Source organism: Sus scrofa, chromosome 12, assembly GCF_000003025.6.
Source record: "Sus scrofa isolate TJ Tabasco breed Duroc chromosome 12, Sscrofa11.1, whole genome shotgun sequence".
Classification (NCBI taxonomy): domain Eukaryota; kingdom Metazoa; phylum Chordata; class Mammalia; order Artiodactyla; family Suidae; genus Sus; species Sus scrofa.
In genome coordinates, this window is record NC_010454.4 from 2219474 (window position 1) to 2275439 (window position 55966).

Sequence of the window (55966 nt, forward strand, 5' to 3'; positions counted from 1 at the left end):
AATCCTAGAGGTAATCACTGTTACGAGTCTGATGCTCCCCCTTCCAGAACTTTTACTTTGTATTTACTTATTTAGTCTTCCTAGGGCCGCACCCACAGCATATGGAGGGTCCCAGGTTAGGGGTCTAATCGGAGCTATAGCTGCCAGCTACACCACAGCCGCAGGCACGCCAGATCCAAACCGTGTCTGTGAGCTACACCACAGCTCACGGCAACGCCAGATCCTTAAGCCACCGAGGCCAGGGATCGAACCCGCAACCTCATGGTTCCTAGTCAGATTTGTTTTCCTCTGCACCACAATGGGAACTCCCCCTTCCAGAACTTTTAAAATCTTGTACGTACATCAGAGAGTCACTTAGTGAGTGTGGTCACGCAAACCATGTCTTAAGATGGTCATCAACTCGCCTTTTCACTCGGACATCGTGTTGGTGACTACACTCCGTCTCACTCTTCCCTGCCGGGTGACACTCCGAGTTCACGTGTTCCAGGGTCAAGGAACTCTCGAGAAGAGACACAACTTGCTGCTTTCATTTTCCCAAACTGCTCGTGAGCCTGTGATACACATCCTTGGCTCGTTTCCCGAAGGCGGGCTCCTGTTTGCTGGCGTGGCTTCCGAGAGGCAGAGCCGCTTGTCTCTGATGGTGGGTGTTTTCGACCGAGTGGGTCCCGCCCGAGGGTATCGATTTGCCCAGTCCTGTGAATGGGATGACCTCTGGGCTCCAGAACGCGTGGGCGCGTCACGTGCGCACAGACCAAAACGGGACCGGGCCTCCATCACAGCTCTGGGCGGGAGTGGCCCAGAGGGCAGAGCTTCGAGACACTTGCTCTGTGGACAAAGAGAAGCTGCCCGGGGCCAGGGGTAAGCAGTGTAGCCGGCTGGTCAGGGGCCGGAAGGGGAGACGCTAGGACACAGAGGACAAGGAACCTGAGAAGACTCGTGTCCAGGGGCAGGCCTGGCCCCTCTCTCTGCTCAGACCCTGGCCAGGATGGCCCGGGCAGAACGCTGGGGGCTCGAGGGCACCACATCAAGCGCCCTCTGCACAGGCAGCTCTTGCTCAAAGAAAACCCAGGAGCTCGGCCTTCCTCCGCGGGGATTCCCCTCCCGAGACGACGAGAGTGACGTTTAAACCACGCGAGTCTACGTGCGCAGGCCTTGCTGAGTCACCTGGGGCCCATCTCTCGAATAAAGGACCAGGGAACCACTGATAATCATATAGTCTCTATTTATTATCACAACAAGTAGTCCACAGCAACGGCTGCATGAAAATGGGGGTCACAGAGCACCATGGATGAAATGATCCCACTGACGTGACCGGAAGCCCACCCCGCGAGCCGACGTCCCACGGACGCGCGCGGGAGGGAGGCGGCCCGGGGCCACCACCGAGTGGATGACAGAGATGCTTCCCGCAGTTGTTACAATGAGCATTTATGGTTTTTACAAAAACACCAAAGCTGTACTTTTTCACACTTAGAAAACACCGTAAAGTTATTTTTAATAGACGCTTTCAGTCATTTGGCAAACCTTGGTTTTCCTCCCAACAACAGCACAGCCGCCGCCATCAAGAAGGGAAGCCCCCTGAGAGATGCCCGCCCTCCCCATTGCCCCGAAATCCAGGAAGGCGCTGGGCCGGGAGGACTGCTCTCCTAGACCGGGCTGACGTCACTGCCCTGCCCGGTCTACCATTCTAGAAGGCTCTCTCCAAACCGCTCTTTAAAAGTGTTCAGGTCCACGGAACAGCCCGGAGGCCTTCCTCCGCCCTCCACGGACGGGAGGAGTCCCTGCGGATCCCACACGGTCCCTCCCCGTCCTCGGGGCACCTGCGGGCTCCTCAGATCTGCTGCAAGGCGGCATCCGGCATCACAGTGACAAGAACCTTCCAGAGACCCTCCGCCAGGGGCGCCCAGTGGCGCCCGTCAGGCCTTCAGCAGGGCCACCTTGTGCTCCGGGACAGAGTCTTCGCTGATGTTGTAGGGCTGGGTCCCGGGTTCCTGCTTCAGGTACTTCTCTGCAGAAGACACAGGGTTTCAAACACAAACAAAGCCAAGTGAGGAGGGGTCAGCTCGAAGGTCGGGAGGCACGGCCGGCACTTCAGGGCCCCGAGAGCAGGGAGCCGAAGTCCCAGGCGCTGAGCCGGCTCCACCTCGTTCACCTCCCCACTCTGTGCCCCGAGGGCCCTCTCTGCTCCTGGACGGGTCCCGCCATGCGGCTGGGCGCAGTCTGCAGATCCAGTTCCCAGCCTGAGCGTTAGGCCGCTCCCAGCAGCAACATGGACGAACCTCACAGACGACACGCTGAGCCGAGGAAGGCAGACGCAAAAAGAACCCCTCCAATCCCACTACATGAAGCTCTAGAGCAGGCTACACTGAGGGCGGTGGGAGAAATTGGAACAGTGTCCATCCCCCCGGGGGCAGGTCACTGGAGGGGATGAAAAGGGACTTTCTGGAACGATGGAGATAGCCCCCCTCCCGACGGGACACCCGCCGCGTCCATCCATCAGGACGCAAAACCACATCTAGGGTCTGTACGCTTTGCAGTGGGCCAACCACGCCTCAATTACAGACGCACAGGAAGTCCTACCAAATAAAACGCCAGAGCAGGAGGGCGCCCTGACAACCTGCCCGCAGCCCTGGCCTCGCGCAAGTGCTCCCCGCTCTCAGACTCAAGCACCGACCCTCCCGTCTTGCGGGATCTCAGTTCTGCTGCCCTGACCGCAGGGGTGGGCAGCCGCGCCCTCTCCAATGACTGGCCCACCCACCTGCTTCTTCCAGGGTGGAGAAGTACAGGACGCCCTTCAGGTCAGCAGACAGCAGGACACGGAGAACGGGAACCTGTGGGACAGACAAATGGTGATTCCAGGTGGCAATGCTCCTGCCGTCACAGCCCACGCCACGGGCTGTCCCAGACGTCTGTACGGGTAAACACTTCCTGGAGAACACAGAGACGAGTGCCCTGCAAACACAGCACAGCACAGGACGGACACGAGCAGCGTCCCGCGGCCAGATGCCACGGAGCTCGCTGTGTGACATCAGGCAGATGGTTCAGCTTCTCTGGGCCTTGGCATCCTCATCTCAACATGGGGACAGTGATGACACAGACCTCCCAAGTGGCTTCAAGAGCAGCTGCCGACACCCACCTGCAGGCCGATGAGGGCCAGGGTGGCGCCCCGCTTGTGGAAGTCCTCCAGGAGCTCCCCGAGTCCCAGCACCACTGTGTAGTCAATGCTGAAGATGTGGGTGCAGTCCAGGGCCACCGAGCGTGGCGGGGATGCTGGGGGACAAGGGAGCAGTCACACTCGGGGAAGCCACCAGAGGAAGCCCCAGCCAAGGGCGTGGGGCCAAGCAAAGCCATCGAGAGCTCCAGCCCAGCAGGCACAGGACGGGAAAGGACAGGGACCCGAGACCCTAGCTGCTGGAGGACAGCAGCAGCGGTTTCCTCACAGGGCAGGGAACGGGCCCTTCTCCCCTAAATACCAGCTGCCGGAGGAGAGGCCTGAGGAACAAACACTGGGGAACCGCAGGACATCCGTCTGACACGCCCGAGAGCCCCTGGACCTGAAGGTGGGCAAGCTCCTCCCCAGCAGCCTGGGCAGGGTCTTGGGGTTCAGGAGGAGCCAGGCTGGGGTACAGAGAGGGCAGCAGGGAGCTGGGGGTGACTGCAGCCCACGAGGGCACGTACTTTCCAGAGCCCGGCTCAGTACCATCTCGCGGAGGGTCTCGATGGCAGGGAAGTGCAGGCCGCTCGACGGCTGGAGGATCAGCACTGGCCCCTCCGACACCTGGGGATAGCGGTGGGGGGACGGCAGTGAGTCCTGGAGGCAAGGTGGAGGGGGCGGCTCTGCCTGGCTTGGGGGGACAGGGTGTGCAGAGCTGGCGGGAGCCCCTACCCCGCCCCCCACCCCCACACAGTGGGTTGTGACAGGAGAGCCACGCCACCCACTAGATGGACGGTCACCTGGCAGTGCCTCAGGCCACATCACACCAAGAACTCAAAGCGCAAGGCAGTGGGCCGGGGGGTCCTCCCACAGCACACTTCGCCCACGGGACCCCCAGAGCCCGGCAGGCCCCCCAGCGAGGCCAGGACCACTACCTGAATCTTGGGTCTGGCCACGGAGTGCAGAGAATCACCACGGACACCAGGGTCCCCGCCAGGATGCCGTACTGGACCTCCCAGAAGCACAGCAGGAACGTCACGCAGAGGGGCAGCAAGTCCAGCCCTGGAAGGGGGGTCCAGCTGAGGGGGGGGCCCCCCGTGAGCCCCGTTCCCAGCTACCCGAGCCCCCAGCAGAGGGGTGCCTGTGTGCAGCTCTTCACGTGGTGAGGAAGGCATCATGGATCCGAAGCAGCCTCCGAGGGACCCCGTCCAGGGACTTGGGGACGGACGCTGCTGACAGGCCAGGGACTTGTCAGAGGCAGAAAACCCCTCCCCGCCTGGCAGCCCAGCCCCCTGCCCCTGGGTGGTGGCCACAGTGGGCGCTTCTAACCGGCCCGAGGAAGAAAGGACGTGGGGCCAGGGAGGCCCTGTGACTTTTCTGAGCTGCAGGGGGAGGCAGCCCAAAAGTGGGCGGGCTTGGGGGTCAGTGCTGGAGCCCACCCCAGATGCACGCCTCTCAGCAAGGCCCCTCCCGGGGCTTCACGTCTGTGGGTGGCTTCTGCGGTGTCCCCCCCCAGCGTGTTAACTGAGGTACACCGGTGCACATGTCAGGGCTGTCCTGAGATGGCATGCAATGACACACGTGTGCCCTGGCACGAACAGGCACAGGCAAAATCATGCTTCCTTTCTCTGGGTAACTCTTGCGGGCTGACGAAAAAGGAACCAGAGAAGCCACACAAATCCTTCAGCTACTTTGAGAAACCAAAGAGAAGACTTGTTATGACAGAGAACCGCAGAGTGGGGACCCCTAGGCCGCCGTGTGCGGTGGAGAAAGGGAGGCTGAGCCGTGTGCCCGCCGGTCCCCGCAAAGCCCCGGCTCCCCCGGCTGGGCCGGCGGGGGCAGCGGCCGGCGGGGGGCGCGGCGACTTCGGCGCGACGCCCAGGAGACACATACTCTTGACGCGCCAGAGCGTCCCCAGGATCTTGGTGTCGAAGAGGGGGGCCACGGCCATGATGATGACGGCGGCCAGGGCGGACTTGGGGATGTAGTAGAAGAGCGACGTCAGGTAGTCGAGCGACAGCAGCACCAGGGCGCCTGCGGGGCGGCAGGGCCGTGGCCTTGTGGTCCTGCCGCCCCGACCGCGCCCCCCCGCGAGGGCCCTCCCCCCATGGACACAGCTGGGCGCCAGAGCCCACTGCGCCGCCCCCACGCCCCCTCCTCTCCTTTCCTCCCGCCTCCCTGCGTGGACCCGGGAACGTGGTGCGCATGTGCGCGAGGGGCGCTCACCTGTCATCAGGCCCCCTGCTGGGGTGCACACCCCCGACTGGGCGTTCACAGCCGTCCTGGAAGGCAACAGAGACCCGTCAGTGGCCGGACCGGGAGAGCAGGGGAGGCATCAGTCCACACACTGTGGCCAGGCTCCCGGGATGGGGGCTCCGAGGGACCCGGAGGCCCCACCGCCGGCACCTAACAGAGAGCCTGACGCTAGAGGGCGGGTCTCCCTCCAAGGGGGGCCCCTGGGGCTTCTCAATTAACCCAAGGTAACGGGTCGGAGAGAGGCCCGGATGGAAATCCAGATAGCCAACAGAGGAGCCATGAAACGAGACTCCATGCAGTGAGCTGAATGGCCTCCTCCCACCCCTTTATCCACAGAAGCCCTGACCTCCAGCACCTCAGAAAGGATGGTTTTGGAGAGAGAGCCGCTGGGGGGGTGATTAACTTAATGGGGTGTTGTGTGGGCCCTACTCCTCTGTGCTCGTTAGAAGAGGACACTGGGACACACAGAAGCCAGGGCACACCGAGGAAGGACCACGTGGGGACACGGGAGGTGGCCGTCCGCAAGGCCAGGGGAAAGGCCGCATGGAGCCAGCCCTGGCGGCGCCTGGGTCCCGGCCATCCGGCCCCAGAACGGTGAGAAAGCGCTCTCTGCTGTTTACGCTGCCTGGTCTGTGGCATGTGTCACAACAGCTCTGGCAAAATAATACCTCCCGGGTCGCGGAGCGCCTGGCTATTACAAATGATGACACAGAGGCTTATTCTTCCTGATGGGCTGATACGGAAAATGCTGTTAAAGGGGGGATCCCACTTCGTGTGCGTGCACGTATGTGTACATAAATCACACGCAGAAGCGCACACACACACGTATAAACAGGGAAAAGCCTAAAAGGAGAAACGCCACGATTCTGACAGCGACGTTTCTCTGGGCTGTAGGATTAGAAGTTGATTTGGCCTCTTTGGAAAAATGCGTTCAGACCGAACTGCCAGGAAAAGCATTTTCCGCCAAAGAACTGGCCCTCGGGCCACGTTTCCCGTTGTCACCAGCAAGACCAGGGGCCACGACTTGATTCCAGTGATGGCACCGGACCCTGCCTCCCCGGCACCTCCAATGCCCCCAACGGTGACCTGGGCCTGCCCACGTGCCTCCGGGAACGACTGCGTCCGTCCGTATGTACGTGGCCATGGAAAGCCTGCTCCTGAGCCCCCTCCAACAGCCAGAGTTGGGCAGAATTCCAGTAATTAGCTGAATACAGAATTTTTCCAGTACCCACTACATGGAAGACATTGTGCTAGAAGCCAGGGGATACAAAACACAACCCTGCCTGAACAGGCCTGCAATCTAGTTACGCCAACGAGAGCATATACACAGCTGCTTTGAAAACGCTTCGAGCTTTTATTTCCTAAATGCTCATACAGCACCTCCCAGGTCACCAGGGCCACGCTACGTGATTTTCAATAAATCCTCTAAACCGCTTTCTGAGACTCGACTCTGTTTTACAGAGGAGGAGGCTGGGGTGTGGGAGGTGGGGCAGAGTCCTGCGCCCCCTCAACGCAGTGTTCCGGGGTGTCCGGAAGGCGCAGGCCTCACACAGGCTCGGCGGGAGTCCTGGCACTGATGCCCCCCCTTCTTGCAGCCACAGGCCGCCCTCCCACCCGCCTCTCGCACGGGTTCCACGGCGACCCCAGCGAGAGCCCGCGCCTCCTCGGGCGGAGCTGCCGTCCTTCCCGGCCCCGCTTTCTTTCAGGAATGAAGTCCAGCACCAAGAGGCTGGGAGCAGGCTGTGCACGGGAGCTTTTTATGTTAAACCAGCACCGCACGTGGGCGTGAAGAACACCAGCCGAGATGGTGAAGGAGCAGAGCCAGCCCCCTCTGCCTCCCCGAGGAGCAGGTGACTGATGGGGACGGAGGGATGGGGAGACGGACAACGGCCTCAGGACAGAGCCGAGAGCCCGCTGGGGGGAAGCTGGTTCTTCGAGCAGGACAAGCAGCCTCTGCCCTGGGCTGGGACCTCCCTGCAGACACAGTGAAGGGGACACGTGCTCACTCACCGTCCAAAGCTGCCTGTGACCGGGTAGGAGGAGAAGAGGGAGCCCAGGATGTTGGTCAGGCCTGCGGAGAAAACGGAGGAAAAGGCTCATCCGGGGGAAGGAGCATAAAATGGAGGGAGACAGAGCTGGGCGGGGGTGGGGGCAGGACAGCGATCAGAAGGACCCGTGAAGACGAAGCAGAGGAACGACCCGGAGACGCCCTCTCTCTGGGAAGCACAAGACAACCATGTCTTTGCCAAGTGTGCTGAGGTTGGATCTAGCTATAGAGTAACTCTGACCTCGGCCCTGCCTCTGTGAGGTCGGAGTGCCTTGTCCGTGGATAAGTGAGACAGGAACCCCGCCTGCCCGGAGTGGGGTCAGCCGAGTACAGCAAGCGTGCACAGACAGGCCCAAAGCACCCAGGAAGCCCACTGGCATCCCCCATCCTCTGAGTTCTTTTAAACCCACACTCCTTTCGTGAGATGACTGGCCAAGGTGAGCAGCAGCAGGTCATGGCCAGTAAGCTGCCCTCCCCATGTGCCTCTGATTCATCTACAGCAGATGCACCCACACCTGAAGCCGGGCTGGGAGAAGAGAGGTAACCAACCAAGTTCACCACCACTGGCTCATCAGCATCTGCCTCCTGCAGGGGCCTTCACGAGGACCACCAGGGGAGTTCCCACTGTGGCTCAGTGGTAACGAACCCAACTAGGATCCATGAGGATGCGGGTTTGACCCCTGGCCTCCCTCAGCGGGTTAAAGGATCTGGCGTTGTCATGAGCTGTGGTGTAGGTGGCAGATGCAGCTCAGATCCCGTGTTGCCGTGGCTGTGGTACAGGCTGGCAACTGCAGTTCCAATTCAACCCCTAGCCAGGGAACGTCCGTATGCAAAAAGACCACTGCTGTTTCCTGAGCTCTGCAAAACCCACAACTGGTGACAGGTTCAAGGCCTGCTCTCGAGACAGCTCGGATGACACCTCGAACACACCCTCCAGTCAGTGCTCTCTCAGCCACCTGCCCCGACTGCAGGGAGGCTCAGGGGAGGGCAAGAGAGCCTCAGCACCACCGGCATCACCCACACCCCAGAGCCGCCCGCCGCTGGAGTCTTACCAATGGCCAGCAGCTCCTGGTTGGCGTCAACACGGTAATTGTTTTGAGAAGCTAAAGAGAAAGGACGGAAAAAATATTGTCACTAGATATATATATATACACATATCATCAGGAAACTGTTGATGAAATGATCAAACAGGTTACCAATTTCTCCCTACAGCATCGCCTATGTTTGGAAACTATAAGGTATGAACACAGCTCAAATACATATACATGTGCAAGTGTGTATGTGTCTCTGTGTACAGTAGGAAGACGTAGATTGAAATGTCAGCAGCAGTTAATTGAGAAAACAAGGGAGATTACAAGTCGTTTGTTTCTTCTGTATCCACGTCTACACTTTCAACACCTTGTGCGAAAAACATGCACTGCTTTCATAATGAGGGGAGGGAGGATGTTTTAAACTAAAAAAGCTCTCTGGTCACAAGTCAAGATGACTAGCAAGTTTCAGAGCGATGAGCAGGAAGATCTGGGGATCTATAGAGGGCACGAATCTAAGAGAGTTGGCAAACCTTCTGTAAAGGGCCAGACTGTCGATATTTGAGGCTGTGAGGGTCAGGCCCTCCGTCACAGCTGCTCAGCTCCTGTTGCAGCGTGAAGCAGTGGCGCAACGTGAAACACATTAAGCAAAAGCCTATGCGCCAAGAAAAGCTTCTTTGTGAGCTGGGGTACGAGTTTCATGTGCTTTTCACCAAATCTTCATCTCTGTTAAATTTTTTTCTCCAAACATTTAAAAATGCAGAAGCCGGAGTTCCCATCGTGGTGCAGTGGTTAACGAATCCGACTAGAAACCATGAGGTTGCAGGTTCGGTCCCTGCCCTTGCTCAGTGGGTTAACGATCCAGTGTTGCCGTGAGCTGTGGTGTGGGTTGCAGATGCGGCTCGGATCCTGCATTGCTGTGGCTCTGGTGTAGGCCGGTGGCTGCAGCTCCAATTGGACCCCTAGCCTGGGAACCTCCATATGCCAAGGGAGCGGCCCAAAGAAATAGCAGAAAGACAAAAAAAAAAAAAAAAAAATGCAGAAGCCATCCTTAGGTTGCAGGCAGCAGGCAGTGGTTTACGAAGCCCTGACTTAAGAGATTGACAAGCTTTACAAACAAGCAGAAGAGATCAGCTGACTTCAAAAGAAAATGGAAAGTTTTCCAAGTAATAGACGAGATGAGAAAAAGCTGTCAGATGCAGATTCCAAGATACACCCCCTCCAAATTATAAAAAAAAAAAAATGAAGAAAAAAATATGAACTGAACAGGCTGCAAATTGAAAAGCAGTGTGGTCTTGGGCGACTGCTGGCATCTGGAAAGGAAAATGCTTTAGACGGACCCTGGCTGAGCCCCTCTGAAACTGTCTGAGGGTCCAGATGCTGGGAAATGCAATCTTGGCACAACCAGAGCTGGGCAGTGAACACAATTTAGGTGGTCACAATAAGATAAAGCTGCGTGTTTTTGAATTTTAATCTCTGTAGTCATTCAAACAGGTTAGATTAAGAAGGACTTAACCCTGTTATAAAACAGAACGAACATGTCATCCTCAGGGACAACACCGAGCGACGAGTCCAGGGACCTAACACAGAAGCGGGGACCTGTGAAGGGTTTGGTAATCTCAGCTCAGGTGGAGGGAGTCAGGGTACCGAGCGGCAAACCTATAAGCAGATTAACGTCTGCCGGCATCTCCAGGGGTGGGGCAAGAACAGCCAGATGTGCTCAGCCAGCTGGAAAGGGTATCCCGTTACATTTTTAGGAATTTTTCTAATAGGTTATCAAATACAGCCATTACTACCACTTAAATGAAAATTTTCAATTAAATAAACTACATTAAAACAAAGATGAAATGCGTCACTTCCTAATTTATTTTACTATCTTTCATTACGACCGATAACCGATGAAGTTATTTAACTGTATCTGAAGTTATTTAACTGAAGTTATTTAACTGAAGATGGGGGCTATTTCACATCTCAACTAAGATTTGTTTCACCTAAGATTGTTGTTTGCCTCTGGACCCGCCTGCGGCATGCAAAAGTTCCTGGGCCAGGGATCGAACCGGTGCCAGAGCTGTAACCTGAGCCACAGCAGTGACATCACTGGACCTTTAACCCACTGTGCCGCCAGGAAACTCCCTCCACGTTCGGTTTGATGTCAGCTAGCAGGGGGAGTGTGTACACCATGCACAGAAAGTTCAACTGGCAAAGGCTTTTATATGTCCACAGAGAGGGAACTGACAAATATTTCCAGCTGCCGGAAAAGATTTTTCATTGAAAATCCATTTTTACCACGGCTTAAAAAACAAAAAACAAACAAACAAAAAAACCATAAACACGTATTACTTAGATACAAATTCAAAGTTTCAAACATCAGAGCAGATGAAAACAAGCTGAGCAGGTGAGCGAGGCACGTGGGCTGCAGGCTGACGCCAGGGAGGGAGTGGGTGGCAGGCATCTTACCAAAGGATTTGGCCACTGCAATGCTCTCCAGGAGACCCATCAGAGGCACCACGGCCAGCCCGGCTCCCATGCCCTGGGAGAGGAGAGAGGGATGGTGAGCCACTCTCTGGGGAAGGAGGACAGAGACCTCTGGCCAGGCAGTGGCTCGCCCATGTCACAGAAGCGAAGGTACTTCCGCTGCGGGGCTGTGAGTTCACACTGCGAGGAGCACAGCACAGAGCAGAACACAGCACACTCCTGCTCTGCCAGTATCCACAACGGCCAGGCTCCCTGGGTGTGTCCCCGGAGGCTGTGCCTCACATGGTGTCCGCAGGTTGTGCCCCAGCGGGACCTCACTCCTCCCTGTCCGTGCGCCAGAGATGCCCCCTCCTGGGGATGCCTCAGTCCTCGCTGAGCTCAGCTGCCTGGCGCTAAGCCGACGCAGCAGGGAGAGAGAGCCGGGCCCCGGGGCCGCCGCAGGCTCCCGCCTCTACCCACCTGCACCATCTGGGTGAAGGAGATGGTCCCGTTGGTGGTGGCCACTGAGAAGGGGGGGATGCTGGGGTCGGGGAGGCCCTCGGGAGTCTTCCCAGTCAGAACAAAAGGCTGGTATCCTGTTACCTCGAAGGAGTAGGCGACCAGGGCAGCGAAGGAGACCACCAGGGCATTTCGAGCTAGGACAGACAGGGAGAGACCACCGGTAAACCCTGCATGCTCTGGGTAACGGGGCCAGTACACCTCAGGAGGTGGAAGACCCCAACCCGGGCTGGGAAACAGCACGGGTACAAGTGACTGTGGGACAGCCATAAACGCGTGACATCGTGGAAAAGGCACGAGGAGACACCGGGCAGTGGTGACACACAGGGCTGGCATGCACCTACAGGTCACCAGAGTGTGCACAGCCAGAGGCATAGCTTGAAAGACTTTGAGACCATATGTCCTAGGCAAATGCCACCTCGGGATGGAGTAAGAGGGCAAGCTTACCCTGCCGCTGCCTGAAACAACTAGAAACTGGACAAAACATACGGACTAAAGAAATACATATATATATATATATATAAAATCTCCAAACATCTCCCAAACTGAACTTCTAAAATTGAAAACCATAATGTCCGAGGCAAAAAATACACTGCGATTAAAAACAGATTCGCTACTTCAGGGGAAAAGACTAGTGAACTTGAAAAAGTAGCAATGGAAGCTACTCAAAATGAAACAGAGAGGAAAAGAAAGACTGAAAAATTGTACAAAGTATCAGTAGCTATGGAACAATTTCAAGTAGCCTAATATACATGTGTCAGAATCCACAGAGAGTGGCATGGGGGGACAGCACAACGATGTGAAGAAATAATAGTGGCGTATTTCTTCAAAAAAATTTTTTTTCCCAGGCCAGGGGTCAAATCAGAGCTACGGCTTCCAGCCTATGCCACAGCCACAGCAACTCAGGATCTGAGCTGCATGTGACCTACACCACAGCTCACAGCAACACTGGATCTTCAACCCCCTGGGCAAGGCCAGGGATCAAACCGGAGTCCTTATGGATGCTAGTTGGGTGCATTACCACTGAGCCACAATGGGAGCGCCTATTTTTCCAAATTTGATAAAAACCGCAGACCCACATACCCAAGAATGTCAATGAATCGCAAGCCTAAGACTACGGGAAAAAAATATATACCAAGGCACATCATAACCAAATTGCCTAAAACCAATAATAAAGAGAAGATCTTATAAGCAGCCAGAGAAAAAGGTCGTATCTAGAGGAACGAAGGTAACAGTGACAGCAGACTTCTCGCAGGAGACTAAGCAGGCCAGGACACCGGGGAATGGCATTTTGAAAGTGTGGAGGGAGGGAAAAAACCTGCATAGAATTCTACAGTCAGCAAAGCTACCTACCAAAATAAAAGTAAAACACTGACTTTCTGGACAGACAGAAGCCGAGAGAATTCACCACTCTTCCTGCACTCCAGGAAACAACACAGAAGATTCTCGGAGGGAATCTGGGTCTACACAGAGGAATGACGAGCACTAGAAACAGTGACAGGGCGGGGGGAGGGGGGCGCTTTGCTCTCATTTACACATCTTTAAAAGTGACGGCATATTTAAAGCGGCGATATAGATGCAAATTATTGCCTTTGGAATGGCTAAGCAATGACAGACTGCCGTAGAGCACTGGGAACTATACCTTGTCACTTATTAGGGAGCAAGATAATGTGAAAAAAAGAATGTGTATACGTATGTGTGACTGGGTCACCTTGCTGTACAGTAGAAAATTGACAGAACATTGTAAACCAGCTATAATAGAAGAAAAATCATTATTAAAAATAAATACATAAAGTGGCAATAACAGTATGACTGGGGGGTCAATAACAGACATTAAAGAAAAACACGGCAACCCCAGCATCAAGGCCAGAAGCGGAGAAATGTACTTACGTATCCTGTCATAGGTCCTTACCAGCAACACCTGTCCACTGGAAACCCTCAGATATGGTTGAGTACGAGAAACCCTAAAGCAACCACGGAACGCAAACAAGCAAGCACATGCACAAAACACACACATGGCAATTACAGCCCACAGGCCAAGAAAAGGAATAAAAAAGAATCATATGAAATAATCGAAAAGATGGAGAAAGAGAAAGGGCAACAAAGAAGAAATGAGACACTGGAAGCACACTGCCCCTCAGTTAAAGACAGACTGTTGGAGAGCATCACAAAACAAGATCCGTCCCACAAAAGACACACTTTAAATACAGAGATGTAAATACGCTAAACAGATTCAAAGCAAAAGGATGGGGGAAAATGTGCTAATATGAATCAAAAGAAAGCCAGCACAGCTCTACACCAAAGTAGATTTCAGAGTAGAGCGCACTGTCAGGAGAAAAAGGGTCAGTCCAAAAACTAATCCTCCATGTGTATGTACCTAGAAAGTTTGTTCTCTGACGAGAGTGGAATTACCTTCGAGATCATAACAAGATACTGGTTGGAAAATCCCCAAAACTTAGACACTAATTCCTAAAGAGCTCCTGGTTCAAAGAGGAAATGAAATAATCCACTTCTGAGTAAGTCAAAGGAAAAGTCAAAATGGAAATGAGGAAGTATTTAGAACTAAACGAAAATGAAAACCTAACCTATCAAAATTGTGGGATGCAGCTAAAGCAGTGTTGAGAGGGAAATTTATGATCCTAAACACTGCAGCAGAGGGAAAGGAGGGCTCCAAGATTGCAGCTTCTGCCTCGAGGACTTGCAAAAGGTAAAGTTAAACCCACAATCAACCAAAGCCAGGAAATAATAAAGATCTGAACAGAATCAATGAACTAGAAAATAAAAGCAATAGAGAGATGAACGCAATCAAAAGTTGGTTCTGGGAGATCAATAAAACCAATACACTTCCAGATCAATTGATCAGGAAAAAAGCAGGTGACCTGGGAGCAAGCGAAATGGGGACACTAATATCCCTTCCTCAAGACAACTAGGAGAATCAAAGGCAGTGACTTCTGTGAAGTGCTTTGTAAGCATCCAGCGCCGAACGTCAGATTGCACCTCATTCAATTTCTGCATGTCTCTACCTTTTCATCTGCAAAAGGGTAAAAATGACAGCTGTTCTATCTCCCTCACCAGGAGATTTTACGGCTAAACAAATTTTCTACAAATCGCTGAACAAACACAAGGTACTGCCATAGTTTCAACGTGCTCTTGTCCAGCTAAGATATACGCTGAAACCATGACTTTTGAAAAAAACACTTGGAAGCTGAGTAACTAGTTTCCTAAGATGATGTTACATATTCTGGAGAGAAAAGAGACAGAGACAACAGCCCCTGAGAGGCCTATGGGATTTTGAAGCAGCATTTCTCAGACACCAGCACACCTGTGAGTCACCTGGTGAGCATGTTAACGTGCAGATTCTGTGTCAAAGGTCTAGCTGGGCCTGAGAACCTGCATTTCCAATAAGCTCCCGGGGATGCCCAGGCTGAGGTCCAAGGCCACATGTTGAGGGTTAAGGTTTTAGACAGCCGAGCTCATTTTCACTGTTTAACTCGAGCTCAGACATTCTGGCAAGTGAATCATGCCAGTACCAGGTAGTGGCAAAGCTGGGACCTGAAGCCAGGTGTTTCCACCATAAACCCCAGGCGCTTCCACTCTCCCAAGGGCTCAGCGTTTACCCACTGCCTCCAGGCTGCAGAAGGGGGTCTGGTGGGTGACTCTAGGGACTGGGGACCAGCTGGAAAGCCAGAGGTGACTCAAAGGCTAAAATCTAGCCCCTCCTGTCCCAGAGCTGGCTGGATTTCATGGTCGCTGAGAGCAGGGCCCAGCAGGGCGATTTCCACGCCCCTCAGCTCTGGGAATGGGAAGGCCCAGGAGACAGCAAAGCTTCCACGCTTGGCTGTACCTGCTGTCCTCTCTCCATGTCGTCTACCGGCCCTCACTGGAGCAATTTCCAGCCCCTCCTCCCGCCCTGAGATGGCCCTTCGACCAGCCAATGGCCTCACTGACCCTCCTCAGCGCCCAGCCTTCTACGTCAGCTTTTCCTCACAGACCCTCTCATTAACTCTGACTCAACCTGTTGATTCCAGGCCTGAAGCAAAATGCTCTCTCATGACGGCACGACTGCAGCAGGAATCAGCTCATCTCACCGCAGTGTGTCTCCTCCAGGGACCTGCCAGGGCTTCTGGACTTTGGCACGACTGACCTCTTGGGCCAGACCATTCTTTGCTGGGGGCGGGCTGTGCACTGCAGGCTGTTTACCAGGATCCCTGGCTGACACCCGTCAGAAGCCAGAAACAGCCTTGCTCAGCAGTGTCAATCAAAGATATCTCTGGAGCTCCCCTCGTGGCACAGTGGAAACGAATCCGACTAGGAACCATGAGGTTTGGGTTCAATTCTTGGCCTCACTCAGGGGGCTAAGGCTCCGGCATTGCCGTGAGCTGTGGTGTAGGTCGCAGACGCGGCTCGGATCCCGCATTGCTGTGGCTCTGGCGTAGGCCAGTGGCTACAGCTCCGATTAGACTCTTAGCCTGGGAACCTCCACATGCCATGGGTGCAGCCCTAGAAAAGGCAAAACAAAACAAACAAAATCTCTGGACGTTGCCACACGTCTCCTGGGGCACAAAATCATCTGAGAACTGCTGCTGCTAAACAGGGTTCGCAGTGCTGGCTGCACGTCAGCACCACCTAACGAGAAACGCGAGGATCTCGAGGGGTGGGACTCAGGCTCCCAGGGTGACAACACGACCCCGGGTTGCGCAGGAGAGCTGTGGAAGTGGTCCCTCAGCCAGGAGGCCCCCTCACCTGTGGTGGCAGTCCAAACCAGCCCGTGGCTGAGCCGCACGCCAGGGGGCATCTCGGGATGGACGGGAGGCACGTGGTCCCGCATCAGCTTCAGCACCAGCAGCAGCACCATGCAGACCAGCCCCAGCACCGCATCACCCACCCTGCAGAGAGACACGGGGTCGCGGACCAAACGCGACAACAGCACAGGCCTTCTGGCCTTCAACTGCTGCTTCTGCTGGAAAGCTTCCTCTCTTGACTGCTCTCCTTGCTTCTTCCTAAGAAACCTGTGTCCCTGTTCCATTTCAAAGCTTTATTCAAAACTCAGTAAGTATAAAGGCCCTGGGAGTTGAGGCCTAGATCACAATGGCATTGGGGTACCAGCTCTCAGTATCAGTCTCGCAGCTCTCTGGGCTGCAGGTGCCTCGTGAGCTCCAGAAGACTCGATTCTGACCGCCCATGATGCTCTCTATCGCCAACAGCCCTCATGAGGACGGCCCCCACCAGGTGCACCTCGCAGGCCAGGGACCCTCAGCAGCAGATGAGAAGGGGAAGGGGGGGACAGTCATATAGTCTCTCCCACTCCCCCCAAGTCACATTTTCCGCTCAGCGCTCCCTCCAAGAAAGGTCCTGGTCTCTGGATGGGCTCATCTAGGAGGACCTCCCATTTGTCCCTTTAAGCTGCCTGTCCTCTGGGAGGGGCCCCTCCATCTGAGGGAAGTGCCTGCTGCAAGAACACTCGCCACCTGCTGCCAATCCCCTGGGCACCTGCAGGTCTGCTGGCCTCTGCCTTCCCCTGTGCTATGTTCTCGTCCTTGCTAAGCAATGTACCATTTAAGTGAGAGACTGCCTGCCTTTCCACTATGTGGTCTCTTCCCACTACAACCACCTGAAAAAGCCCTGCAGGGGAGCACGGTGATTGGTGTTGCTCTGATGGAAGCAAAGTCTCAAGCTTCGCTGACCACTGGGGGCTCTCATTAACCCGACTGATTTAGCAGGTCTGGGCAGCCTGAGAGTGTGTTTCTAACCAGCTCCCAGGTGAGGCCAATGGAGCTCTCAGGGAACTCCTTTCTTTCTTTTTTTTTTTTTTTTTTTTTTTTGTCTTTTGTTGTTGTTGTTGCTATTTCTTGGGCCGCTCCTGCGGCATATGGAGGTTCCCAGGCTAGGGGTCAATCGGAGCTGTAGCCACCGGCCTACGCCAGAGCCACAGCAACGAGGGATCCGAGCCGCGTCTGCAACCTACACCACAGCTCACGGCAACGCCGGATCGTTAACCCACTGAGCAAGGGCAGGGACCGAACCCGCAACCTCATGGTTCCTAGTCGGATTCGTTAACTGCGCCACGACGGGAACTCCATCAGGGAACTCCTTTCTGAGCAGCAAGGCCCCAGAAGACCCAAATAAATGCCACCTGGGAGTGGAAGTGGGGAGGAGGCTGGGAGAGGGTTCTGGAAGGAAATGCTTCCTATGTGAGAGCAGAAACGTAGCCCCTCGGTACCTGGTCTCTCCGATGTTGTGGAAGGTTTGATACACCTGCAGGAAAAACTGCCTGGGGATGTGCTGCAGTCCCAGCAAATTCTGTTCAAACAGAGATTCTGATTAGACAACCTTCCTTTGCGACAGCTCCAATACCTCCTAGCCTGGAATCCCCTGCCACCCAAGGCCTTCCCAGAGGGCATACCTCCTGGCTCTCCCAGGCCTATCTGTCAGTTCCCAAAACCCTCAAAGCAGATCAAAGATATTCCGGAGAAGGGGAGTGGGTATGGCGGAGGTGGTGCCCGCGGGCGCCGAAGGCATTTTACAACCTTTGGGATGGACGGCACGTCTTTACAAATAATTTTCCCATCCGAGGATAATCCTCATGGGCGACCTCAAAGCAAGGAGACCGATGCGACGGCGCCTAGGTCAGGAATCTAAGGCGGTCGGGGGTCCTGGCCCCGGGCCCACCCACCCCGCTGGCCCGGCTGCATCTGGGTTGCGGCCCCATCCATCACCCAGCCGCCCCGCCCTCCACAGCGCACACCCCACCGCCATTGGCCCGCGGTTGCGTCCGTCAGTCGGAGGCCAGCCGCCGGGCACCGCCCCCGGCCGGAAGGAAAAATCTCGCCGCGGCTGGCAGAACCGCGGGGGCGGGGCTCCAACGGCCAAAGAGAAGGGCGCTGAGGGGGCCCCCCCACCCCCAACCCCGCAGGCCAAGTCCTGGGTCCTCGGCAGGGAGAAGGGGTACCACCTTGGCTTTGGTTCTTTACCTGCTTCGGATTACAAAGGGCAGCCGAGGCCCAGACTCAGGAAGATCAGGTTCCAAGGACCCCCCTCCCCCAACCCAAGGTGCGCAACCCAACCCAACCCCCTCCCCCAAGCCCGAAAGGAGACCGCGGAGGGAGGAAAGGCACTTCCGTCCTGGGCAGGGGGGCTCCTGCGTGGTCAGGTCAAGAGCACCCCCCACCTCCCCTCAGCCTAAAGGCTCTCAGATGGCGGTCGTGACCCAGCCAAGGTTTCGAAGACCAGGGACGAGAGCTGCCAAGTACAAATGCGTAAAGCAGCTACCCTCTCTCTGCCTTATGAAAAAAGAACATTCTTGACACTAAAAATGAAGGATGATGTTTCCAGAATAAAGGACAGAGCATCCCACGGAACAGCATTTGCCGAGCTTACACTGACATATGTGTGTACATCATCTATAATTTGAATTTACCCACATTGTTCTAGGCTGTTTCCTCCTCTCTGAATGGAAATAAGGCTAAGCCTACCTCCCAGGGGACTTGTGGGAACTGAACACAGGGAGAGCTTAATCCAGCACCCAGCCGGCAGCAGCAGTGACCTGTCGGCCACTTTACGCTTACACAGGTGCCCTCCTGGGCTTCTCGTTGTCACTTCCTCACTCGGCCTCCATCTGGGAAGACGTCACGGGCCAGCCTGGAACTGAGCCTGACCAAAGGAACCACACCTCGGGGAGGTAGGGGTGTGTGTGTGGGTGTGTGTGTGGGGTGTGTGTGTGTGTTTGTGTGTGTGTGACCCTAAGTCTAAGTCTGTTCAATTCAGCTTCAGCTTGGTTCCACTCTGCACGCACCCACATGGGAGGCAAAACAGTGCCTGCCCTCCGGGCACCCACAGCCCAGCAGGAGAATAAACGAGGTCCTCTACTGGCTGACAACCGTTGATTCCAGTACTTCTCACAGGTGTTTAAACAAAAACACAGACTTAGGGAAAAAAGGCAGAAAGATGAAATCGCCTACTAAACGAGCACTGAGGACAATGTGCTTGTTGGAATTTCGGTGGCATGTGTGGGACCTGCGAAGGCCCGAAGGCTGAGTGTGCAGCAGGGGCAGCAGAAGAGTCTGGGAGGTGAACCAAGCACGAGGGCATCAAAGCTCTGGCAAGAGCAGGGGCTGTCATCACTGGTCCCCCAAATTACCCACTGTAGGACTTGGCCATCACTCAACATCTCCCCAGAAGTGTCATTTTATTAATGGACACCCCAGGGAGCACCACAGGCTCTGGATCCCAAAACAGCAAGTGCTTGATTGGCTCGCACATATCAGGACCCGGCCTTGGTCCTGTCAGCCGCAGGTGCCCTGGGACCGAGTCGTGTGCCTACCTTGATCTGCCCAAAACCGATAGTGATGGCGGCAGCCGAGGTGAAACCTTTAATGACGGGACAGGAGATGAAGTCCAGCAGGAACCCTGGACAGCCAAGAGGAAAGAGCAAACTGGTCCCAGCCCCAATGAGTCAATATGGGCTGAGAGAGGGGGTGTGGGTGGGACTGGGGCTGAGGACTAGTGGAAGGCATGCCCTGTTTGGGCTGGCCTGGAGAACAGGAAAGAGAGCATAGAGACTGGGGCCATGGGCACTTCTCCACGCGTCCTGGCCTCTGAGCACAGGAGGGGAAGGCTGAGTGCCACCCCTCCTGACATACACACACAGGGAGAGCCCTTGGAATGCAAAAGAGGAAATGCTGAAGGCAGGGCATTGCCAGGAGGAAGTGGCTCAGCACCCCAAGGAGAGCAGAACCACAGCCCTGCCCCCGTGGCAGGAGAGCCTGAGAGTCTTACCCAAGCGCAGGAATCCCATGCCTAACTGGATGCACCCGGACAGAAAGGCCAGCAGCACGGCATAGGCGGGCTCTCGGAAGGTGTAGAAGGAAACCAGGAGGGACATGATGGCGGTGGGGCCCAGAGTCACGTCTCGAGAGGTGCCCAGAAAGAAATACACGAAGCACCCCATGAAGGCAGAGTAGAGGCCATACTGTTGGGCAGAGAGAATGATGAGTACCCAGGAGGCACGTGGCACACCCACGGGACCCCTGGAGGAGACGGCGGGGCACAGGGATCTGTGCTGTCCACTGTGAATGTGGACACAGCCGCACACACAGGCAGGGTGAACTGCTCACCTTCTGTTACCCAAGGCGTGGACCGGCAGTGATCAGAGCCCTCTTTCTACCCACACCCAACTGGGGCCTCGTGTGCAGGTGTCTGAGTGCGTGCGTCTGAGAAAGCATTCTTAAAGCCAGGGTGAGTCATCCCGAGGCCCCAGCAGGCAATCCAGAACCGGCTTGGTGCATGCATGTGACAGTGTGACAAGAGGGCTCATGGCGGCACATATCTGCCCAAACGCAGTCACATGCTCTTCTCGGTTGTAAACCAAGGCTTCTTGGGCCCCATGAGCTTGGAGCCCTGGGTGTCCCCTTGTCTGGAGGGAATACAATGACTTCTAGCCTGTTCACGGGTGAGGGCTGGGGCTGGAGCACGTCAGGCTGAGGGGAGGGGCCGTGGTGGGCAGCAGGGGCAGACATCTCACCTGGGGAGGGAGTCCAGCCACCTCAGCATAGGCCAGCGCCTGGGGAATGACTGTGAGCCCAACTGAGATCCCGGCGATGAAGTCCATCTTCAGTGCGTACCAAGTGTAGTTGGGCAGCCAGGCCAGGAAAGGCAGCCTCTTCTGCATGGTCTCAGTGGACCAGCAGCAGGACATCGGGGCAAAGCCCTTGGGGTGCTTCAGAGGGGAGGACATGTCTAGGGTGGGCAGTGGGAGACACAGACCAGCAGTCAGAGTCTGGGCTTCAGAAAACCCAGCAGCAGGAGTAGGAGCCCGGAACTGGGGAGCTGCACAATCGTCTCACCGCCCCCCCCACTCGAGGGCTGCAGCCAGATGGGTTAAATCTCCCCCTACCTGGCTGATCTGAGACCAGAAACCAACAGCCTGCGCAGAGGAGGTCTCTGCCGCTTCCCTCACTGCTCTCCTTGAAGCCCACCTGCCCAGACCCTACGTGCTTCTCTCCCTTCATCGTCTCTGGCCGTTGGAATAATGATTGGCCGAAATAATAAGTGATTGCTTAATGAGAAATCTCACACTAATTAGTCTCAAGGTTTCTCCTCCCGGGATAATTTGTTTCTTTTTATCCCTCCCCCCCCCCGCCAGGAAATGTACTGGGTAGAAGTGCAGAGAAAAGCAGGGTCCACGGGGACACCCACGTCTCGCTGGCCAGGAGTGGGTGGGGGGACTGAGGCCCTGAGGGCTCGGAGGATTTCCAAGTGCGCACCACAGCAGGCTCCGCCCACTACGGCAGACTGCGGCGCTGGAGTGGGGGGGCTCCCATCCTGAGGCTGCGCATCACCCCAACCCCCACCTGTGGCGTTCGCATCTTTACAGAAGCCCTAGGTGTTCTAGTTGGTTCTAAAAGAACGCCAGAGACTCCCTCAGAAATTCCGAGGGCGCATTCTCTTGGTCTGGGCGCCCCCGGCCCGCAGAGCCCGTCACAAACCACCCCCTTCCCCTGGCCCCCGGGGGGCTTCTCTGGACACAACCTGACCCTCACCCCTGAAACCGCCTGCCCGTGATACTGGGGTCCAAGGGCTGGGACCGCACGCTGGCCGACGGTCCGTTGCCCGCCGGCCCCAGTAAGGTGGTGGGTGGCAGGGACTTGGCTGGGGACCTGGTGGGTGGGGAGCGGGGTCCCGGCCGGAGGCACTCGCACCCTGGGACCCCGCGCCGCGCCACCGTCGGCAGCCCACCGGCGACCCCGGCCCGTCCCCGGCCAGCTCACCCACTCCGCGTTGGGCCTTGCCGCCGTTCGCGGCGCACTCACCGGACCGACGCCACAGCTCAGGGTCCCCCGTCGCTGCCGCAGCGGGTCTGCAGAAACCCGAGCGGGCTGGGGGAGTGGGGGCGGGCCCTGGGCGGAGCCTGGTGCACGTGACCGGGGTGGGCGGGGACAGGGCCGGAGCTGGTGGTCACGTGACCACGGGGCGGGGCCCGACTGGAGCTACAGCCATGGGCCGTCGGGAGCCGGTGGGTTGGGTGCTGCTCCTGGCACTGGGACTCTGCTGTGCGCAAGGGGGGCGCCGCCGGAACGTGCTGCTGATCCTCGGTGAGTGCGTCCCCGCCGACCTCCGTGGCCACCGCCCTCCACGGACGCCGGTTGTCGCCCCCCAAAGCGGCCACTCGCCCCTCCCTACCCGCGGACAGTGCTAAAGCTTCGTGCCCTGCAGCCCCCGTTGCAGTTCATTCTCGGTCTTCCTTCTTTGCTGCCCCGACTCCTTGTAGTCAACTCTTTGGAGAGGTGGGCCGTGGGGGCCTGCCCCCTGCGGGGTCTGGAGGGGTCGGCCCCAGCATTCACACCCCACTGCTGTCCCCGGTTCTGACCCAGTGACCAGAACAGCCAGGGCTAACCCTGCGGTCCCCGCCCACATCAGGAGACTGGGCGGCTTTCCAGAACTTGGGAGTCCACAGATGGCAGAGGGAATGCCAAAAGAGGAGCTAGTGCCTCAAGTCCCTGGGGTTCTCATCTTCTCCCTAGCAGTGATAGCCCCCTAAGTTTGCCCTTCCCTTCTTCAGACCCCAGAGCACTGTGGCTCAGTTCTCCCCCTGCCTGAAGGGAGCAGCCTCCACCACCCTGAAACCCCAAGTTCCTCTAGCACCGTGCTCTTCATGCGACTTCCTGCTTGGATGACCCTGCCCAGCTGTCACAAGGCAACCTGATTCTTTCCTCTTTTGAGGTCTGGCTCTTTGCCAGGGTCACTCTCTCTGATTAACTTTGTGGTCTCGGGCAGGCCTTTCAGCTAACTGTAACTTAGCACTCCACTGAGGGCTCCCTTCAACTCCCCCACCCCTCTGGAGCACTGGCGTAGACTCTGCACATGGATCCACATCCTGGTGTGTGTATGCAGAGCCCAGGACTGACTACTCATGCCTGCCTGCTAGCATGCCCACCTGAGCATCAGGCCCTCAATAGCGCACATGCCTGCCTGGATCTCATGCGATTTATGCCTGCCCGCTAATGTGCTCACCCAGTTTTCATTATGTGCCTATTGGCATTCTCACTCCGGTATCATTCCTGCTGAATATCAGGCCCACTTGGGTTATGCCCCCCTGGGCATCACTCCTGCCTGATATCATGCTGGCTCAGGCATCACTGACCCAGCGGCAGGAGCAGGTCTCCCTCACTCCCACAGAAGGCTGCTCCTTCTGAGCCTAGCCCTCCTTCTGAGCCTGAGCCTAGCCTAGTGCTCTCTTTCGCCCACCTTCCTCAGCGGACGATGGAGGCTTTGAGAGTGGCGCCTACAACAACAGCGCCATCACCACCCCTCACCTGGACGCCTTGGCCCGCCGCAGCATCGTCTTCCGCAATGCCTTCACCTCCGTCAGCAGCTGCTCGCCCAGCCGTGCCAGCCTCCTCACTGGCCTGCCCCAGGTGAGGGTAGCAGGGGGCAGGAGGAGGGCATGGGAGAGGGAGGGCTGCCAAAGCCTGTGCCCACAGGGAACCCCTCTCTGGTCTCCCTAGGGATGTGCCCACCTTCCCTCCCCTACCCCCAGCCTAATGGTTGAAGTGCAGGCTGGGAATGGACTACCCACCTGTGCGTCCTGCTCCACTACTCTGCGTGACCTTGACCAAATCATTTACCTCTGTGTGCCTTATTTTCTTCACCTGTAAAATGGGGTTGGAATAATACCTCACTCATGGAATGATTTTGGGATGGGTCAAGCTGATACCCTATACTTAGAGCACACAGCAAGGGGCTTGGCAGGTACTTGTCCAGCCCAGTGTTGAGTCTCGTCATGATATGGTCCAAGGAGCTTGTGCGCCCATGAAAGCTGGGGGGGTAGGCTGGGGTGCGGGGGCACCCTGGCTGTCAGATGGCGCCCTGCATCACGGCATCTCTGCTGGCAGCATCAGAACGGAATGTATGGCCTGCACCAGGACGTCCACCACTTCAACTCCTTTGACCGGGTGCAGAGCCTGCCGCTGCTGCTGGGCCGAGCTGGTGTTCGCACAGGTGAGGGGCTTCGCGCAGCTTCCCTCCCTGCTCCAGAGGGGCGTGGCCTTGTCCTGAGCCACTCTGGACAGCGTCACCTGCTCTGAGCACTTAACCCCAAGAGACCCGGGCCTCTTGGACACATGAGAACAAGGGCCTGGCTGTCCTTGTGGAGGCTTGGAGTGGGAGAGGGATACAGAGGTGGGTAGGGGACCAAAGGGGCTCTGGACAGATCTGTCTCCCCGGCTCCAGGCATCATTGGGAAGAAGCACGTGGGACCAGAGGCCGTGTACCCGTTTGACTTCGCGCACACGGAGGAGAATGACTCCATCCTCCAGGTGGGGCGGAACATCACGCGGATGAAACTGCTGGTCCGGAAGTTCCTGCAGACTCAGGACGACAGGTGCGAGGAGGGCCCTGCCTCTTACTGCCCGCACACAGCCAGACCTCTTAGCAGTTAATACAAGATGAAAATCCCAGAGTCTCTGGTTGGCTTCTTGGAGTCCCCAGACAGCGGGGGTGTGGATGGGGGAGAAGGTTCCAGACACTCAAGTTGATCTGGTTATCAGAAGAGGGGACGTAGGGAACCTGAGGCAGTGTAGATCACAGGGAGGCTCTCAGTTATGGGGAAGTAGGCAAAGCTGAGGGGTGGTTCTTCCTAAAGGACGGGGTTCCCCAGGGCAGAAGCCAGGTGGTGGCTCGATGGCTGACCTGGACCCCAGTGCTCAGACCCACTCTTCCACCTGCAGGCCTTTCTTCCTCTATGTCGCCTTCCACGACCCGCACCGCTGCGGGCACTCCCAGCCGCAGTACGGGGCCTTCTGTGAGAAGTTTGGCAACGGGGAGAGTGGCATGGGGTGGATCCCAGACTGGACCCCCCAGACCTACAACCCGCAGGATGTGCAGGTAGGAGGGCCCCTTGCCGCACGACCAGGGACCACCCTTCTGCCTCCGCCTTGTCGCGCTGGGCCCCGTGCCCCGTCCATAGGTTTGCAGCGCTGCAGGTGTGTAAGAAGAGGCTCTCTGCCTCATTGGAGCCGGGTGCCTGTCCGTGGGGTGGCAGAGAGAAGTGCGAAGATGTGGAGTGATGTATCCAGAGTGTGTGAATGCTCTTGGGCTAATCCACTCGGGAAGGAAGATGATTTCAGGCCCTGGCGGGGAGGCTGGTGCCTGCGACCCCAATTTGAGGGCCAGCCATTCTGGCCCCCAAACCTGTCTGTTCTGACCTTGATTTCCACCTGCCTTCCCCACCCCAGGTGCCTTACTTCGTCCCTGACACCCCAGCAGCCCGAGCTGACCTGGCCGCTCAGTACACCACCATCGGCCGGATGGACCAAGGTGGGTCAGGGAGCCCAGGCGGTGGATAGAGCCCAGCTCAGGCCCCATCTCGAAGCCAGACATCGCAGTGCTGCAGGCCCTCTGGAGCATCTGGGGAGAGTCCTTCCTGCCTTTTCCAGCTTTGCTTGGCTTGTGGTTCCATCACTCTAGTGTCTGCCTCTGTCATCGTGTGATCTTCTTCTTTGTGTGTTTTGTCTGTGTTCCTTCTCTTCACATAAAAACACTCCTCGTTGGATTTAGGGGCCACCTAGGTATTTTAAGATGACCTCTCCTCGACATCTTTGGTTTAATTGCACCTGAAAAGACCCTCTTCCCACAAAAGGCCACACGCGCAGGTTCTGGGTGGGCATTTCTTTTAGAGGGACCACCATTCCACCCACTCTGGGAGGTTGGTGCCTTTATCCTCTCCCTGATGGTGCCGTGAGTTCATGGGGACCGCGGAAGGGGCAGGGGGAAAGGGGAAGCCTGTTCTCTCCCCGCACCCCCGCCTGAGACCATCCCCGTGAGTCCCCTGGGGCAGACAGGAGGTTCTAGGAAACACAGAAATCAGCACGTGTCAGGTGGCAACTGCACGGGGGGGACCTGGCCGGCTGCCCTGGGGGTGGAGGGGGCGTGGGTGGAGGCTGTGCAAGTCCTGCTCCAGGACAGGGCTGTGGGCAGAGCGCTGGGTGAAAGGCTGGGCTGCTGGGGCGGGTGGCCGAGGTGAGTGAAGGAAACAACAGCCCGGGGCCCAGCGGCTGGGTGACGAACGAGGGAGCACACCCCTGCTGGTGGCTGAGCGCTGCCCTCCCGTCTGCACCCACAGGGATTGGACTCGTGCTCCAGGAGCTGCGTGGAGCAGGCGTCCTGAATGACACCCTGGTCATCTTCACGTCTGACAACGGGGTCCCCTTCCCCAGCGGCAGGACCAACCTGTACTGGCCGGGCGCCGCTGAGCCCTTGCTGGTGTCGTCCCCAGAGCACCCGCAACGCTGGGGCCAGGTCAGCGAGGCCTACGTGAGCCTCCTAGGTAGGACCCTTGGGCTCATGCAGCAGGGCGGGTGGGGAGGAGGAGGTGAACGCAGCGGGACCACCACATCCAGCCGGTGCTCCCCACCCACTACCTGACGGGGTTGCCACACCACCTGGGCGAGAAAGGGACGGCCCCCCCTGTTCTGCAGATGCAAAAACGAGGCTCAGAGATGTGAAGGTTGTAGTGCAAGTCCCACAGCTGGTAGGCAGCAAGCTTGGAGTCTAGTCCGGGTGTCACTGACTCCGAGCCTCTTGTCTTTCCATTGGCTCACGGGGGAGCATCGGTGCCCTGGAGCCCTCGCTGGTACCCAGACCCCACCCCAGGGTGTCTGATACAGTAGATCTGGGGTGGGGTCCAAGGATTTGCACTTCTGACAAGTTCCCAGGTGACACTGGTGCCCCTCGACCCTGCCTTGATGGGTCAAGGCAGCAGCGAGCTTGGGCCCCTGGGGCTCAGGGCTCACGTCTCCCTTTGGCTCCAAGGTCGGGAAGTGTTGTGGCCACAGCACAGAAGAGGACTAGCCTCTCCATGGGGGCTTCCTCACTGACCCAGAGGATTTTAGGAGGATCCTGGGTATCAACAAATTGGGGCCTCTTGTTATACCATTGAGGGCATCACGGCCCGGAGGGTGCCACAGCCATGATGGCTGGGCCCATGGCCGCTTCCAGCTGCTGGTGATTTAACGTGCCAGGAAGCCCACCAGCCCCGGGGGGCTTGGATGCAGCCCTTCTGCAGGTGGACTCTGTGCGGCTGAGACGCCCCCTCCTTTCCAGACCTCACGCCCACCGTCTTGGACTGGTTCTCCATCCCCTACCCCCACTATGCCATCTTTGGCTCCAAGACTGTCCAGCTCACCGGCCGGTCCCTCCTGCCAGCGCTGGAGGCGGAATCCCTCTGGACCACGGTCTTCGGCAGCCAGAGCCACCACGAGGTCACCATGTCCTACCCCATGCGCTCTGTGCAGCACCAGGACTTCCGCCTCGTGCACAACCTCCACTTCAGGCTGCCCTTTCCCATCGACCAGGACTTCTACGTCTCGCCCACCTTCCAGGATCTCCTGAATCGCACGGTGGCTGGCCAGCCCACGGGCTGGTACAAGGACCTGCACCGCTACTACTACCGGGAGCGCTGGGAGCTCTATGACCGGAGCCGGGATCCCCACGAGACCCAGAACCTGGCTGCCGACCCGCGCTATGCCCAGGTTCTGGAGCTGCTTCAGACCCAGCTGGCCAAGTGGCAGTGGGACACCCACGACCCCTGGGTGTGTGCCCCTGACGGGGTGCTGGAGGAGAAGCTCTCTCCTCAGTGCCGGCCGCTCCACAACGAGCTGTGAGGCCCTTCCCACCCCCATGGTGGGGGACCCGCTGTCCTGCGTCTGTGCCACATCCAGCATAGGAATTCTGGGGGGACCCAGCACAGTGCAGGCTCCCCAACCTATGACAAGGTGAGGGCTGTCTGGGCAGGCGGGGTCTGGGGACCCGCAGGCAGAAGGGGCTGGGATGTGGGGCTTCAGAGCCGCCTGGGTCTTTGGAACCCAGAGATGTCCCTGTGTCCTTCACTGGAGAGGAGACAGGCTTCCGTGTGGCACCAGGGTGGCGGGTGGGTGCCAGCCCCACCCAGTGTGGGGCAACATGTGTTTGTCAACCCTGGTTGGGCGGGAGGCTTTGAACAAAGCTTGGGCTCTTCTCCCTCACTCTGGGGGACTCCTGACCCCCTCCCCCAGGTTTCCATGAGGCCGCTGATCTTGGAGGGCTCCCCGAGTGACGAGTTTCATCCTGGGGTCTGCGTGCACAGAGCGCGCCCTTCTTTTTGAGAGCATCTCGGGATAAAGATGCTGCTGCTGAAAGCTTGAACCCCCACCCTCTGGTTGGGTGAATTCTGCTTGGATGAACACGAGTCTGCGACATGGGCTCATGGAACTCTCCAGACCTGCCCTGTCTCCAGCAGCCGGAGAGCAGAAGCCCTGCCTGGGAAAACCTGGAAGGGGATGCTCTCCCCTGAGGGGGTGGGCTCCCACTGCCCTTCCCACCCCCACCAGCTCCATCCTGTGGGGTGTCGGGGCTGGGGGAGCCACAGGCCAGAGCATTGTAAAAGCTTTCTATTTTAGTAAAATATATCGAAGTTCATTTTCTAAATTTGCTTGTCGTGGGGGCATCAGTAAGGCCTCTTCTCTGTCCACACGACCTTCTTCTGTTCGTCTGTGATGGCCAGGCGGACGCAGCTGAGCAGGGCGTCCAGGTCGCTCCAGCCATCGGGGGCCAGGGTGCTGTACAGACAGGGTGCTTTGTCCAGCTCGCCCTCCTCCTGCCTTGCGGCCTCCAGGAGCTGGTCCTCCGTGGTGCTGAACCGCTGCAGGGCCTTCCTGCAGGCGCCAGAGGCAGGAGGTGGCTTAGGAGAGCCTGGCAGCAGCCTCCCAGCCCAGGGCCCCAGGAACGCGCTGCACCAATGATGCAGCAGCTGCTCAGATGCCTTTGGATGCGAGCAGCCTGCTGGGAGCGGACGTGGTGCCTCATGAAGACGACAGGACTTGGGCTCTAGAGGACCTTGCACTGATGGGGGCGGGGCCACGCTTACAACCGCAGTTCTCAGATTATAAACGCACAGCAGCATGTCTGGGTGTCCCTGGCTGTGAACTAAGTAGTGGTTTTCAGTCTGTGTCATCCCCTTACGCGGATGGACTGTTAGCTGTACCCCAGGAAACGTGTGGCCTTAGCTGGGGTCAGTCATGACCTAGGGCCTCCCCTTACTGTTCTCTAGGTTGTTCCTGGGGGTGGGCTGCAGGACCTTTCTCCTGGGAAACTCCTCGCGGGCTCTTGCCGTGCTCGCCATGGCCTTATGGGCAGGGCGGCAGGGGCGGAGCCCCAGGGGTGCACCTACCTGAGTTTCTTTGCCACCTTCTCGTTGATGGAGACGTGGAGGATGATGGGAAAGATCCACATCCTGTGCAGGACACAGACTCTGTCCAGCCGGACGTCCAGGAGGGCGTGGGTGTTCTGGGGGCGGGGAGGGGGAAGTGAGTCAGGGGAGCCCGCCCCCCCAGAGTGAGGCTGCCAGCGGACACGCAGGCCTCAGGTCTGGAGCAGCTGGGGGAGAGGACCCCACTCGGGCGTGAGGGGGACCGTTGGTTCACCTGGGACCGCGGGATTTGCACGCTACGGGGATGGAGGGAGATGCAGACCCTGGGAGCAGGTAGCTCCATCAGCCTCCTTGGGGGCTAGAAGGATGGGGGGCCGTCCTGCCCCTGGCTCATGGCTGCTTTGTGTCAATAAGAAACTTTGTGGTTCACAGGGAGCCTCTTTGCATGTGTTGTTTGAGCCCTAAAATATAGTGTCATGTCCATCTCTTTCATCCATTTAACAAGGGTTTATTAAACATCCCCTGTGCTGAGGACCAGGCTCGGGGAAGTTAAGAGGCTCCCCCAAAGACATCCGGACCCCAAGTGGCAGAAACAGGGTTTGGTCTTTCCTCGAAGGAGCCGCATAGACAAGCACCCACGGGCCCTTCCTGCCTCTCCCACCACCTGCTCTAGAGACGCAGGTCCCCTTACCTTTTCCATGAGGGCCTCCACTGCTCTGCGGGTCACACAGTAGCGGCCACTGGAGCCTCCCTCTCCTGGACGATGCCCCCTCTCTGGCTGGACGCGTCGTACTCCTCTTGGCTCAAGTGCTCTGAAAGCGATGGTTGATGGGGACGTCATGCCCCCAGCTGCTCCCTCAGGATCCCGGGCTGAACACGCGGCCCCCACGGACCCCGGCCAACTCTATAGACCTGACCCTGCTCTTCCTGCTCGGAGTCCACACCCTGCACGTTCACCCTAAACCGTCCGCAGCAGTGCTCAGTCAGTGAGTGCCAGGATGTGGGCGGAAGGAAGGATGGAAGGAAAGGAGGTGGGGGTGGGCAGACGTGGATGAGCCCCTCTCCCATCACTTCCCAAGCTCCCAACTTACATATACAACTTCTTACCCCATGTTCCTCCGTCCCTTAAATCAGTGTCTCAACCAGGAGCAACTTTGCCTCCAAGGGACACTGGGCAATGTCTGAAGACATGTCACACTGCTACAACCGCGGGGGAGCAGGTGTGCCCCTGGCACCTCACAGGTGGAGGCCAGGGATGTTGCCACTCATCCTGCGATGCACAGGCCAGCCCGTGCCAGAGCATGATCTGTCTCTAAGAGTCACTGTGCCCAAGCTGAGACTATGTGAAAACCCACCCTGCTGGTCAACAACTACTGTGCAGGAAAGGGAACTATACTCGATAGCCTATGATAAACCACAACGGAAAGAAAACGGAGAAGAAAACATGTGTATGTATGTATGTATGTGTATATATACATATATAAACTGAATCACTTTGTTGTGCAGCAGAAATTAACACACCATTGTAAATCAACTACACTTCAATTTTTAAAAAGTAAATAAACCCAGCCGACTTTTCCCTTCTTCCTGAACAGCGCAAACTCTCCCAAGTCAGAAGTGCACGTCCCTCCTGCTGGCCTCCACCCCCCGAAGCACCCCCAGATCCTGGCGATCCAGGCTGCAGACAGCTCTCGGGGCTGCCTCCTCTTCCTTGGTGTGGTTGGCCACCACCCCCTCTGGCCCCAGGGGTCCCGGTGGTCTTTAGCTCATCTGCCAGCCCCAGGCCAAGCCCTTCTCCTGTCCATCTTCTATTCTGCTTTCAGAATGGGCACTCAAAGATCACGCCCGACCACATCCTCTTGACCATTACATAGCACGGCACGTCCAGGCGCCCGCTGCCCCCCAGCGTGCCATCCGTGCCTCAGTGCCTTTGCACATCCTGCTCCCTTGGCCTAGACGACCTTGTTCAGCTCTCAAACTCCTGCCTGCCCATCAGACCACAGCCTCTTCCCCTCTCCAAAGAATCCCTCTGGGCCACCTTCAGAGCTTAGATGGGTCAGTGTGCCATGTCTTTAGGGATCTGTCTTCCGGGGAGCAGAAGGACCCCTGAGGGCCCCTTGGCCTCTGTGCCTCTAGCGTGTCCCCCGCCCCCCTCCACACAGAGCCTGGCGCACAGCAGGTGCTCCCTGGAGGCACTGCATGGGCTGCACTGGCTTCCCTCTGTCCCCTCTGTGAACTTCAGGAGTGAGAGACAGGGCCCGATTCACCCTCAGGTTGTAGCCTAACTCTCCGTGGCAGCCACCAGCCAGGGATGGGTGGATGGATGAAAGCAAGGGTCTAAGTCCTGCTCTCCAACCAGCCAAGCCACCTTTCCTGCTGAGGAGAGACCCTCGGGCCCTTTCCAATGGGACCCAGGATTCCCACTGGCCCTGCCCCGAGTGGCTTTGGGCCATGGGTGGAGGCCTTTGGTTATGCCACCCCAGTCAAGGACAAGCCTGTCTGCCAGAAGTAGCTGCACTAGATGGAAAAACAGCCTCCCAAAGCCCAGGTCCATCTGAAGCCTCAGAATGGAACTTGGTTTTGAAATAAGTCCTGCAGGTAGGATTAGCTAGGAGGAGGCCACACTGGGGCAGAGGGGCCCTGAGTCCAGTGACCAGTTCCCTGTAAGGGGTCATGTAAAGAAACACGCAGACAGGGAGGCAGAGGTCTGAGAGAGGCAGCCCCAGGCCACCCGCAGTCACCAGCAGGGGCAGAGGCAGGCAGGGGCCCCCCCTGGAGCCTGGGGGAACGCAGTCTGCAAACACCTTGACTTTGGACTTCCAGCCTCCAGAACTGCGAGAATAAAGCTCTGCTGTTTGAAGCCCGCCACTTGGCGGTCCTTTGTTTATGCAGCCCCAGGACCCTCCTCTGGTCACGCCGCCCTCCTGAAAGCAGATACGGCGCCTGCTGAGGACCGTCAGTGGGACTCCCAGGTGAGAGCCTACCTGCTGAGCATTTCTTAAATCCTGGGAGGAGGCACAGCTTCTCACTCAGGATCTTGCCGACCAGCCTGGGCACGAAGAGCACGGGCCGGGGCTGGCTGGGCCTGTGGGGCTGCACCAGGGTGTAGGGTACCAGGGTGAAGCAGCTCTCGGCCCAGAAGCACATGGTGGAGGGGTCTGTGGGAGGGAGAAGCTGTGAGCTGGCTGGGCACCAGGCTGCAGCAGCCCCTGCCCCAGGGCTGCAGCCTGGCCCCTGCAGCTGGGCCCCTACCCAACAGCCGTGCATGCCACCCCCACCCTGCTGAGTCCTCTGTTCCCTGCATTCGGATGCCCTGTGGCTCTCCAGATTCGCCTTCAAGGGCTGTAGTTTAAACCCTTTTCCTTGTTTGGCCCACCTCCTTCCTCTCGGATGGCCTGGAAGCTTCCTGTGTCTCCTCCCCCAGCCCCAGCCCCAAGGGTCACACGACCCCGTCTTCCCCCCCTGCCCAGCCCCTGCTCTTTCCTGGTCATTTAGGTTCTGTGATGCGCCCAAAAGGCTTTCCAAAAAGGAAATCGACCTTCTTCCAAACTCCCTTCCACCCATGTCATGGCACAGTTTTACCCGCTTAGGGGCTGAGCCGTGCTGGCCTCTGTACCAGCCTCACGTCCACGCCAGCCCCTCAGCAGCTGTCTGAGGGCCACTGGCTTGCACGGTGCAGGGCATTTGGAGAGCGTTCAGGCCTTGCTATCTGCAGGACTACTGTCTGGAGGACTGGACCAGAAGCTTTGGGCTGTCTTACTTGGGCAGGTTACAGATGTAGGAGAGTAGTTATAGGACATTACAGGTGTGTACTAGCTCAGGTGCTCTCCAGAGGGCATGATTCTTTTTTCTTTTTCTTTTTTTTTTTTTTTTTTTGGTCTTTTTGCCATTTCTTGGGCTGCTCCCATGGCATATGGAGGTTCCCAGGCTAGGGGTCTAATCGGAGCTGTAGCCGCCGGCCTACGCCAGAGCCACAGCAACGTGGGATCCGAGCCGTGTCTGCGACCTACACCACAGCTCACGGCAACACCGGATCCTTAACCCACCGAGCAAGGCCAGGGACCGAACCTGCAACCTCTTGGTTCCTAGTCGGATTTGTTAACCACTGCGCCATAACAGGAGCTCCAAGAAGGGCGTGATTCTTAAGACACAGAGTCTGGCCTAGATGGGTGGCGTCACCCTGACCAACCCCAGTAGCTCCCGAACACCCTCACCAGCCCCGCCCACCTCACCTTCTCCCTGGCTCGGGTCCGACTGGCCCCTGTCAAAGGATGACCGCAGAGGGCTGGCCTCGGTTCTGTCCATACTGATGATACGGACTAACTTCTGGGCCCCCCCAGAAGCCTGTTGGATGAGGCAGAGAGGACGTCCACACGGGGCTGGGGGCCGGCACCCCACCTGACCGGCAAATCCAGGGGCATCTCTGGACCTCCGGGTCAGCCCTGCGATCCTAGCACCTTGCTCAGGGATGGCTGAGAGTTCTGTGCCCGGCCTCAGGAGGAATAAGGATGGGGTGCAGATGGCGGGCGCATGGAGTGAGCCCGGAAGAGGGCAGAGGGAGCCTGTGACGTGTCTGCACATGGAAGAAGAGCTTGCAGGCTGGGTGCAGTGTGCAGACCCAGGGGACGGCGTGGAGGGCACGAGGGCGAGAAATGCCAGGCCACCCCCTCGGTCGGCAGCTGCACGCTCTACCGGGGACCCCCAGCCAGTGCCCACCCGTCCTCTACCCCAGCCCAGGTGGGGCTGGGACCTCGGGCTGGAAGGAGGGGTTGTTTGGGCCCCTCCCTCTGGGTAATGCGAGCTGGGGGAGGAGGAAGGCCCAGGGAGAGAGGCAGGGCCCTCCCAGCAGGACCCCGCATCAGGACCTCAGCCGGCGGGGGAGGTGCCACCTCACCTTGCGGGTGACGGTGCTCTGACGAGCCATGTCCTGGATGAGGGCGATGAGCAGCTGCTGAGCCCTGCACAGAGGAGGACGCCCGGCTCAGCTGCAGGGAGGGCTGGACGGGAGAGGCGGGCCCCTGCCCAGGGCTCCGGGACACCCCCGCCCTAGGCCACAGTTCTCCAGCCCAGTGGCTACTACCGTCCCCTGGGGCCTTAAAAAAAACCCTGCAAAGTCTCAGCCCACCCCTGGATGCTAACTGAACCGTAGAAGGTGGACCAGGGTGACACTGTGTGAGCGGGCTCAAGGCCACCACCCAGGCCTTGCTTCTCCAGTGTGGCCTGAGGACTTCAGTCTGGCGCCACCCAGAGAGTGTGCTGGAAGTGTCGTCCCAGGCCTCCCCCTGCACCTGCCCAGTCTGGCTTCCAGGTGACAGGATTTGCAATGAGGCTGGAGAGGCGCTGAAGGAGAGGCCATGCTTTGTGCCCTGCGGGTGAACTAGAACAAGGTGCTGAGCAGGCAATTTTGCTCCCAGGGAGAGGGACTGGCTGTCCCACTTGGCCTGGGACTGTGGGCTCCCCCCGGACGTGGGGCTTTCGGTGCTAAAACCAAGACGGTCCTGGACACCCAGCACGATGGGTCACCTACCCCACTGGCCGTGTCTGGAGACCTTTTTGGTTGTCACAACGGGGGGGGGGGGCAGGACACTGCTGTGGCAGGACACTGCTCAACGTCCAGTGCCCAGGAAGCCCCCATGGCAGTGAGTGAGCCAGGCCCAGATGTCCTAGTGCTGAGGAGGAGGACCTGGCCTGGAATGCTCTAACTGCTCTGGGACCGAGAAAGCCCACCCAAGAGGCGAACCTGGCAGGCAGCACACTGGGGATCCACTTCTTTGGGGAGCCCCACTCTCTAGCCCTGGGCAGTGGAGGGAGCCTTGGGAAGACAGTTCCTCCCAGGCAGGAGGGGACCTTCCCCCAGGCGAGTCCAGGCGAGGTCCCCCTGGGCCGTCTCCAGGCCCTCTCTGGGCCATGGGAGCCCACGACGACTGCTCACCGCGTGTAGTTGGGGATGGTGCCATGTTCGGCATCCTTGGTGCTGTAGGGGCTGACGCGGTGGGCGTGCCAGCAGCTGCCACCCTGGAACAGGGTGTCCGTGACGTGCAGAATGTCGTTGCACTGCACCTGCAGCCCCCCCTCTGCCCGCCCCTCCACGGCCAGGTTGGCCCGGATGTAGAAGGAATCCCCTGATGTGGCCACTTTGGCCTCCAGGTCCTGGACCAGCTTCTTGTAACCTGATCAAAGAAGGCATGAGGACAGGTGAGCCCAGGGCGAAGGTCCCCCTGGAAGACGGCTCAGCCTCGGGGGCCTCTGCAGCGTGGGGCAGAGCCTGGCTCTGCCGTGGGCTGCGAGTGCTGGCATCGGCAGCCCTGGGGGGCGGGGGAGGGAGTGTGTACCCTCCATGTTGACCTTCACAGACAGGCAGCAGAAGCCGTTCACCCTCCGGAGAAGTCCCACGGCTCGCTCCAGGGTCATGCCCTCCAGGACGGCCTTCGACAAGGGCTCCGTGGCCTCGTAATCCACCTGAGGGCAAAGCAGGAGTGTCGCCTGTTGACCAGGGTTCTGCAGCTGTGTCGGGGGCAGGCGTATGCCCTGTGGGAGGCCCACTCCTTCCTGGATGCCCACAGGCCCCCATCAGAGCCCTCATGCTCGGCCCTGTTTGGGACCCCTTAGTGCAGCGCCTCCACGTCTCCACCCGAGATCAAACCCCAAGATCACCGCCGCGTGCCACATTTCCGCTCTCCAGCACGCTCCGTTCCAGAGCATCCTGGAGCAGGGCTCTCAGCTTGGGACTAGCGACATTCTGGGCCATCCCCGCCCTCCACTCACCAGAGGCCAGGGCACCCCTCCTCCCCCCATCCTTTCCCCAGCTGTGGGATCCACAGGGCTCTCGTGCCCTCATTCATTCTCAGTGCTGGTTTAGCTCAGGAGAGTATGTATGATGAAAAGCATAAGGTATTTTTTAGTGCTGTTAGAACCGAATTGGCCCCATTCTGATATCAGGCCTGTCATAAAAGGGACCTGTTGCTTTAATCGCAACATGAGCTGATAACTGAGAACCTTGAGAGGACGGTTAGAAGTGTGACAGGGACTTTCGGTGGGGTGACGCTTTCATCAGGAACTCCGAGTGTGAGCATTCAGGGCGCATGGAAACCCACGCGGCGTGCGGACTCGAGGGGGAGGCCTGGGGCTCCTCAGGACTCCTGACCAAGGCTGCAGCCCCTCCTGCCCCTGCTCCGTGCTCGCCTTCACTCCCTGTACCCCTACCTACCCCGGCAGGAATGGGGGATGGCTGTTTTGCGAATTTCTTATTATTCTTTGAAAGCTTGAAGTTTAGTATTTCTGCTTTTCAGCTACATCGAAGTCCCCTCCCACCCCTGAGTTCACTTAATGGCGATTTGTTACATTGCACATTTATGTTTCTGCAGTTCAATGAATATTTTACAGTTAAAAAGTTTCGAAACGCCCCCAATGATTAAAATGATGAGTTCTATTATGCCATTTTAACACACACACACACACACACACACAGTGATAAGAAGATCATTACAGTAAAAACAAACCAACAATAAACCCAAACAGGCCTGCATCAAAAGATCCCCGCGTCAGGACTGCTGCACCCCAAAGCCCCCTCGGCCGGCGCCCAGTCCAGCAGCAGCTCTCAGCCTCACCTTCCAGAGCGCAAGGATGTCGGGGTGAGAAAGGTACAGGCTTCGACCAGAGCCACCAGGGCTGTCCCCTCAGAGGAGGCAGCCTGGGTCACCTGCCCTTCTGCTGGTCGCACCCCCGAGAGGATCCCAGGAGCTTGGGGGCTGAGCCACACTCACCATCATGATCTGGGTGCCAGGGCGCAAGGCCATCTCGTCGGCCGCGGAGCCCGGGGTGACTCGGTGAATGAAGATGCCCGTGAGGTTCCCGCCGATGACACTTATCTGCTCCAGCAGTGCGTTGCCCTGGAAAGCCAGCACCACGACCTGGCTCTGAGTCTTGCGGGCTGGCCTCCGCCGCACAGGCACACTGCTGCAGGAAGGGAGGGACAGGTCTTGTGCGCCCTAGAGCAGGCGGTCAGGCCAGGCCCTCTCCCCCTTGCCCCCCTCTAGCCCAGCATTCTGGAATTCTCCTTCCCCAGCATCAGAAAGGCTGTCATCTCCCAAAAGTGATAGTACACAGTTCTCTGCTCTGCCACCTGCTGGCCTTGGCCCCGCCCTCTGCTCACCTGGCGGAGAGGTAGAGGTCCCCAGAGAACGGCTGCAGGCTGCCCTCGGACTCAGGAAGGTCTAGGAGGAAGTGGGGGCTTAAACACCAAGCTGGGTTAGCCCCTGAGGTCACCCCACTTCTGACAGAGCTTCAGCTCACCCATGGAGCCCCATGCCCACCCCCCCACCTTTCCATCTTTTGCTGATGTAGAACCTTCTCTTGCCCTCCCTTCCTCAAGGCCTAGGACCTTGAGTCACCTCCCCTAAAATAGGACTGGCTGGTGGAGAGCTGCATCTGCTAGGGTCTGACCTACACATCATGTCCTCTCGCGATGTTTGAATGCGTTACCGGCGTTTTACAAGATAGGGAATCTGGAATCTGGAAGTCTGACTTCCGTTGAGAAATCAAATCTGGTGTAACCTGGGTCTGTATTTCTGCGTGGCAGCCATCACCAGCACTGGCCATCAGCTGCCTCCTCTGTCCCCGGGGCCACGCTGCTGCCCAGCTGGCCATGGCAGGGCCGAGTTGATATCCCTAGGACTAGATGTCCTCAGGGTCTCTCCGAGACTTGTATTTTATTTTAATTTCTTTTTTTCCTTTTTTTTTTTTGTTTGTCTTTTTAGGGCTGCGCCTGCCTCATATGGAGGTTCCCAGGCCAGGGGTCAAATTGGAGCTGCAGCCGTTGGTCTACGCCATAGCCATAGCAGTGCAGGATCTGAACTGCATCTTCGACCCACACCACAGCTCATGGCAACACTGGATCCTTAACTCACCGAGTAAGACCAGGGATGGAACCCTCATCCTCATGGATCCTAGTCGAGTTCATTAACCCTGAGACATGGTGGGAACTCCCAAGACGTATTTTAATATGCAGCCTGTGAGGCAGATGGGCTCCTTCCCCCCAACCCCAGCTCAGGCCTCCTACAGGTGAGGCTGCCCGCCTGGCCTCCTGCACTGCTCACGAGAGCCAGAGGGCCATCAGAGAGCCAGTGGTTGCCGGCTGCGGGGCCAGCTCGCACGCACTTGCACTCGTGCCTACATTCAAAGCCAAGAGAAATGATACACTCCTGATGTTTCTGAGTCCATTGCACTACAAGTGTGTGAACGTGGATGTTACCCAGAACACGACAGAGGAAAATGAAGAGCAATGCCCCTCCCCGGTCGTGATCTCACATCCAAGTCCGTTATACCTGGGTTGGAGCCTCTCAGCTGATCGCTGTTATAAACAAAACAGCAACGAATTTGCCAGAGGTAAGATTTCTAGTCATGTGACCCACAGAAAGCCTCCCGCCTCTGGCCCTAAAGGCGATGCCAGGCAGAACAGTGTGGGCGCGCACGCCCCCTGGTGGTCAGGGGGTGAACTCCAGCTGGGATGCTAAGTGCTTCCTGTGTGCAGGGCTGTGGGAGGCTGCGCGCGAGGGGCCTGTGCCTCAAGGAGAGGGGGCCACTTAAGACACAAATAGGAGGAATGAGCCACAGAGGAACGGGAACGTCTCAGGTGCCAACACCCAGGAAAGATGTTCCCAGCAAGGCCCGTCCCCTCTGATATCACTGGGAGGCCCAAGTGTCCACAGGTCAGAGCAAGGACACGTGTGTCCGGAGCTATCTAAACATTTACGCCAAGCTGGCCGTGGAAGTGAGTGCAACTCCCTTCACCTTGAGGTGAAAACCAAAGGACACCCAGGAAGCACAGCACATCTGGACGCTGGTCTGAATGGCCAGGCAGTCTGGGTTTTCCCAGGGGCCCAGGTCAGGGCAGCAGTCAAGTTCACTCCTCTCTGCCCATGCTCTGGAGAGAGACGGGGTGTGCCGCCTGCCTCCCTGAAGACCCCTTCATTGCCCTTTGGGCTCTGCCAGCCCAGCCTGCGGGTGGTGGGGCGGCTGCAGAGGCTGCAGGATGCGCTCACCTGCCCTGTCTACGATCTCATAATCCAGGTCTGCATCACCCGCCTTGGCACCGGGGGATCCTCCCTGGTCCACCTCCGGGATGTCTGGGCAGCCGCTGCAAGGCAGAAGTCAGTGTCACGGTGAGCTGCCAGGGAGCCCGGGTCATCAGACCCCATTAGCAGCCCCTCTTCACCTGAAAGACCAAGGGTCTTCCCGAAAGTCCTCTGCCGCCCGCTTGTACAGGGACTGCTGGCTGGGAGGCACAGGGCTGCTGGAGCGGAAGCTGTCCACCAGCTCTCGGCTGGATGTGGCGCTCAGGTCAGACCAGAGCTGAGACTGGAGGAAGTGGGGCAGAGGTTAGCACGGGGCTCACATGGACACCTCCCCTGCTGCCCCACTTAAAGGGAATGATGATATTAAGCCACAGCCTTCCACCGACAGGGCAGAGGAGGAGGCACTCAGAGCCATGTCTCACTGACGGAGCCCCTACCGTGTGCCAGGCAGTCTATTAGCTGCTTTCCATATAGACATGCTTTCCATGTATATACATATCGTACATACATATATATATACATACACATATGTACATATAATATATATAATAAGCACACAGCAGCTTTGTATGGGATCTCAGGTCCCAGAACAGGTATTGAACTCGAGCCCCAGAGGAGACGTCCTGAATCCTGACCGCTGGACCACCAGGGAAACCCCCACTGCTTTCCATATTTTATATCACTTAGTTCTCAAGAAAAACTTGTACAGTGGGTAGTGTTGCCCCCTTTCCACATAAAGCAGCTGAGGCCCCTGGTGTAGGCCACGTGCTGACCGCATGTACCATGCAAGCACGCAGAGCGAGGCGCTGCAGGACACGGCTGTGTGGTGCAGCTCGAGGTGGAGCCCCTCCTCACTTAATAAGCATTTCTTCAGCCTCTACTGTGTGCCAGACCCCCTTCGGTCCTGCCAGACGAGGGTGCGCCTGGTCTGGCCCCAGCAGCGGCGGAGCACCGGCCATACCTCCACAGAGCTGCTGTCGCTGTCATCCCGCGGGCAGAGGGCGAACATGCGCACGAGCCGCTGTTTCCCCTTCGGACCAGGCTCCTTGGCCCCGGCCTCCTGCTTGGGCTGCCAAAGACCCAGGGGGCTGGTTAATCCAGGGATCGTCCTTTAGACGCTCTTGGGGTTGCTACCTAGGTCCAACCCTGTCTCCAGCCTCTCGGGAGCTCGATGGAACGTTTACGTCTCTCCTCCTGGCCGGGGACCCCTGGCGATGCGGGAGTGGTCGCCAGGGAACAGGCAGCAACCAGCTGGGACTGCATTTCCTTCCTCTGGGATACTGTTATTCTTTCCTGGGTTACAAATAATATGTCTCCGTGTGTAGTATATCTGTATGTTCCCCACATAGAATATGGGGGGGGGGGAACGGGCCAATTAGAGAGGAGAATAAAACTGACCTGTCCGCCCACACTCAGCACAGCTAGTGGTTTTCTGTCTGCTCGTCAACCTTTTTACTATGCATATGTATGTTTGGACCACGTTTGGTTTATATACATGTTTGATTTACACACATTATTTAAATGTTTGATTTGTGTATATAAATGCGTAGATTTGGAACATATTTGATGTGGTGGTGAGGGGGTGGGGGGAAGGGCTGTGGCCCCTCACAGGGAGGGGAGCGTCCGGCTCTGCCTTTTGCCCACGGTCCCTGGGCACCGCTGAAGGGTCCCGCCCACCCACCAGGGTGCTTGGAGCTGGCGCTGCGAGGCCATAAATTAGAGGTTTTATGGTGGTTTTGGCTCTTTGAGGATGTGGCTCCCTTCACGCCAGAAGCCCATCATTTGGCCCCTCCGTAGCTGACTTTCGGGAGTCCCAGGAAGGCAACGGCCACCAGAGCAAGTGGCTGCCTGTACAGCCTCAGACCCTCCTTGCTTTCTTCATCAACACCACGCTTTTCCTGCTCAGCTACCCCTTCTGTGAGTACATAATGTTATCATAAAAGCGGATGCAGAAGCAGACTCACCTTGCCCACCTGGGCACCTTCAATCTCTGACCACACGGTCCGCTTGCTCACAGGAGCCAGCGTGGTAGATGGAGCTGAATCTGGTGGTGCTGGCAGGGCCCATGTGCCAGCTCGGTCCAGCCCCAGCACAGCCCGCATCCTCCCTGGCAGCACTTACCCCCGGGGGTGACCTGGAGCAGGCCTGCAGCCGCTGGAGCTGCTGGCGCAGTTCGCAGACCTGGTCAGTCAGTTCAAACACCTTCCTGCGGAGGGCGTCCTTCTCCGTCAGGTTCTGAGAAATCTCCATCTGGGCTCCGTCCCTTGCTGAGTAAGCCTGCGGGCCAGACAGAACAACTCCCAGAGCATAAAGAGGCTCCACGACTCGGGGACCCAGACAGAGAAGGGCCTCGGTTTCTGACCTGTGTTTATCCTGGACTCATCCGCTGTGAACCACACACGGCTCATTCCGAGATGCACACTCAGCACTGTTTACATTTCACCTAAAGCCGTGTGTTTTAGTAACACCCAGTAGGTGGGGTGCACACCCCACCCCCAGAACTGAAAGGAGGACGGCCAAGGTGCCGTGAGTGTGGCAGCAGATGAAACTGCAGGGACTGAGGAGAGCGACCCCGAGTCTGGAACCAGCTGCCAGCAAGGACGAGGGACCCGGCACCTTCTGGCCTCCGAGTGCCCCCAGCCCGGCCCCCAGGCCACCCGCTGCCGCCCCCAGGTACCTGGTCCCGCTCCTTCTGCAGCTCCACCACCTGGCCCTGCAAGGCGCTCATCTTCTCCTTGTAGATCTCACAGTCCACCTTAGTCTTCTGGAACTGCAGCAGGGTCTGCTCCTTCTCTTCCCAGTACTGGACGGGGGGGCACAAGCACGGTCCACGATGGCCAGTGCTCTGAGGGTGGGGCTGAGGATGGGTGGGGGGAGCCTGGGGGCTGGGGGAAGACCTGGTTCCAGGGGAAACTCGGTGGACGCATGTCCTAAGTGCTCGATTCCAGGTGGGTCTACAGAGCAGCTGTGCTGACTACATTTTAATGTGGTCATCAAAATATGCATGGGTGGGCGTTCCCCAGTGACTCAGCGGCTTAAGGATCTAGAATTGTCACCGCTGTGGCTCAGGTTGGTGCTGTGGCATGGGTTTGATCCCTGGCCCCAGAACTTCCTGAGGCCACAAGGGTGACCAAAAAAAAAAAAAACGAATTGTGTTTTGTTTGTTCCAAGTCCCAAAACGAATGAATAATTTCACGCACCTGCCTCACTCTCTTCTACCTGTTCCTCTCTCCTCCCCTTTCACAGCAACTAAATCCCGGCTCTCACCTGGGGCTCCCACGCCCTTGAAATCACTCTGTTTTAATCACTTCTTTGCTGGGTCTGCTTTCTCACCACCCGCAAAGTAGACCTGACTGTGAGTTGGTGCCCAGTCCAGCTTTGAGGAAGGAATAAGCCAACAGGCCTTCGCATCGGTTAGGCAAAGCGGGGCTTCAGCTCACTGCGGATTGAAGGATCTGCTTCCCCGCCCAGCAGCCGGGCCTGGCCTCAGCCGGGAAGGTCACCTGCTTTCGCTGTCTCTCGGCTGCCACGGCCCGTGCCCTCAGAGAGTGGATGCGGTCCACCAGCTCCTGCCTGCTCTCCAGCGCCTCGTCCAGGCTCTGCTCCAGAATGTCCTTCTCCACCTGGTGTAGGGACAGGTCAGCCCTGGGACCCCGACGTCCCCACAGGCCCGGCCCCGGGAAGCATCCTCTTCTTCCAGCCCCGAGGGCAGGAGGCAGGAAGCTTCGAGGCAGGGGTGTGGGTGGATTCAGCCTTATACCGCACACTAGGCAGCAGCACAGCCAAGGTCAGCGATCCAGATGGGGAACAAGCATTTCTGCTCCCGGTGCCTGGCCGGGACCCTGTCCAGGAAGCCTCTGGGGGGAGGGCTGCACCTCCTCCCTTCTGGCAGCCTCAGCCTTCGACACGCCCAGCAGAGCTTCCAGGACAGACCCAGCGGGTGGGTCATTCCTTCCTCACGCTCACATTTAAGAAGGATGACACTGTTCAGGCCATGTGATGGCCGTGCCAGGGCGGTGGCCGGCCCATACACCCCTTGCCTGTCCGCTGAAGGACCAGCGCAGGAAACTGATATTGATGGAAAGAGGTTGAGGAGGAGAGGCAGAGGGTTGCATGATTCCGGGGCTTTGGCCTCCCGAACTTCTCTGCATCCTACAAATCCCACGTGGACAGGGTGACAGAGCAGCTCGCAAGCAGAAAGCCCCCCTCCCACCAACCCCAGAGCTAATCCTGGCTGTGTCATCAGCCCCGGGACCACCGGCCAGGAAGCGCAGGGTCTGGAGGCCTCAGGCTGCGGTGAGGCCCGGGCAGCAAGGGGACCCCCGGGGGCGCCGGGCCGGGACGCACCAGGCTGAAGGTCAGGGAGCGGAGCCTCTCGTTCTCCTCCTTCAGGCGGCTCAGCTCCTCGTCTCCAGGCTCCAGGTCGCTCGCCATCTTCAGGGACCGTTCTCGAAACTCGCGCTCACAGGAAGAAGACATCTTCTCCCGCTGCAGCTCTTGCTTCATGAGATACAGCTGCCGAGAGGACGTGAGGGGAGAATGGGACGGCCGCTCCCCGGAGGGCGCGGGAGCCCTGCGTGCTCTCCACCCTTCGCCGTAGGTCTGAGGCTGTTCCCCCGCTAAGATGTCCCTCTCCTGAGATTCCAAAATCCCCTAAAGGGTTTTCCTGATGAACAGTCCCCGTCCCTGCGGGAGGAGAGGTGCGTTTTAGCCTGGCCTTACAGAGGAGGTGTAGCAGTCACGTCGCCGGGCTGGGGTCCCTGGGACAGGACAGGACAGGAGCCCCAGCAGCAGGCTCTGGATCTGACGGCCAGTGCGGCCAGGGCGTGGACGGCAGTAAGTCCCCTCCAGGCCGGCCCTGGGGAGGGGGAGTTTCCCACAAGGCAAACCCAGGAGGCCAGGATGTCCCGAGGGACAGGGGACTGTGGTCCAGCTGGGATCAAGAGGGGGAAGAAGAACATTTGTGGGGGACATTTCCCCTCCGACGTCTAGTTAGCAGACTTTCCGTGAGCCATTAAGGACTTCCTGTTCTGGGCTCATCACTAGGTTAGGCGCAGCCTGCTCCCCAGATTCAAAATTAAGATACGCAAGGAAGAGGCCTAAAACGGAAAGGAAACTAAGCAAATGAACCTTCTATTCCCAACTCTGATGTTATAAATAAAACCAGTATTCTGAAACCTTAGCAGCAGTAGTAGTAGTTTGAAACCTTTTATTTCAAACCTGTTATTTCGAACTAATACCATCCCTAATTACAACGAAGGGGGGCTGGGCGGAGGCAGAGAAAGAAGGTGGGGGTTCAGCCACAATAACCTAGGAACACAGTATTTAACTACGAGCCTCAGCCTCGCACAAGGCGGGGTGGTGGCCGGGGAAGGACTATAAATCCTAGTTTTGCCCATCGCCCTGGTGTGGGAAAAGCCACTCCGAAACGATTTCAGGGGACCTGCAGGACTGAGCGAGTAAGAAACGTGTCAACGTGGGAGCCGAGGGGTCTCAGGGAGAAAGGAGCCCACAGGTTTGGACCTGGAGCAGAGAGGGCAGGAAGGAACCTGGGGATCGACTGGCATTCGCGGTTTGGGGGTGAAGTCAGGATTTCTGAAGGATGTGGATGTGCACACCTGCAAGCCTATGCATACCTGCATGTGCACATCCACACGTGTATTTATGTGCACGCTTCCTAGTCCTGTCTGCTGGAAGGGCCTCGCAGCAAAGACACCCCAGCAATGAGCACACCTAGGGCCCAGATCTTGGTCACTAAAGGCACTGGGGCCGCTTGGAGAAGTGGCTGACCATGGAGCTGAGGGAGGGTGGAAGGAGCTGAGGTGGGATATGAGCTATCCTGGAAGAACGTGGGATGCTGGGAGAAAGTCAGAGCTAAGAAACGCAGGCGTGTCCTGTCCCAGGACACGGAGCAGATGGAAGGGGCTCCACGCCAAATCTGGGCACTCTGAGCACCAGACTCGCTAAGGATGCTCATCTGCCACAGGCCACTGGGAGCAGGAATCCGCAGTGTGCGCCATTAATGGGAGTACAAGCGGGAAAGGAAGGCTCCTTCTCACGGCCAGGACGCCGAGGCCGCCCCGTCCCTGGAGGAGCCCTGGAGATGGGCTCATCATTCTGCAGCCACCAGAGTAAAGGCCCGGGGCAAGAATCACCGGTGAGGCTGAGTCCAAAGGGAAACGTCGATGAGGAGGATGAGAAGCCGGTGCCTGCCGGCCTCAGAGCCCCACCCCCAGACTGCTTACTGGCCGCAGGAAGCAACAGAGGGACTGGGGACTTGGGTACAGCACCTGATCCTGCACTGGCGGGAAAAAGCCCTGATGGATGTAATTTAGGTCGACTGATAAAACTGGGACACAGATTGTATATTAGACAGAAGGTATCAACTTTATGAAGTGGATGGCTATACTATGGTTATGTGACAAAATATCTTATTTTTAGGAAATATGCATTGGAATGTTTAGGGGGAAAGGGCCATGATTATGCAATTCAAGAGGTTCAGGAAAATGCGTGTGTGTGTGTGTGGTGTGTGTGTGTGGTGTGTCTGTAGAGAGAGATGAGAGAAATGGAGAGAGTGCAAGTGATAAAGGAAGGGTATATGAGCGTCCTTTGTGTTTTTATTTGCATATTTTTGGGTGAATTTGAAATTCTTTCTAGATAAAGTTTAAAATTAAAAACCTAAAAACACAAGTTCCAGTTGTTGCGCGGTGGGTTAAGACTCCAACTGCAGCAGCTCTGGTTGCAGCTGCAGCTGAGATTCAATCCCCGGCCAGGGAACTTCCATATGGCGTGGGTATAGCCAGACAAAAGAAAAAAAGAAAAAAGGAAAAAAACAAAAAACAAAAAACTAGGGCGTTCCCGTTGTGGCTCATTGGGTTTTGAAGCTGACTGGTATCCATGAGGATGTGGGTTCAATCCCTGGCCTCGCTCAGTGGGTTAAGGATCCAGCATTGCTGTGAGCTGTGGTGTAGGTTACAGACATGGCCTAGATCTGGCATGGCTGTGGCTGTGATGTAGGCCGGCAGCTGCCACTCCGATTTGACCACCAGCCTGGGAACTTCCATATGCTGCCCTAAAAAGCAAAAACAAAACAAAAACTAAACTAAACTGAAAACAAACAATGCCATAGTTAAAAGCAAAAGCCAAAGTGACAAGGAAAGAGTATCCTCGATAAAGAACAGATCAATAAGAAAGCACTTATCCCCAAGAGAAAAATAGTAAAAACTGCCAGAGTATGGAGTTCGTGTCGTGGCACAGTGGTTAACGAATCCGACTAGGACCATGAGGTTGCAGGTTCGATCCCTGCCCTTGCTCAGTGGGTTAACGACCCGGCATTGCCGTGAGCTGTGGTGTAGGTCGCAGACACGGCTCGGATCCGCGTTGCTGTGGCTCTGGCATAGGCTGGCAGCTACAGCTCTGATTCGACCCCTAGCCTGGGAACCTCCATATGCCGCGGAAGCGGCTCAAGAAATGGCAAAAAGACAAAAAAAAAAAAAAAAAAAAACCAAAAAACAAACAAAACTGCTGGGGTCTGAGTGGGCCTCACTAGTAACACTCCCATTCTCCCACCTGAATCCAGGACCAGCCGACAAAGACAAAGGAGGGCCCATAGAGGTCCAGCTGTCCCCCTAGAACTGACACAGCTGGAGGGGAGTGGGCCCTAGGTGCAGGTGGAGGGGCCTCCCCCGGGTCCACAGAGATGATAGGGCAGGGCGGGCTCATGGCCACAGCCATGCAGCCTATGGGAGGGGGCCTGGAGGTGGAGAAGGGTCAGCTCCTGCAGGGCATCGTGGGGGTGGGCAGGAGTGGCAGGAGAGGGACCGGCCAGGGCACAGGCATGGGGTGGGGAGCAGCAGGTCAGGAGGGCACCCCGCACCCCACTACCTCCTCCTGCAGGCTGCGGCAGCGCGTGGCGGCCAGCTCCTTCTCCTGCAGCGCGTTGCTGTAGTGCAGCGAGAGACTCAGCATCTCGTCCTTCAGCTTCAGCACCTCGTGGAAGTGGGCGCTGACCTCGCGCTTCATGCGGCTGTGGTCGGCCTCCAGCTGGCGCAGGCTCTCAACACGGGCCTCGGCCTGAGCCACACGCTCCTGCAGCCCCCGGCACTGCTGCAGCAGCGCCTCCTTCTGGCCCTTCTCCTGACTCAGCTCCTCCTGCAGACTGCTGATGGCCCCAGCCAGGCACTCAGTCAGCTTGGACGTCTCCATGAGCCCTGTAGGATGGGGCAGGTGGGCCCAGGGGCTCCTTCTCCTCCAGGATCTTGCTTCCTGCACCCGGACTCTCAAGCAGGACCCCCCCCCCCCCCAATCTGGTGGTCGTCTTCAAAGCTTCCATGCTCAACAGGTTGGTTAAATGAATAGTATTGATGGGCCATTTTGGTACAAGGGCTACCTGCTTGGCTTCCCCGAGAGACCCTGTGTTCAGACCCAACCGCCCCATACCATCAGCTGGGCGCCATGCTAGCTCATTCTCCTGTCATCCTACGGAACCCATAAGAATGTGAAACCGTGTAACAGAACTCGGAGTCCCATCAGCGTGGACCGTGATGCAAGCAGGCGGAAGGCTTTCCTGCCCACGGCTTTGAGTGATGTCACCCTGCTCCTCTGAGTACCGAAATCTCTCAACAGCTCCCCTAGGGAAGCCTAAAATCACTCAGTTAATGAAAACAGCCACCTCACCCACTGGCGAGCTGAGCCAGCTGGACGGGGCACCCCTCCGCCTCAGGTACCACGTTTAGGCTTTCCGGGAAAGGAGGGGCTTCCTCTTTGCCTGCACCCCTCCACTGCAGACCCCATGCCCTGTGAGGGGTCTCCTCCTGGTGCTGGATAATCAGGGACTAACTCTTGCTTTTAGAACCCAAGGTCATGGGCGTTGCCTGTCCACCCCCACTGTGGTTAGTGGAGGGGGGCCGCCTCACCCAGAGTGCAGGCACAGGGACAGGAACCTCTGCCTGGAGGGAGCAGGGAAACATCTGGAACAGCTTGCAGTCAAGACAGGACACCCTTCCCGCACCCCGGGTTACATCCAAGACCCAGCTCTCACCACTGAAGTTGGTGAAGTCCACACTGGGCTGCAGCCCAGTGACCAGGGTGTAGACGTCGGGGTTGTGGAACTTCAGGCTCTCCAGGAAGGCGATGGCCCCGTTCTTGCCTCGGGTCTTCAGCAAATCCAGCAAGTGCCCTTGGAGAGAGAACGGTCTGAGCCAAGCAGGCGCCGGGCGGGCTTCCCACTAGGAAAGTGGGGGGGCCCCTCACGGCTCTGGGGTGGTTCAAGAAGGGCCAGGCCGGGAGTTATTGAGAACTGATCCCCACGTGCTAAGAGTTGGGGAGGAAGGACCCAGGAGGATGATCGGGTGCTCAAGACCTCCAAGGTGTGCGCGGACTCGTGCAGACACAGGTGTATACAAAGCAGGTGGGAGGAAAGAGGCAAAGGCGCGGCCCCGGGGGCGGCTCCCGGGGAGGCTCGGGCCTTCCGCGCCCAGCCAGACCCGGCACTCGCAGCTCCGATTAGCAGCTTGAATCCATTTCTCCTGTGTGTAGTGGCCAGCAGGCAACAGGCACAAAGAGTGTGCTGCTGACCGCTACCACTTACTGCCTGCTTTCTACGGCTCAGGCTTTGAGAGGAGTATCTGACCCACGGCAATTCCCTCAATTCTCCTAAAAACTGCATATGATGAAACTATGAGCTTCCCTGCTCTTGAATGGATAAACACGGCTAGTCAGAAAGTCGGAATCAGCTCCAAAGACATCCGGAGCAGGTTGAGTTGTGGTCTCAGAGTCATGTCCACTTGGAACCTGCCCATGAGGCCTTGTTTGGAAAAGGCTTTGCAGACGAAATTAAGGTAAGGATCTCAAGATGAGAGCGTCCCGAGATTCAGGTGGGCCCTAAAGCCAATCACAAGCGTCCCAATGAGACAGAAGAGCCCACGTGAGGATAGAGGCAGAGATGGGAGCGGTGCAGTTACAAGCCAGGGACGCTGGGGCCACCAGGGGAGAAGGAGGCAAGGCGTTTTCTCCCCTAAGCCTTCAGAGCACGAGCAGCTCTGCTGACACCTTGATTTCAGGTGTGGGACACCTCGATTTCCAAACTGTGAGAGAAGACATGTCTGCCGCTTTAAGCCACCAGGTTTATGTCATTTGTTGCAGCAGCTTTGGGATACTCTGCAGTGTCCCCACGACTGGACCTGGGCCCCCTGCCCTTGCAGGACCCTCCCAGGACCACCTGCATTGACGTGGCGCAGTGGAAAGGGCCGGCTGGGGCCTCAGCAGCCGGGAGGCAGTGCTCACCAACTCTCATGGCCGTGTTGGTGAACCTGGGGCTGTGCAGCACCTCCTCCTCGTCCAGCTGGTCCAGCACCTTCGCCTGGCGCAGGTAGGGGGTGAGGCGGCTGGGGCAGACGCTGCGCACGATCCGGCAGCGGTGGTCCTCCACCATCTCCCACAGCATCTCCTCGCCCAGGGCACCCAGAGAGGAGTCCGTGCGGCACAGCTCCGCCATGGCCGGGCCTGAGCACCCTGGATGGGAAGGGCGGCCACGGGGGCTGGCGTCAGGGACACGGCTTCCTGCCGGGGAGGCTTTTGCATGCAAACCCTCTCCCCCACGCCCCTGGTAGGGATTTAATGACCAGTTCCGAGCGGGCAGGACATCCACTCCGGCCCTGGTGCCCCATGACCATTGGGAGGACATTATGCATCCTCACTGTTGACTCAAGTCCATTCCTCTGCCTGGAGCAGAGCAAGAAGCACTGCGTTTCTTTTGGGATCAGGAGACTGGATTTGCCTTTAAAGCTCAGGAAGCTGCCCCTGGCCTGGGGAACTGGTTTACAGAATGAGGGTGACATTAAAAAACAGAACACGGGCGTTCCCGTCGTGATGCCGTGGTTAACGAATCCGACTAGGAACCATGAGGTTGCGGGTTCGATCCCTGCCCTTGCTCAGTGGGTTAAGGATCCGGCGTTGCAGACACAGCTCGGATCCCACATTGCTGTGGCTCTGGTGTAGGCCGGTGACTACAGCTCTGATTAGGCCTGGGAACCTCCATATGTCGCGGAGTGGCCCAAGAAATGGCAAAAAAGACACAAACAAAAAGACAAAACAGAACATGAATTCTTTTTTTTTTCTTTTTGGCTGGACCTGCAGCATGCAAGCATTCCTGGGCCAGGGATCGAACACCCGCCACAGCCGTGACGATGCCGGATCCTTAACCTATTGAGCCACCAGGGAACTCCTAGAACATGCATTTCCAAGAGGGGTGACGGCTCCCAAGGATTTAAAAATTGATGGTTAAGCAAAAATTCTTAACTCTTCTATTGCATAAAGCATAGATGTGCATTAACAGACACAGTGTTCCTGTGATGTTAATATGTAATGAAACGGCGGTGAGAGAGGTGGGAGGCACGAGCACTCGTCTAGGATCCAAGACCTTCCGTTGGGAGGATCTCACAGAGCCCCTGCCCAGCCTTGGGCGCTCCCACACCCCCTGATTTGTAATGAGCTGCCTCCAAGGCTGTGCTCCCACCTGAATCTCTCTTTTCCCTCTAGCCTGTGACTAGTTCAAGGTCATTAGTCCAGTGACCCATCTAAGTAATACTAAGATGCTTTTAAACCATGGGCTGTTTAAAGCACACTGAAAACCTCCTGCTGATGGTGTAAAATAGCCATGCACCTGCTGCGCAGAGTCAACCTGTCTTAACACTGTACACCTGGACCTGCTTCTTAAGGCCGTGCTCTTCGAGACAGCCCAGCCCTGTTATCTCCCGCCTGCCCCTTGCTCTCTGCCACAGGTGACGGCTGGGCTGTACACTGCATCTGAGTGTGTCTAAAACACGACAGGGCACCTCCGCGTGACGCTTTGTGCCCACAGGAACCCCATAAACAGTATGGTGCTGGGTGTGGCTCGTCGCTCAGCTTTTTTTGAGGTTTAGCAACTGGATACATGCAGCTTGATAGATCCTCTAACTGCCCACGGGATTCGATTATACAAATGAGCCACGACTGGTCTCCTGTGGACGGGCGTTAGGTCGTTTCTCCTTTTTCTCCAGCACACCTAGCGCTGCAATGACCATGCTTGTACAGCATCTCAGGCACGGGTGGGAGCGTTTCTCTCAGGCCCGTGAATTCCTGGGATTTGATTCTGTTCTCTGGGAAGGACAAGATGGACCGGCTGGTGTCCAGTACCTCTTGCAGAGGTCTGTGCATGAAAAACACTTGAAAACCAGAAAAGAAATCAAGCCTTGTAAACTAAGAAAAAGGGGTGGTCATTTCAGGGTCCTGTCCCCATGAACAGCCTCCCCCCACCCCTTGGTCCACGTGAGGGGCCTGGTCTTCAGCAGGTACTCACCAAAAGCTGCTCACATGCGTGCTTACAGGAGCTCCTTGCAGCGGGATGGGGTGCCGTGTCCCCTCCAAGGCCAGGTGTGGTTGCTGATCGCTGGGCGGAGCAGGGCTGGGTGGGAAGAGCCTGAAAACAGTGCTAAGATGACCTCATATCTATCTCAAGCCTCGTGACTTGTACCAAAACTCAAGGTCAGAACATCAAAGACTAAGGCAAGAGGGAGAGAAAAAGCAAACTCTGATCCAGGAAATAATTTGACAGATCTTTGACCCTTATTGTTTGCTCAGGAACTATAAAAGCTTCCTTGGGGCTTGGAAGCAGATGAGGGAAACTGGGCTTTGAACACTAGAATACCAAGGAGGGGAAGCAGGCGCAGTGGTCACCCACCGTGTCCTGGTCACCACGGGGCCAGACTCCACTAACATCCTTCCCCTAGGTCTGCTACCCAGAAAGAGGGGCCTGTGGGTGGGCACGGGGGTCTCCCTGGACGAGGGAGGAGAGGGAACCAGCAGAGAGTGAGAGTTCTGGCCTAATGTGGCTCATTCCTGGTTTCGTCAAAGGAACAGTCAATGTGTGCTCATGAGTGGGGGCTTTTATGGGCTGAAAGGTGTCCCCTTAAAAGATAGGTTGACGTTCCCCCTCTCAGCACCTGTGAATGTGACTTTATTTGGAAACAGGGTCAGTGCAGATGTGATCAAGGTGAGGTTGTTAGGGTGGGCCTTGAATCCCATATGACTGGTGACCTTATAAGAGGAGAGGCCCAGAGACAGGCGCACAGGGAGAAGTCCCGTGATAACAGAGGCAGCCATTGCAGTGATGCTAGTAGCAGTCAAAGGTTGCCAGGGAGTGCCAGCAACACCCGGGCTCAGAGAAAGGCACGGAACACATCCTCCCTACACCTTCTTGGGGAGCCTGGGCCTGCTGACACCCGACCTTCAGAACGGAGAGCAAATCTGTCTGTTGTTTGAAGCCATGCAGAGCGGTGATTTATTATGGCAGCCCTGGGAACTGACACACGGGGGCAAAGGGGATTTGGAGACCGGCCCAAGTCCCGGCGTGCCCAGTCACCTCAAGGCTGTCAACCACACACTTGAACGCAAGGCTCTCGAGCTCCAGGCATCTCTGCCCAGGAGAACTCTGCATCCCTGGGTTTGGCTCTCCTGATCTGGATGACCTTCCTCCTGTCTCAGGACCGGCTGCCCCGTCCCCAGAGCCCAGTACAAAATGAAAATATGGGCTCCTTGTTTTAAAAGCATCCAGAGTTTCTAGACAGTGACAGCAGAGCATTAAACCAAGTGCAGGGCCCTGGGGACAGGTTACACCCATGAAGCTGGCCCTGCTTTGCGGGATCAAGGGGGCTCCAGACCCCCACTCTGTGACCTATGCCTAGATTCCTGGCTCGACCCAACAACTCTTTTGCGATGGTCATGGCCCTTCTGTCTAGTTTTCTTTGAAGTACCTCTGGGGGTATAAGCACCCCCTCCTCAGCACCTGGAGTAGGGAGTGGGCTTGTTAGCGGGGGGGACCTACCTTCTCCATGGCTGCCAGGCTGGTGGCCTGGGGGCTAGGAAGACAGGGCTGGGGTCCAGACTCTTGCTGTGACCACGGAGAAATGGCTCAGCGCTGGTTCTAATAGGCCGACCATCCAAGGGCTCAGGACAGAGGACCAACTCCAGTGCAGCCCTTCCAAGCCCTGTCTGGCCCTGCCCTGTGAAGCCCATGGGCTTTTTGTTTTCCCAGGCCTATCTGTCCTTCTGGAAACTGGGTGGCCAGCAATGAGATCTCAGGTGCCTGGTACCTGGCCAAGGAGCCTGGGCCTGCAGGCACCATCCAGCGCCCCCAGCCAAGCTCGCATCCGCTGCCCCGGAGGCCCCAAGAGGAGCTGAGAGCGTCTGCCTGGGGACCTGCGGGCCCCCTGCCAGCTTCCTCCATTCCGCACCCTCGCTTACTCGCTCCAGGGTCCTGTTCCCCTCAGCTGACCTGTGCCCCCAGGAAGGCGTGGCCAGGTGTACCGAGGTGTCTGGGGGTTTCTCTCTCGCCTCCTCAGATGACAACCTCAGCTGAGTGTGCACAGCCACTCCCACGGTGCGTTCCGTGTGTGTGTGTGTGTGTGTGTGTGAGAGAGAGAGAGAGAGCGTGCGCACACTCAAATAGGTGGGAGAGAAGGAGACGGAGCAGGAAGATTCTGGAATGCCGTTCCCTGATTCTAACACTTATTTGTGGTGGTAGAATCTTTTTTCTTTCTATTGATTAAACTTTTTAGAATGAGCAAGCATGGGTTTAATAAAAACGTGAATGAAAAATGTGCTTGCCGTGTCAGCAAAAGGGTGTTGGGGTCGAGCTGCTGCAGCGCGTTCCAGCCCCGCCCCAAAGGACAGGATGCCGCCCTAAGGTGCATCTCAAAGGGATGATTCCAATGAGCCCAGACTCTCGTGTCTTCCCATACCTAGAAAAGCGCGACATCATTCACTTGAGGTGTCTGGTTTTTTTAAATTAACAGGAACCTTGTGAAGTGCCCACTGCCTGGCTTTTCCCTCGGTCCTGTGAGGAAGTGCCACCCAGCATGTGTGCCGGGCACAGGGAGGGTGGGAGCTGACCTGGGTGACAGGCGCTGGCTGAAGCGGGGAAAGTTCTGGAAAAGGTGGGGGTGGGGGGACTTGGTCGGCCCGGCCCTGCGTCAGTGGGGAAGGAACTGCTTCTTATGCTCAGGAGAGGATTTCCTAACTTTCCCCTTAGTGAACGAGCGTGGGCCAGCTTTATAAAACCCTGCTCCCCACAAAGGTCTCATAAGACATCCATTCGACATATACCAAGCCTGAGCCTGTAGGTTGGAAAACAGACGAGAAGTAAATACGCCAGCCCTTAATGTGACCCAGACGCCTTCTCTGACCAGGGCCTGTGGTCCTGGGTTAGTCAGCTCCAGTGACCCAAACACTCGGATTCACAGAGTATTAACTTTCCTTTTTAGCAAATGGCACTCTGGTGTGCTGTCTGGTATTATATGAAATAGATGCCAGGGGTTAGGGGGTGGTGGGCACGTCCCCAGCCTGCATGTTTAGACTCCAAAGTCTCTGATGACCAGGCCTGGCTGGGAGGTAGCCCTTAAGGTCTTCCCTGGGCTGGGTCCTGGTGACAGCCTGCCTGAGAGCATCTTCTAGTCCGACTGTTCCTGCACCTGCTTGCCCGTAGCATCGCAGCTTGCCATGCCTACCAAAAGTGAACTCGGAAAATCAGAGCCAGCTCAAGCGACGAGCTGCCTTAACAGGACAGCTGAAGACAGGTCTCTCTAGGACTCACCCCAACCAATTGTCCCGGGCTCCTGGGACCCGTCAGCTGCTTCAGGTGTAAGTGGGCGCAGTCTAGTAGAAGCCATGCCAGTCCCTTCTTCATGCAGCAGGGTAGCTTACCACAGATCCTCAGGGAGCAATTTAAAATGTGGGCGTTTCCTTGTAACTCAGCCCCAATTTGTTTGTTTATTTATTGCTTTTTAGGGCCACACCTGTAGAGTATGAAAGCTCCAGGCTAGCGGTTGAATCAGAGCTTCAGCGGCTGGCCTACACCGCAGCCACAGCCTCTCAGGATCCGAGCCGCATCTGCAACCTATGCTGCAGCTCACGACAACGCCAGATCCTAAACCCGCTGAGTGAGGCCAGGGACTGAACCCATGTTCTCATGGATACTAGTTGGATTCTTAACCTGCTGAGCTACAGCAGGAACTCCACTTGACCCCAATTTAAGTAGGGTTAGTCCTAACAGTAAAGAAAATTTATCCCAGAGATCCCCAAGGGTATTTTATTTTTTTAATTATTTTATTTTAGTTATCTTTTTAGGGCCACACCTGTGGCATACGGAGGTTCCCAGGCTAGGGGTTGAATCGGAGCTGTAGCCACCGGCCTACGCCAAAGCCATAGCAACTCGGGATCCAA

The 55966-nt window shown here is 57.3% G+C and overlaps 3 protein-coding genes across 3 annotated transcripts; 1 reads left to right on the plus strand and 2 right to left on the minus strand.

Annotated features, from left to right (window-relative positions):
• Positions 1206 to 22329, minus strand: SLC26A11 (solute carrier family 26, member 11). Its single transcript, NM_001135966.1, is given in 18 exon segments — positions 1206 to 2005; positions 2756 to 2828; positions 3134 to 3267; positions 3676 to 3775; positions 4087 to 4115; positions 4118 to 4213; positions 5045 to 5185; positions 5378 to 5433; positions 7418 to 7478; positions 8507 to 8557; positions 10940 to 11012; positions 11417 to 11592; positions 16199 to 16341; positions 17676 to 17755; positions 19776 to 19861; positions 20231 to 20423; positions 20976 to 21190; positions 22264 to 22329. Coding segments are annotated over 17 exon segments (1797 nt in total). The 5' UTR covers positions 21189 to 21190; positions 22264 to 22329; the 3' UTR covers positions 1206 to 1913.
• On the plus strand, positions 22351 to 28915 carry SGSH (N-sulfoglucosamine sulfohydrolase). The gene is made up of 8 exons (XM_003482941.4): positions 22351 to 22545; positions 23708 to 23868; positions 24346 to 24451; positions 24683 to 24833; positions 25180 to 25336; positions 25687 to 25768; positions 26574 to 26777; positions 27554 to 28915. Exons 1-8 carry the CDS (start codon positions 22449 to 22451, stop codon positions 28111 to 28113), a joined length of 1518 nt encoding a protein of 505 aa, XP_003482989.3. The 5' UTR covers positions 22351 to 22448; the 3' UTR covers positions 28114 to 28915.
• Positions 28864 to 55542, minus strand: CARD14 (caspase recruitment domain family member 14). The gene is given in 23 exon segments (XM_021066500.1): positions 28864 to 29142; positions 29658 to 29773; positions 30328 to 30383; positions 30386 to 30448; positions 32621 to 32794; positions 33869 to 33980; positions 34531 to 34594; positions 35569 to 35806; positions 35969 to 36095; positions 37400 to 37592; positions 37789 to 37849; positions 39677 to 39771; positions 39850 to 39992; positions 40671 to 40778; positions 41831 to 41986; positions 42387 to 42512; positions 43213 to 43332; positions 44057 to 44224; positions 47594 to 47919; positions 48750 to 48887; positions 49994 to 50221; positions 52047 to 52166; positions 55338 to 55542. Coding segments are annotated over 21 exon segments (3003 nt in total). The 5' UTR covers positions 50205 to 50221; positions 52047 to 52166; positions 55338 to 55542; the 3' UTR covers positions 28864 to 28934.

Excerpts from the sequence above, each read along its gene's own strand:
- SGSH (XM_003482941.4), top strand. The coding sequence starts at position 22,449 with ATGGGCCGTCGGGAGCCGGTGGGTTGGGTGCTGCTCCTGGCACTGGGA. Across the intron at positions 23,869-24,345 it reads TCCTCACTGGCCTGCCCCAG|CATCAGAACGGAATGTATGG; the intron begins GTGAGGGTAGCA and ends CTCTGCTGGCAG. Across the intron at positions 26,778-27,553 it reads GGCCTACGTGAGCCTCCTAG|ACCTCACGCCCACCGTCTTG; the intron begins GTAGGACCCTTG and ends CCTCCTTTCCAG.